The sequence below is a fragment of the Nicotiana attenuata genome, chromosome 2 (genome assembly GCF_001879085.1).
Source record: "Nicotiana attenuata strain UT chromosome 2, NIATTr2, whole genome shotgun sequence".
Lineage (NCBI taxonomy): Eukaryota > Viridiplantae > Streptophyta > Magnoliopsida > Solanales > Solanaceae > Nicotiana > Nicotiana attenuata.
The window spans coordinates 72,311,647-72,383,735 of record NC_031990.1 but is presented as its reverse complement, the minus strand read 5'-3'; the positions used below and the strand labels follow the sequence as shown (position 1 = coordinate 72,383,735).

Below are 72,089 nucleotides of genomic sequence, written 5' to 3'. Positions count from 1 at the left end.
AAACATAAATTGGTTGTAGGATAACGTCTCCCAGAAAATAGTGTAGTGGTTTCATAAAAAGGCCTTAAAAACTTAGCAATTATTTCAGTTTTAACCCATGAAGGGCAACATGTAAAATCTTTGTCAAGTATCTTGAAGTCAGAAAATGCTCGACGATAAGGAAAAGCGCTATCAAGCATCAAATATGTATAATTCCACCTTGTAGAGACATCTTGCCGCACTTTTCCCGTCAACTTTAAACCAAGATTCTTGATACACTCAACAAATTTTACAATCCTTAACTCAAAACCTTTAATATATTTTATACTTTCTCTAATGTTAAAAATAGCACTCCCTATTATTTTCAAACCCGCTTTAACAATCAAATTCAAAATATGATTTGCACACCTGATATGGACAAGTCTCCATCACAAAGCAAAGAATTCATTGGCTTAAAATGCTCAATCAAGCAACCCACAACACCATCATTATAACTTGCATTATCTAAAGTTATAGAAAATATTTTCTTTTCAATTCCCCATTCTTTCAACAGATTAATTAACTTTGGACCCAAAATACCACCACCACAAGGAGGAGGCACATGACGAAAGATTAGAACTCTCTTTTGTAAAACCCAATCCAAATCAACATAGTGTGCAGTGACACAAATATATCCATTTGATGTGATTGATGACCATAAATCAGATGTCAAACTGATTCTATTTGGAATAGCTTCAAGCTCATTTTTTACCATCTATTTTTTATCATGATATAATTTAAGCACATCAACTTGTACGGTATTACTTGAAATGGTTTTAATCGTAGGATTCAAGAACGCATGCACTTCTCTAACCCCTTCATATTCTACATAACTGAATGGCAGGTTATGTCTAACCATAGCCTTGGCTACAACTTCACGATATTCTTTATGATCAATTGGCGTACCTTGCTTTGATGCTTCAATCTTGTGTTTAGCTAGATGTCGCTTTAAATTTGTTGTTCAAGCTTTTGAGTCAGCCAAAAATATTATTCCGCATTTCTTAGATTTAGATCTAAGTCTATTATCAGGATCCGTATCCAATGGCAACTTCTCATAGAAATTCCACACAACAGAAGTAGTTTTACGTTATCTTTTTGAACCTGAAACACTTATTTCATTGGACTCTACATCATCATGCTCCATCAACATCTTCTTGCACAATGAGATCCTACAGTAGATTAAATACCATAGAATTATTTATTATACTGATGCTATTAGTGCACGTAAAGGATCTCCCTGTAATGAAGAATTTTCCTCAAACATGGTTATAGAAAAGAACAAGGGAGAGAAATTTCCATTTCTAGTTCAGTTTAAATAGCTCATAAAATATGAAACAACAACAAAATCCTAAAATAAATAGAAATAATGCTACTGTTGGAGTAGAAAGGACAAATGTTTGAAACAAAACAAAGGCAGGTTGTAGAAATGAGAAAAAGCCCCAAATAGTCTCTTATGTATGAGTGTCGGTTTATTTTGATTCTTATTATATATCCATGGACACAAATAGTCCTTTATCTTTGTGGAAAAGGGCCACTTTTTATCACATCAAATGAAACACATTCCAAACTAACGGAAAGCCCGTTATTTTAACACAAGTGTGTCAAACTAAATAGCAAAACGATGAAGAAATCAGTCAACTTTGGGTTGCCCATTTGAAAAGATAACATGAGAAACCCTTGACAAGATCAAACACTTACCTTATCTGATGGCCAAAATTCGAGATCCAGAGAAATCTCCAGCAAAGAGTTCGCCGGAGAAATGGAAGTCACCGGAAAAAAGACAGAGACCGGAGATCGTATTTGAAGTTCAGAGAGAAACTGGTCATCTTTTTGAGTGCATGGAGAGTGGAAGAGAAAGCATCTATCTTGTGTTTAGGTTTTGGGAGTTTGACGGGTTTGTTTGGGCACCTAAACGGGTTAGAGTTGGGCTAACTATTTTAACGGGTTGAAATGGGTTTAGCCCAGAATGACCATTAATAAAAAAATTTCATGCCCAACCCATAATTTGCTGGGCTGGTTGGGCGGGTTAGTTGGGTTTGGTTTCCAAATGCCACCCCTAATTTAAAACGACGTAGTTTCAAGACAAAACTACGTCGTTTTGGTTAAGTAAATGAAAATCCATCATGGCCATTCATTCCATCTTAATCTAATGGCCAAAATTTATCCCTAACTAAAATATAAAAGCTAAAAATCAGATTTTTCCCTATTTTCCAAACCCTAAAACCTCCCCCTTCTCTCTTCTCTCTACTCCTCTTGCTCTCGTCCGCCGCCACTGCCACCGTCCGCCGCCATGGCGGTTGGTCCAAAAACCCCTAAAATTACCATCGATCTTCTCCTCTCCTCCTCCTCTCTCCATATCTTCAACTCAAATCACCTAATTCCTCACCAATCTCCGCGAATAGGAAGAAATCTGAACCCCTTATATTTTCCCAAATCGTGAGTTTTCAAGCCACTTTACCCCATAATACATACATGAACTTGTATATCTTTTTATAATCTAGCACTTTTCATTAGTTTCAATCCCGAATCCGGCAACCAAAATCCGGCGACCACTCCACTGCCGATCCGTCGCCGGCAGCAACCAAAACGCACTGAATCTTCCTCTTTTTGTCTATATTCCGGCCTCGACCTAGATTTTATTGTTTATTACATTGAAATCGAACTCCGGTTCACTAGAATTTTAATGTTTCGGTATTTATCAACAATAAGAGCTTTCTCGGGATCGAACACTTCTCGAACTGCCACCACTGCCACTGTCCCGCCATTGCCCGGATGCTCGAGTTGGGTAAAATTCCTAATCCCTTTCTCTTTGTCTTAGATTTTTTGCTTTGATTTGTTAGTTTGTTTAGGTTTAAGTTCTGATAATGATCGATCGACTACTTCCTATAGTATTGTTTCTGATTTTGACGTTTAGTTAGTTTTGTTGTGAATAATTACTTCACTATAATACGTATTTTTCCTAATCGTAGATTTTTTTTCCTCTTCTCCTTGGATTGATCATATCAGCATTAGTTTAATTGGCTAAGTTGAATGCTGAATTTTCTGCTTTTACACTGGTTTGAATTGGTTAGTTAGTTTGATATTAGTTTTTGAAGGGTAAAAGGTAAATGATGAAGTAGGGTACATTTTTGGTTTACTTTTTGCTGTTTGCGGACTATAGTACAATACTCCAAATACTATTCATAGTTGCTATGAGTTTGTCTTTCGGATAGATTTTTTACCAAAAAATCTGTCCTTTGAATAGTTTGGACATATTTTTGGTGAAAAATATGTCCTTTGGACAGATTGGTAATAATAATTCAAGGATTCCCTCACCTATAAAGAGAGGGCCTTTCTTTCACTTTAAAAATACACATACACTCTAACATTCCAGCCATCATCCTTTACACCCTAAGAAAACACAACTTAAGAGAGAAAGAGAGAGTTGTTGGAGCTTGCAAAATACTAAAGATTTTTTCCAGATAGTTTCCTTTTAAGGTCTTGTTGGTTTGGAGCTGTTGGAGCTTGCAAAATACTATTATTATTTTAAAAATAATTTAAGTGCTAAGCAACTAATAGGCGCGCTTTAACTTTTTCATTCACGAACTCGCTTGCGTAGCGTGATATTTAACATTCAATAATTTAATTCTATAATCTCATACTATATCCAATAGCTTTAAATAATTTCTAATCCTTTTGCCATACTTGCGGATTCGCTTGCATAACGCAATTATGATAAATTAATAAATTTCGTCTCGATCACACATTCGCTTGCGTAGTGTGATTACGATGATTTAATTTTTACTCAACACATCTTTTAATAAATGCGAGCAATAAAAGCAGATAGGTAAAACACGAAAACCAATAAGGCATAGTTTATCCAAAATTAATTCAAGCCAAGTTTACGTCAATAAAGCGACCGTGCTAGAACCACGGGACTCGGGGAATGCCTTACACCTTCTTCTCGGTCAACAAAATTCCTTACCTGGACTTTGTTTTCGCAGACCAATAATAAAAGAGTCAAATCTTCCTTTGAATAGGGATTCAAATAAAAGGTGACTTAGAACACCCAAAAAATCAATTCCAAGTGGCGACTCTGAACAATAAAATTATTCCTATTTTAAAATTGTCATTTTAATTGGAAAAATTCTTTAACCCACAATAATTCATAATACATATATTTGCGTGGGTAGAAAAGGGGTGTGACACTCCCATTTTTAGAACTGTTACTTCTTGAATTACCTGCAAAACTTAAAACACGGTGCATGCAAATATATATGGGTTATTGCGAAATTTTAAATGTGATGCAGATTCCCTTTGGACCATGAAGGTTGTCTTTGAACGGTGAGGATGATATCCTTAGACCATGACGTCCTGGGCCATGAAGTGTATGACAAGGGATTCGCAGGCGATGAAATGGTGTCCTAGGGCCATGAGGATGGTGTCTCTGGACTATGACGCCTTTGAATAATGACTTGCAATTTTGAGAGATACTCAGGCCATGGAATGGTGTCTCCCGGCTATGAGGATGATTCCTTTGGACTATGACACCTTCAGACAAAACGGCGATGTTTCAGTCCATGAAATGCAAAGGTATGACGCTTGGTCACTTGTGTAGATGAGACAAGACAAGGCTTAGTCTTGTGCAAGATGAGGACAGTGCTTAGACCTATGTGAACAAAGGGATAGTGCTAGGTTTTAGGTGGTGTAGTAGAGATAGTATTTAAACTTATGCTAGGAAAAGGCAATGCTTAGCCTTATGCCAAAAGGGGAGACAATGCTTAGTCTCATGCGGGAAAGGCAGTGCTTATCCTTATGCAATTAGGGAGGCGGTGCTTAGCCTCATGCAAGGGAAGGCAGTGCTTAGCCTTATACAATTAGGGAGTCAATGCTTAGCCTCATGCGATAAGAGGAGACAATGCTTAGCCTCATGCAGGGAAAGGCAGTGCTTAGCCTTATGCAATTAGCTAGGCAGTGCTTAGCCTCATGCAAGAATAGGAGACAATGCTTAGTCTCATGCAAAGAATGCGGTGCCTAGCCTTATGCAATTAAGGAGGCAATGCTTAGCCTCATGCAAAAGAGGAGACATTGCTTAGTCACATGCAAGGAAAAGCGATGCTTAGCCTTATGCAAGGATAGAGATAGAGCTTAACCTCATGCGAATGATGAGAAGGCAGTGTGAAAGTAAAGTATTTCTTAGTTGGAGGTGTTTGTGCTAGGTAATTTGTCGCCATGAAGGTAGTGACTTGATGTATCTGCGGATAATGTTGTCTTATCGTGCCTGCATCCAAAGAAAAATTGGGAGTTTTGTGGGGGAAGGTCGGTTCGTGCTTTTGTCTTCTTGCTTTGTCTTTGCTCCTGTCTTAGGATCCTGCTTGAGTTATCCTGGGCAACATATGGCTGTCATAGAAACAAAGTTTTCGAAAAAATACGCATGCATTTGATAAGTTGTATGCAAAAATATAGTTATTTGAAATGTAGTAGTATGTGATATCAAATAATTTAGATGAACCGGTGACTGTGACACATTTTAAATGCAATACTTCTTCTGACAATACTTTTCGGCTGTTCCACATATGAAGAAGTTGGCCGAACTTGCGATCTTGCCCCAATTTTTTATCATGGGCAAAATGAAGATTTTATTAAGATGTGACCGAACCCACAGGGCTGCCTACGTATCCCCTCTTAAACGAAAATCAGGTCAAGCGTAGTTCAGTTACATCAAGTGAAGAAATGTAAGCAATCCTAAACATAGTATCTCTTGACTACGTCTGAGTTGATAGGTTTTGGTCAAATCTCTCCGTCCATTTCTGCAAGTATAAGTGCTCCTCCTGTTAGTACTCGATGAACCATGTAAGGACCTTGCTAGTTGGGTGAAAACTTCCCTTTGGCTTCATCCTGATGTGGGAAGATTCGCTTTAGCACCAATTGCCCCGGTGCGAATTGCCTTGGTCTGACCTTTTTGTTGAAAGCTCTTGCCATTCTGTTATGGTAGAGTTGACCGTGACATACCGCATTCATTCTCTTTCCATCTATGAGAGCTAGTTGCTCGTATCGGCTCCACACCTACTCTTTCCATCTATGATTCTCAAAGAAGGAATTTCCACTTCGGCGGGAATAACGACTTCCTTACCATAGACCAGCAGGTAAGGGGTTGCCCTAGTTGATGTGCGAACCGTGGTACGATATCCGAGCAGAGCAAATGGCAGCTTCTCGTGCCATTTCTTGTAGTTATTCTTTTTGATATTCTTGTAAACGACTTCTACGACTCCGTTCATTTGCGGCATGTATGCTGTGGAATTCTTATGTTTGATCTTGAAAGTTTCACACATGTCCTTCATTAGGTCACTGTTGAGATTGGCGGCGTTGTCAGTGATGATTGACTCTGGTACCCCGAACCGACAAATAATGCGATCCCGAACAAAATCTGCGACGACCTTCTCAGTTACAGCTTTGTAAGATGCAGCCTCAACCCACTTTGTGAAATAGTCTATGGCCACTAGAATGAACCTGTGCCCATTGAAGTAGTTGGTTCGATTGGACCGACGACATCCATGCCCCAAGCGGAGAAAGGACAGGGTGCACTTGTTGCATTGAGTTCATTGGGTGGTACTCGTATCATATCAGCGTGTATCTGGCAGTGGTAGCACTTCTGAACATACTTGACGCAGTATGTTTCCATAGTCATCCAGAAATATTCTGCTCCTAGTATTTTCTTGGCTAAGACAAAGCCATTCATGTGCGGTCCGCAGGTTCCGGCATGTATTTCCTCGAGCAATCTGGATGCTTCCTTGGCGTCGACACACCGCAATAATCCCAGGTCTGGAGTCCTTCTGTACAGAATTCCTCTACTTTGAAAAAAATGGTTGTTTAACCTTCGGAGTGTGCGCTTCTGAGTATGAATTGCGTGTTCCGAATGATCTCCCTTTGCCAAGTATTCTTTGATGCCGTGGAACCACGGATTTCCATCACTTTCTTCTTCAACATGAACACAATAAGCTGGCTGCTTATGAATTCCTATTGGGATGGGATTGATGAAATTCTTGTCGGGGTGTTGTATCATGGAAGATAAAGTGGCCAATTCATCTGCGAATTTGTTCTTGATCCTCGAAACATGTTTGAACTCTATCTTCGTGAACCTCTTGATCAGCTCTTGTACACGGTATAGATATGGTAATATTTTGGTGTTCTTTGTAGCCCATTCTCCTAAAACCTGATGCACCAAAAGATTGGAATCTCCAACCACCAGCAACTCCTTAACATTCATGTCAATGGAAAACCTGAGACCCAAGATGCAAGCCTCATATTTTGCCATATTGTTGGTACATGAAAACCTGAGCTTTAGAGATACCGGATAGTGTTGGCCTGTTTCTGACACCAAGACAGCTCCGATACCCACTCCTCCGTCGAAGAACATTCTCCAACCATCATATGCTTCGGTGATATCTTCTCCTACAAACGATACCTCCTCGCCGGGAAAATACATTTTCAATGGTTCGTATTCTCCGTCTATAGGATTTTCTGCCAAATGATCTGCCAACGCTTGCCCTTTGACCACCTTCTGAGTTACATTGATGATGTCGAACTCACTCAGCAATATCTGCCACTTTGCTAACTTTCCCGTAGGCATGGGTTTCTGGAAGATGTATTTCAGCGGGTCCATCCTTGATATGAGATACGTGGTGTATGCATAGAAATAATGCCTCAAATTTTGAGCTATCCATGTCAAAGCGCAGCAAGTGCGCTCCAGTAAAGAGTACCGGGCATCGTAAGGTGTGAATTTCTTACTCACATAATATATTGTTTTCTCCTTTCTCTCAGTCTCATCATGTTGTCCTAGAACGCAACCAAAAGCCCCATCTAGTACGGACAAATAAAGCAGCAAAGGTCTCCCTAGTTCTGGTGCGACCAGAACAGATGGTTTAGATAAATACTCCTTGATTTTTTTGAAGGCTCTCTGGCATTCTTCAGTCCAGCTTGTTGCAGCATCTTTCTTCAGTATTTTGAAAACCGACACACAGATCACGGTTGATTGTGCTATGAAACGGCTGATGTAGTTGAGACTCCCTAAAAAGCTCATCACATCATTCTTATGGTGGCAAATCCTTAATAGATTTGACCTTTGATGGGTCCAATTCAATCCCTCGGTGATTGACGATGAATCCTAGCAATTTTTCGGTAGGGACTCCGAAGGCATACTTTGCAGGGTTCAGTTTCAGATTGTATCTTCGAAGCCGATCAAAGAATTTCCTCAAGTCTACTATATGATCTGTGCTTCTTCTGGATTTGATGATGACGTCATCCACATACACCTCTATTTCCTTGTGTATCATGTCATGGAAAATGGTTGTCATGGCTCTCATGTAAGTGGCTCCAGTGTTCTTCAAACCAAACGACATCATTTTATAGTAGTACATCCCCCATGACGTGATAAAGGCTGTCTTTTCGGCATCCTCTCCATCCATCCAGATCTGATGATACCCCGTGAAGCAATTCACAAAGGACTGGAGTTCATGCTTGGCATAGTTGTTGATCAGTATGTGTATATTGGGCAGGGGAAAATCATCTTTGGGACTCACCCTGTTTAAATCTCGGTAATCAGCAGACACCCTAACTTTCTCATCTTTCTTCGGAACCGGCACAATGTTGGCCAACCAAGTCGGATATTCAACCACTCTGAGAACCTTGGTTTGATTTGCTTAGTGACTTCCTCTTTTATGTTCAAACTCATATCTGGCTTGAATTTTTTGAGTTTCTATTTTACAGGTGGACACATGGGATCGGTAGGTAACTTGTGAGCCACTATGGATGTGCTCAAACCAGTCATATCATCATAGGACCATGCAAAGATATCTTCATACTCTTTTAGGAATCGGACATACTCTTCCTTCTCTGATGGTGATAGGTGAATACTTATACGTGTTTCCTTGACTATTTCAGAATCCCCTAAATTAACTGTCTCAGTCTCGTCCAAATTAGACTAAGGCTTATTTTCAAAGTTTTCCACTTCTCTGACAATTTCCTTAGGTATTGTATCATCCTCCAGATCTTCTGAATCACTATCTTATGTTGCGTCGTCTCATTACATGTCATAGTCGTAGGTTCGTCGGGATAGGTAACAATAATGCTGTAGAGAGAAAAATGTAAAGAATAAAAATAAATACTAAATATAGCAATTCATTAATAAAATCTTGAAAATGTCAACAAGTACGGCTCGATAACTCGAGCAATTATTTCAAAACAAAATACGTTCAAAACAAAATACTGAAAATCTGAAAATGTCTTAGATACTCAAGAAATTGCTTTAAAAATAATTGATGCTAATTGCCAGGCCACCCAGGAACTCAACGGGCCCGGGATGGTGCAACAGTCCAATTCTTGAGAACAGCTCCCTTCTCCACGGTTTGAATAGTAAGGTCTTCCTCCTCCTCCTCCTCCTCAACTATCGCACTGCAATCCATGTCTTCATCACCCAGAAAAAGCTTCCTCATGCCAGCTAAGGCTTCGTCTTCCTCAGATCCCCACATCATGTCAGCTTGATGGAATGTCTGGTGCAGATGTGGTACCGGTTGTTCCAGCGGATAGCAAGGACCACGCCATGGCGGCGACCAATTCTGGTATTCATGCCAAGTATATTCATACCCAAGCCCAAAAGTTGTACCATGACGCTTCGATTGCACTGGCTTGGTGATACCCTGGAGGTTTTTACCGAGACCCTTGCCAGGTTCATACCTTGTCCACAGCAGTATGCTTTCGATCTTGTTTCTCTACCATTTGTCCTTTTCAATTGCGTTTATGCACGCGATACGATGGTATGTTTCTCCACCCAGCTTTTTCCTGTTCTCGATGACTGGAACAGTCTGATTGGTATAGATGGGATTACTCCCGTCTCCATGGATGATCACTTCCTGATGGTTGCAGTAATTCAAATTGCTCCTTCGGATCACTAAGTAGAATCTTGACTCATACAAATAAAGCATTAGGTCGAACTCTTCTTTGGTGTCAAGGTAATAGCTATGAATAGTCATCGACTTCCGGGAAAGAGTAGAAGAATGGGACCTATTATGGGACATAAAATGCATTACAGACGTATGATCATTACACTTCAACCGGGTTATTCTATTCCACCTCTTAAACGAAAAGGCTTTTAAGCTTGAGGGGCGGTGAGCGAGGTAGGATAAAATGGTATTTGAACCAGGGCGGGCTGAGGAGGCCCTATGTAGTCTGTCTTTTCATGGGTGGTGGGTAGAGAAAAAAGCCATTCATCCGTTCAAACTTCACAGCCTGATGCAGAGTAGAGGCCACTGCCCCAGAAGGTGTATCCAGGGTCGCCCCAATAACAGGTTATAGGCAGCAGATATATCCAACACTTGAAACTCAACATCAAACCAGGTTGGGCCCATCTGTAGGCTGAGGTTGATTTCTCCGATTGTTGCTCTTTGAGACCCATCAAACGCCATCACATTCATGCTTCTTGCTCGTATCCCGTGTAGGACTTTACCCAACCTCTTCAGAGTATTCAGTGGACATATATTGAGACTTGAATCCCCATCTACCAGGACCCTAGCGATAAACTTATCCTCAAATTGCACCATGATATGTAGTGCCTGTTGTGACTCAGTCCTTCTAGTGGCAGCTCGTCTTCATGAAAGGTGATTTTGTGGCTTTCCAATACCTGCCCAACCATGTTGGCCATTTTCCCACTAGTGATGTTGGTGGGTACATAAGCTTCACTCAGCACTTTCATCAAGGCATTCCTGTGTGTCTCGGAGTTTTGCAGCAGTGATAAAATGGATATCTGAGCAAGAGTTTTGTTCAAATGGTCAACCACAGAGTATTCTCTCGCTTGAACTTTTCTCCAAAGGTCGTCAGGACCAGTCTCAATGACAAGCGGCTTAGACGCAGCTTCTTTGCTTGTTCCTCCCAAGTGCCCCTGCCAGTTTTGGTCATGCCTTGCGCGGTACCTGTTTCTTCCATTTTTGTTTTTCCTTTCCTTCTTGCTTCCGCAACATAATCCTATGGTATAGCATCATACTTGTAAGAGGGAGTGGGTTCCACCATCACAGTGAAGGGTGTGGTTACCTCGACTTCAAACGGTGCTGGTACGGCTACCTTAACTTCAAGCGGTGCTTTAGTCTGTACCACAATGGGCGTGAGGGTGACTGGAGATGTTTTAGGATCATCCCCCTCCCGAATGAGTCCAATTGACCCCTCCAGATCCCATTCTTCATCGGTCTCTATCACATTCACTCCCTCTCCTCTGTGATCCGGGAGAGGATTGTACGAACATTGGGTGCAGCCTCCTTTGCATGTATGACTTTAGTGTCGATTAATGTCTAGATCTTGTCCTTCAAAGTGCGACACTTATCGATGGTATGGCCCTTCATGCCTGAGTGATAGGCACATGTCTTGTTTGGGTTAATCCACTGAGAAGGGTTTTCCATAGCAACGACGGGAATGAGAGTGACATAACCAGCAGCCTTCAGTCTCTCATATAGTAGGTCTATGGGTTCAGCAGTGTATTGTCTAGGTGGTCTGCGGTCGAAGTTTGGTCTTGGTTTTTTGTAGTTTTGGCGGGCGGGTGGCGGTGAGTGGTAATATGCGGGTTGGGTGTTATAGGCGTGGTAGGCGGTAGTGGGTTGCTGGTATCTAGGGGTGAAGGCTGGTATGTGGGTGGAGGTGTTTGGTATGTGAGAGGAGACTTTGGACCTTGGGCTACCATTACATCACCCACTTCTTTCTTCTTAGAGATACCTCCTGACTACAAAGCTTTGTTTGTGGCTTGCTGTGCTTCAGAACTCGTCACCATCCCACTCTTAATTTCTTCTTCTATTCTTTCTCCCAGCTTGATGATGTCAGAGAATTTATGGTTTTAATAACCATCAGCCTTTCATAGTACTGCGGGTCTTGAGCTCTGACGAAGAACTTATTCATTTGTTCTTTTTCAAGCACTGGCCTTACCTTTGCAGCTTCAGATCTCCAACGAGTAGCATACTCGCGAAAAGTTTCTATTGGTTTCTTCTTGAGATTTTGATGTAGAAAACGCCTGGTGTGTTTTCTATGTTGAACTTGAATCGGTCCATGAAGTCTGATTCCATGCTCACCCAATTAACCCACTTCTTCGGGTTCTGACTGATGTACCAAGATAAAGCATCTCCTGTGAGGCTTCTCATGAACAACTTCATACGAATTCGTTCATCTTTGCCAACTCCTACAAGTTTGTCACAATATGTCCTTAAATGTACCTTCGGATCACCAGCTCCATCGAAGATTTCGAACTTGGGAGGTTTGTAACCTTCCGGCAGTTCCACATCTGGTTGAATGCACAAGTTCTCATAATTCATACCTTCAATGCCCTTACCACCTTCAACATTTTGAACTCTGCCAGTGAGCTTCTTGAGTTTCCGCCATGTTCTTGATGAGCAGGTCCTTCTCGATTGATTCCAGTATATATAGGGTTTGTTGTGGGGTGTGGGGTAAAGTTTCCGCATATATGGGATTGCTTTGATGAACTCCGGGAATCTGGGCATAAGGGTAGTCATTGGTCGAGTTTTGGGGATCAGGAGTAGGTTGAGGTGCATTCTGATGAGTGTGATAAGTGGTGGTTTGTGGGTATTGAGTTGAGGAGTAGGTACCGGCGGAGGGTTATGGTTTTGAGGAGGTGTGGTGTATTGATGTGGTGCGGGAGGATTTGGTGGTGGATTTTGGTTTTGTGTGTTTTGGGGTGGTGTCAGGTTTTGGGCATTTGGATTTTGTTGGTTGATATCAGGGACGTTTAGGGTGAGGGAGAGGTTTGCCAAGTTCCGTACCTGCTCAAGTTCTCCTTGTAGCTCCAGGATTTTCTGTTCCAGGTGTAAGACCAATTCACTCTGTGCCGAAGTACTTCGACCATTTGTAGTTTCAACATTTTCTGCCATAGTAGCATTGTCTTTTCTGATACCGCTTAAATAATCCATTTTTCCTTTCCCTTTGCTTCTACCTTTAGGATCACTTGGTGGAGGAGGAGGTGGGGGACCTCTGGATCTAGTGTGATATGCAGATGATGCCAATATGCACGAACCAACCTTGGGGAATGGAAATAATCAAAAGAAAGAAAAACAAACAAAAGGTAAACAAGTCAGTAAGGGGTATTGAAAGAATGCTTGCAGTATTAAATATGTTTTGCAAAATCACATGATACATCGGGTGCTAATTTTGGGGACCTCGTTGTGCCCGAGGTAGGCCTAAGCGACACATAGACTTGGAGAAAATTGATGCCAATAATTGCATCATTCATTAATACGAAAACGATTCAAATCCTTACTAAATCGACAATAAAAAGAAAGTTACTAATGGCATTTGCCTTATTACAATCGAGAATCCAAACTAAGCTAGAAGGCAATAAAGAACATCATTTCCTAATCTACTTGGTCCCAGAAGGACCTTCCCCGTGCTTGGCTCTCTTGACTCCATCAATCAGGTTCCCCAGGTTGTGCATATCCAACAATAGGTAAGCCTTTGCTAGATGCCCTCCTTCATTGTCATCCCTGTTCTGACAATCTGAAAGCCTCTTCCTCATCTTTCCCTCAAGTTCCATTAACCCTTGCTCCAAATATTCCAATATCTCTGTTGACTTAGTGGCAATTTCCCTCCATTCGTTGATTGCTTCCATATCCCCTTTGTGTTGTTCCAGATGCCTAGCTTCAGACTCGAAGACCTTCTTGCGTAACCTCATATACTTGACATGTGCTTCGATAGCGTCATCTATGATCCTATTTTTCATATTAATTCCCGGCTTGACGTCTCCTGCTATCTCGCCTACCAGCCATGATGGGTAGAAGTACACATGACCAGCATGATACCTGTTTGGATCAATAGTATCCTTTTCCACAATGACCTTCTGGTTCCACATATGATGTGCCTCGAACTTGAATGGAATGACGTCCCCTTTAAAATCTACTTTGTACTGGACCATGTTGGAAACTCGAGGTATAACCTGTTTTCTTCCCGTTTGTCTCATTACTCTTATAGGAGCATAAGGATAGATACCCCTCAACTCGATCAATACCGGATGAGTAGTCTCTCTTGATCTGATGATGAACTCACTGCTAGGAAACCATTCAAACATCCAACGCACCTGCTCGTCTGTCAGACTGCTGAAGAAACGCACCCAACTCACAGCATTTCCAGGTTGTGCAAACCTGTCTAGGATAAATGTCATTTTTTTGGGTAATGGTAAGCTATGTAGTCATTCAATGGCCATCTCAGAAGCTCTTAGCGACATTCTCCCCTCTGAAAATGTTCCAACAAACAGACTTGCAATAACAAACTACAACCTTCGAAATGCCCAAATCCCTGCTTGCACCGGTCTAGAGCGCGGTACATTTTAGCTAAGATCATGGGGATGATAGTATAGGTTTGTCCCTCAATGCCTTCCATCAAAGTTCTGGCAACCATGGCTAGACGAGTATGGATCTTTCCCCCTTTCATTGGAAATATCAACAACCCCAAGAAGCAGACAATAAACACATAAACTCGACGGTGCGTCCAACCCAAGGATGTAATGTCGAGTTCCTCATGATGAAGACGATATGACTTACTGTGCATGTAATGCTCATAAAGAAATTCAAATGGGATGTATGACTTCTTCAAACAAAGCAACTCATCATTTATCTTGAAACCTAGCATTTTTAGAAAACCGCGAGGGGTGCGATTCTCTGGCACTAATAACCCTGGACTATCCCATGGCAGCTTAGCAAAGCCTCCTATTTCTTCTAGGAGAGGAGTCATTTATATGTCACCAAAGCGGAAGACGGCCCTTTTCTCATCCCAGAAATGGTAGCAGCCTCAATCAATGCCCTATTTGTTCGGATATCTAGCAAAGACGGCAAATTACCAAGGACCCTTCTTACGTGATTCTTATCGCTAGGCACGAGATTTTTCCACCATTCAAGTAGAAGAGGTGGGATATTTTGGACCATGCCGAACCTGGGGACTTCGTGCTTCATTTTCTGAAAACAAATAAGGGTAGCCCTTTCCCCCTCCAGATTCGACTATTTACATAATAATGATCAACATATTAGCATATTTTCTCCAAGAAATGCACATAACATGGTAGTGTCCATTGGGATTGTGGAAATCCCGTCGGACATTGGATAAGGCTTATCTCAGCGGGCTATCACGTTAATAACGTTTTAGCCCGTACTAGGTTCAACATGATGCATGTACATTTGATATTGGAGTAAGGTTTCTAGAATGGTCTAGACCGGTACTCTCAAGCGGACAACTTTAGAGGGAAAGGCACGGGACTGTCGACTGCATCGCTGATCGACTAGTCTACCACAAATAAGCCTTTTCGATTTAAAAAAAGGGTAAATTGGAAGAGCACGGACACTCATCAAGCGCCGCTATGTTGATAATTGGCACGAGTGAAGTATGATGTGGAGCATGCTTTATGCAGAGATAATAACACATTGTCAAGTATTTGCATGATAAATATGTAAAAGCAGTAAATACAGTATTAAGGTAAAACATGAAAAACATAAAAGACAGACAAAGGAAGAAGTTAGTTCGTGGAATATATGCGAGAATGTAATAAAGAAAATAAGGGAGTAGGGATGGGAGAGGCATGATATAGCAGTCTCTAAACAAAATGAAGAGCGGTCGTAGCAAATAATGGTGAACAGGGAAGGGATGTGCATGTTATAACAAATTTAAACAAATAAAGGTGGAGAGGGGAAGGGATGTGCATGTTATAACGGATTTTAACAAATAAGGGTGAATAGGGAAAGGGGTGTGCATGTAATAGCAAATTTAAACAAATAAAGATGGAAAAGGGATGTGCATTTTATAACAAAGAAAATAATCCACATAAGCCAAGTTCATTATGGTAAGAGCCGAAGTGTAAATCCCCAGCAGAGTCGCCATGCAATCGCGCCCCGTTTTCTCGCGAAAGCGGGTTTCTACGTTGTGACAACTCTTTTGGATGGGAGATAGAGTGCTAAGAGAAAAAGAGTCGCCACCTAACTGTTTTTGAGGCGCGTTAGGGCACCTATTATGCAAATAACTCTGTTTGACTAGTCAACTCCACCAAAGATCGGGTAAGGGCCCAATTTACCTCAAAGAGAAGGTGTTAGGCACTCTTCGAGGTCCACAACTGCGGGTCTCAGCCAAACTTATGACTATGTGAATTATAATTAGGCAAGATCAATAAAGAGAGTATGGGTCAAATAAATTTGTTATAACACAATAAGGATCACAAGGATATAACTATAACGTCTATATTAGATGACTAAAGTTACAAAGAAAAGAAAAGAGGGGGGGTCCTAAGTTTTTTAGCGTAAAGGGTCACCCCCTGCAACATAAATAATACTTCACAACTCCCTTGAGTAGGGAGTTACTCATATTATTCAGCGGGCACAGACTATCATCTCCTGCTACTCGATTACTATGTTAAAGTTTTTAACCTAAAAGCTCTCTAATTCAATTCTAAGTCGCGCTCTATGCGTGCACTACCCGTCCCACGCCTAAGGTCCAAGAGGCATTGGACCTCTACTTAGGGTGGTTCTAGACTTTGCTTAGGCTGCTCAAAAATGAGAAAACTAGGTGACATACAAAATAAATTGGACTTCAAATATGGGCAGTTAAGGGCTCAAGTTCCACACTTAAGCAACAAATGCACGCCAAACAGGTTCTTACATTAGACGTTGGGCAGTTTTAGAACTGAGGCCAATTAAAAATCATTAAGCCCTATAGACATGGTTTCTATGTGATCTTGGATTCGAACGTGCACATATAACATTACTGCTTATAGTGTCTTCGATGAGGAGACAGTAGACCATTTGTGAGCTTTAAGGCTATTAACATTGGTTTTAGATACCGGTTTTAGAAAGGTGACATTGTCCTATAGGCATGATTTCTAATAGTAGCGTAGCTTAAAAAATGAAAATAGTTCTGGGAACCCGGCCTTGACAAGTGGATAAACAATATTAAACGAGTGACAGTATCCATTAAGCAGGATCTCTAGCAATTGACAATCGAACTTTGATTTTATAACACTTACCTCTATAAGCATTTTATCTAGGCGGAGCAATACGATAACAATAATAGTAGCTAATCGGTTAATTAAGGTCCTATAGACATGATTTCTAGATGAAAATCAAGAGAACATAAGCTAGTGGGATCCTATAGGCATGATATCCAATGAATATGCTATAGTCATACAAATCGTAAGAGAGTTCATTGGCATTTATTTCCATATAGCAGTAGAATAAATAGAGTGTTTACACCCGTGCTTTGATGGTAGACAAGTTATGTGAGTGTATGAGTGTCCTAAAGGCATAGTTTCTACCAGTGGAAGTTAAATGGCATATACAGCAAGTCGGATAACAAGTAAATCACTTGAATCCTATGGGCATGTTTTCTACCCTTGCATGCAAATATTAGAGTATACTCGTTTCCCCAATTTCACTAACACCCCAATTGTTTATTACAGAATTATTACAGACCCAAATGATGAATGTAATTACAAAATATTGTACAAGCAATAATAGTAGTCCCATAGCAGGCCCAAAAGAGATACCCAGTATTGCATGGGCCTACAACAAAACTCTTTCTTCACCAATTAGCATACCCAGATCCAACAGGGAACTATGTCTATCAGCACAGCCCAGAAGCTATAGAAGAACTCAAGCCAAACCAAACAACCACATATTTACCATGTGACCCAAATATTGAATTACACAGAAATCACTTAAACAAACTAATTTGCAGATTCAGTAGAAAGCAGGAGGAAAGAACTGAGTGTTAGTGATAGTTCAGGTCTCAGTAGTAAAGAGAGTGTCCAAAGGACCCCAAATCCTAGTGTGTAAGAGTTCACAAGGGTCTCAAATGGACCCCAAGCGGTGCTCACACTAGGGAGGTCAATGGTGAGAGTTTAGTGGCCTTGACTTTCAGCCGGCCAAGAGTGATAGATTCAGAATACTATGGATTATAGATGAGAGTGAGAGAACAATGATTAAGGGACAGAATTTGGAGAGATACACTTATAGTTTTAGAAGCAGACATGACGAATTGAACATGCTAATTAAGAAGGTCAACAAGACTTAGAGGCAGATGACTATTATAGGTTCAAAACTTAGCAAGGAGTAACACATTGGTAGAAAGCACATTGAGAGTTAAAGGAGAATCAAGTTCCCTGAGATTACAAGATTAACATACAAAGGTGCATAATACCAAACAAGTCTAAGTAGGGCACTAACTTAGAAGTGATAGGTTACAAGTACTTTGGTTATAAGTACTTAAATTTATGTTTTGATGATCTAACAAACTTACTAACCAGAACCAGATAAGGAACCTGTTTTACATTTACAAGACCTCAAGATCACAAGGTTCTAGGTTGGGATTCAGCGTGGAAATATGAGTCAACTCTTCAGATGTGGAAGGAACAATTGAGGGACCAGGTCCCTACCAGTTCCCGAGGAGACTGTACGAAGTCAACTTTCCAGTTGGAAAGTTGTTGCCTGCACACGCTACAGTGCAGGGACAGTATTGCAGTCAACTTTCCAGGGAAGACTTTTTACCTACCTTGCTTACATCATTGTAAGTGATGTCACACATGTATATATATATTCAATGGAGGTAAAACAAAACACTTGAACATTTGACAAGCTCATTTCACGTGACTATCCAGGAAGCAAGTTTCAAGTGCTTCAAGAACAAAGAACAAAACAACTACGGATCAGTTCCCACATAGAGTTATTGGATGTCCTTAGTTGAGTTGTAACTTTGTAATAGTTCTTCAAATTGTAATTCCTATCCAGCTTATTTAGAAGCATTCTATAGGAACCCATTTGTAAACCTTTAACCAGTGTGTTTGAGTTTTGGATAGAGTTAGTCATGTTGTAAAGTCTTTGTAATAGAGTTATTACAAAGTGGCTTGTAATAGAGTATTACAAGTTAGTGAGGGATTAAGAAGTTAATTCCTAGGTTGCATAGGTTGTAATCTAAAAGTTGCTCAGTAGGTAAGTTGAAATCCTATAAGGGTAGGTCGTGGTCTTTTATCCCGTTGAGCTGGGTATTTTCCACGTAAAATTCCTCTTGCCATTTAATTACTGCTGTGTGTATGTGTACTGTTGGACCTGATAGAGAACCTGGTTCTCTATAGAGTTTGGTGGAACCTTATATCTTATCAAGAAGGTTTAAAGCTTAAAGGTCCAAATCATGCTGAATATTCATCACAACACCAGGAAACAGACTTGCCAATCTATCACTAGGACAAACAGTTTTAAACATTGTAAGGAAACACAGACTAAGGTAGCCACCCTAAAGGGTCGCAAACAATTACTAGGGACATAGAATTAAGCAAACAAAGACATGTTGAATGACACAATAGCAGGGAAGCAAGTCACAGTTAATAATGAAGGTCTTAACACATGTTATAGCACACTACAGATGTGAGGCATTCATTACAGGGATTCAGAACAAAGTAGTAAAGCATACTCATGCCCAACATCAAATGTGAATATTCAGGCACCAACACATTAGCTAAACTAACTTAAAAGAGTTCAAATTATTCAAATTAGGCATAAACATGTCTCAGAACTGGCTGCATTAGGTAAAATTACATGCTAAAGAGGTTCAAAACAGGTGCGAAGCTAACAAGGTTGCACACAGAAGTAGCCCAGAAACACATTAGGTCATGAATTTCAGAGGTAAGATTATGCAAATCGTGAACACATAAGAATGAAATTGAAAAATGCAAGTGACTTACCAGTTAAACGGACAACAAGAAAGAACAAATTCCACAATGTTCTGAATATCAACAAAGAGCAAGAACCCAGAATCTTAATGCGTCAAAGTTCCCAAAGGCTTCAAAGGAACCCTGGCCAGTGCTCGCACCAAGAAAAGGTTGAAAAATCCAATCCCAGTGGCCTTGGCTTTCAGCCGACCAAGAATCAAAGTATAGAACAAGAGAATGAGAGAACAACAAATTAATAGCTCCAATTTTTAGTGAAATCTAGCGATTAAAAGGTCCGTTTAAAAGGGAATGGGGAGGGGTTTATATAGAAGTAGAAATCCGGCAAACAAACAAGGAAATATTGCAAAATCAACATAAATAAGGAAATAATATCATGTAGAATCAGTAAAAGTCAGATTAGGGAAAAATTAGGTAAACCCTAGTCGACAGAAATTAGAAATTGGCCGGAGATCTTGGCTAATCGGACCCATATAGCCTTGCCATGATGCATATGGATGAGGTATCGTCTGAATTTTGAAGGGTGAAGCTAATCTCCTTTGATTCGGAGATTTACTCTTGCCAAAATAAAGCAAGTACTTGTGTAATACCTTGGAGAAACACCCAGTAGCAAAGGAACACTAATATGGTAAGTAAATAAAGGGAGAATCGCATTGTTAACGGGATTAGGGGAAGAATCGGAGAGGGCGGCGATTAGGGTTCTTCAGAGAACAAAGGGGGTTCCTGGGATTTCAGGGGCGGCGGGTTAATAGAAATGGGTTAGGGTTCTGGGTTGAAAGGATATAAAGGGATGGGTAAGTTAATTATGGGTCGTTGATCATTTGAGATCAACGGCCAAGATCAAACGGGGAAGCGGCGCGGGTAATTTTAAAGGGGTCCAACCGGGTTGGGTCTTGGGGCTATTGGGCTAGGTCACTAGGCCAATATTGGTCCAAAAATTGGTTTAAAAACTGGGCTACTATTTAAATACACAAAGTTTATCAAAAAATAATTTATAAAAATTATTAATAAACAAATAAAAATATTATCTATGCACTAAAATAATTAGAAATAATAACTTAGCGTTATAAAAATATAAAATGCTATTTTGACACAAATAACATAAATAAAAAGCAATTATGTATGAGTATAGGCTATTACTGTAAAATTATGCAAATAGCTTTAAAAATGCTAATGTAATTATATAAAATGAAGTAAAAATATTTAAAACATGTATTATAGGTGCAAATAATAATTTTAGGTAACTAAGAACAAAATAATTTGAAGGAGTAATTAATAATTATTCGAGTAATTTACATATAGGAAAACTAATTTAAAAGCTCTAAAAAATTATCGAAAATTATAGAAAATGCTTGTATATATTTGTAAGCTAAATGATCTTTCGAAAGTATATATATTATTTGAGAAAATATGAGAGCAAAATTGGGTATCAACAGTCGTAGCTTCACGAAAGCTTAGACCCTACTTCTAGTGCCACCCCATCTCGGTAGTCATGACTTTTCCTTAAGAAGTATTTTGCATAAACCCAAGCTATCAGGCAGGATAGCCAAATGGGCCATAGAATTAAGCGAGCACGATATCACATATCAACTGCAGACGGTGGTAAAGTCACAAGTCCTTGCCGACTTTATCGCCGACTTCAGCGCAAAAGTAATGCCCAAAGTCGAAAAAGAAGTCGCCCACGCTTCTCCCCAAATATAGTACCTCTAGAATTTGTACACCGACGCTTCTAACGCGCCAGGGTCCGGACTGGGACTTGTACTTGAAGTCCCAACAGGCGAAGTGATTCGCCAGTCCATAAGGTGCCCAGACATGACTGACAATGAGGCCGAGTATGTGGCCGTAATTGCAGGGTTAAGGCTAGCACTCAAGTATGGGGCGAGACGGGTAAGACTACGCTGCGATTCTTAACTTGTCGTCAACCAAGTCACATGGACTTTCCAGATCAAAGAGCAAAGGTTACAAAAATACCAGGCCGAGATCTATAAGCTGCTGCTAAGTTTGACGAATGTTAGCTCGACCAGATCCCCCGAGCACAGAACACCGAGGCAGACGGCCTCGCCAAATTAGAAGAGGCCACCAAAAACATTACAACTGGGGAAAGAAACGTGGTCACCCTCCTCCACTCGTCGATAGATCAAATCGAGGTAAGAACCATAGACCTAACTTGGGACTGGCGCAACCGTATTGTTACATATTTGCAGGATGACGTACTCCTAGATGATAAAAAAAGAAGCCAAGAAACTTAGAAAGCAAGCAGCCAGGTACAACATCACTCATAATGACCTATACAAGAAAACGTATGGCGGCCCCCTGGCGAAATGCTTAGGCCCAAATCAGACGCGGTGCGTACTTGAAGAAGTCCACGAAGGCCATTGCAGAGCTCATTCCGGCAATCGAGCTCAGGTCGAATGCCTCATACGAGCAGGTTACTACTGGCCCACCATGAAAAAAAAGGCCGCAGACTTTGTGAAAAAATGCGAGCAGTGCCAAAAGTACGCCCCAATGATCTACCATGCCGGCGAACACCTCCACTAAGTCACTTCCCCTTGGCCGTTCATCAAGTGGGGAATGGACATCGTGGGCCCCCTCCCCGCGAGGAGAGGTAACGTACGATTTCTTCTAGTTTTAACTGACTATTTTTCTAAATGGGTAGAAGCAGGAGCATTCGCCCAAATACGCAAACAGGAAGTGATCGTCTTTATATGGAAAAACATCGTATGCCATTTCGGCCTCCCCAAAGAAATCAGTTGCGATAACGGACCCCAATTTACAGGAAAAAAGGTTGCCGAATTTTTTGAGAAGTGGCATATCAAAAGAATACTCTCAACACCGTATCACCCCGTGGGTAACGGACAAGCTGAACTGAACATCATGAAGAAAAAACACGAAGACGCCAAGGGGCTATGGCCGGAATTACTACCAGAGGTACTTTGGGCCTACCGAACAACGCCGAAGACGAGCACAGAGAGACGCCTTACTCATTAGTCTATGGGACTGATGTTGTAGTACTGGTCGAGGTCGGAGAGCCCAGTCTGAGATAGTCCTGTGAGAGAGGGTCGGGGAACGACGAAAGCAGAAGGCAGGAGCACGACGAAGCCGAAGAATGAAGGGATATGGCCTACATAAGGATGATCGCCCAAAAACAACAAGCAGAACGTTATTACAACAAAAAGGCAAAGGTCAGACCACTCAAAGTTGAGGACTACGTGCTCAAAGCTAAAACACAGGCGAGAAAAGACCCACGGGAAGGCAAACTGGGAACAAATTTGGATGGCCCATACAAAATCAAGGCAACAGCAAACAAAGGGTCATTCCAACTAGAAACAATGGAAGTAAAACTACTACCAAACAACTGGAATGTCACCCACCTCAAGTACTTCAACTTTTAAGAAAAAGCGCCCTCCAAGTCGTTCTCTTTTTTCCCTCACTTGAGTTTTTTCCCAATTGGATTTTCTCGAGGTTTTTAACGAGGCAACGAGGGGGACACTTTAAGTTGAAGTGCGAACGGACGGAGGCACAGGACGGCAAATTCATTGCCCAACCTCCCGATATACTTCTCCAGGTCGACCAATGAAGGGACTAGATAGACTGGGACTGGAATGCCAGCTAACATTAGATAGACTGGGACTAAATGCCAACCCGAAAAATATGTAAATTTCTCTAAGTGTATGAATAAAGCACGAATGCATGAAGTTCGCCCATATTTTTGCAAAACGCACAGCCAAAGCAACGTTGCCTCAACACCTATTCGGCCCTTGGCCATAACTAAATATAGGTTACATTCGACCTCGTTCGAATTAACACCTATCCAGCCATTGGCCATAACTAAATATAGGTTACATTCGACCTCATTTGACTTAACACATATTCGGCCCTCGGCCATAACTTAATACGGGTTACATTTGACCTCGTTCGAATTAACACCTATTCGGTCCTCAGCCATAACAAAAAATAGGTTACATTCGACCTCGTTCGATTTAATACCTATCCGGCCCTCGGCCATAACTAAAATATAGGTTACATTCGACCTTGTTTGAATTAACACCTATTCGGCCTTCGGCCATAACTTAATACGGGTTACATTCGACCTCATTGGAATTAACACCTATTCAGCCCTCGGCCATAACTTAATATGGTTTACATTCGACATCGTTCTAATTAACACATATTCAGCCCTCAGCCATAACTAAATACGGGTTACATTCGACCTCGTTCAAATTAACACCTATTCGGCCCTCGGCCATGATGAAACCTAAGTTTTGATTCAACTCCGTTCAACCCACTTGAACTAAGTTTTCCTGGCTAAGGCGACCAAGCAACAAAAAAAAAGAGGCATAAAAACTCGAACAAAAGGAAAAGAATCAGGTACGAGCAACAGAACTGCATTTCATACTTAGTATATTCTTTTTACAAAGGCTAGAAAAGACGCCCACAAAAATATATACACAAATGTACAAACAAAAAGAAGGAACAACAATTAATCTCCGCCACCGCCATCGCCATCAGGATACTCATCCTCATACCAGCGTCCTGTTCAATCCGATCCACGCCCACATCCTCTTCGTCATCACCAGCCTCCGGTGTAGCGGGATCATAGCCACAAGCAATCCGAGTTGTACGTGCCTTAACACGAGCATCCTCAAAGTCAGCCTCCGTAACTATCCCCACCCCCATCAAATCTCTAAATGTATCCAGTTGGGCCTCGGCATGGATCCACTTCTCATACAGATCCCGCGGGATCAGGAAAAATAGAAGTGCGAGAAGAAGACAGCTGAGCCAATAACTGTGCCTTCTCGGCCTCGAGAGCAACAACTTGATCACCAAGGCCTGAAACCTCTTTTTCCATCTCCCTTATCCGCTCATCAATCCGCTCATCTCTGAGCCTGGACATCTCCAGAGCACTCTCCCGCTCAGAACAAATAACACAGACCACGATCTCTAAACCCTCAATTTTCCTCGCAGCCCCCAACCGGGCCAACTCCTCGAGCTTGGCACGCAACGATACCACTTGAGATTGAAGGTCGGCGCATTGGGCCTCGACCCCCTTGCTCACCTCAAGCTTTTCTTCTTTATCCCTTAACGCCCCCTCGAAAACACTGCATATTCCAATGACTCTTACCAACTCGTCATCCTTCTCCTTCAGTTCAGCTCGAGCCTGGAAATTGTCGCTCTCACCAAATCGTCTGCAGATCTCGCGGTGCTTGTTAAGGTACTCGCAATACTTCCACTCTATCTGCTGGAAAATAACATTATGCCTCGCCTCTCGCTGGGAACTCTCAATCTCCAAAACCACAGTCTAAAAAAAGAGAAGAGAACAGAACAGAAAGTGAGAACGAAGCAGAAAGCATTGAACTTGAAAAATAAAGGTCAAAAAACTTACCCTGGGTGCGAGGCCGGCAATACTCCTTGATAGGGTAGCATCATGCAATTTCTCAAGAGTTTTGCCCTCCACATCCGAACAAACGGGACCCAGGGAAGGGACCATGTTCTCCGCGTTCACCAGTAAGTCTCGATCCATAGGGATCGTAATGGTCTGCGTGGACCTCTCCAATATCACCTCAAGACGGGTAAACCTCTCCCTCATCATCCTCATCTCGTCTGCATCAATGTCGGAGCTCGTTTCATAACCATCATCGGCGACTCCCTTATCTCTCCCATCGGCCAACAGAGCAGAAACATCAACCGGTCGCGAAGACGAGGGCTCATCTCGCTGTTAAACATCAGAAACTCTCACAGACGGCCCTCCAGCTCCAGTCTCGGCATCGTGAAAAGATATGCCCTCTACGGCCTCAGTCGAAGGCGGGATCTCAAATGGCAACTCATTATCGTCAAGCACTACGACCATCGTTTCATGATCACCCCTTACTGAATCTACGGCCCAGACGGTTCTATCACCGACGTCCACCAATCTTCTTTTATGGGAAATAAAACCCTCGTCACTCGGCGATGAATCCTCTTCCTCGTATATTAGATGATGCAAGGGGGAAGTCGTAAGTGCTGCTGCAGATGCAGTCAACGATCTAGTAGACCTAGCCACAGCAGAAGGGGGAATAGATGCAGCCGACAACCGGGCAGGTGGTACGCCCTATAATATTACGTCGATATTACGTCCTGCAGTATTATATTACGATGATGTTACGTTTCGCAGTATTAAATTACGACGATGTTGCACCCTGTAGTATTGTACGTTGAATTTTTCATAAGGTAATTGACATCAGTCCAAGGAAAAGATTATTTGGAGATTATAAGGATTATGTTATTTCAAACAAATGATGAGCAAATTCGTGAAGGTGAGAGGGGAAGCAAGTCAAAGAAAATGAATTTTCGTTCAAGTTTGGCATTTTGGGATAAAATACGGCCCGAGCTATACGGTAATTATGGACTAGTACCATACAAGGTACCACGTGGCCATGATAGTAAGGTGTATAAGATATGTTAAAAGTGGGTAGTATTTTAAGTAATTTGAGATAATCCTTAATTATTTGAATAATTGATTAATGGTGGAGATAATTATGGTATTAAGTGGATAAGGGTCTTGTTGAGATTGCCAAATGGCATAAGGTTAACCAAGGTGGCAAAATTATGAAAAAGAGTCACTAGGCAAAGCTTTATCTTGTTTACACGTAAATATTGATTGGTATCTTTATCGGAGAAGAATAAGACCTTGCAAAATTCAGCAAAACAACATTTTTCTATACCATTACAAAGATTAGATGGAAAAGTGACTTTCTTCAACAATTCATTAAGAGATGCATGAAAACGTTACTGTCCAGCAAGGAAGCCATACAAAGTTTGATCAAATTCACCAAAATGTAATGTTCTACATCTACCGAGTAGCGATTCAACAAGGAATTCATGCGAAGTTATACGGATTTTTCCCTATTTCGATCCTCCGTTACGTGTTCCATCGCAAAAGACATGTGTTAGAGGGATTCTCAAGAGAATCAGCTCAGGTATGTTAAGGCTATCCCTCCTTTCTTTTTGGCATGATCCATACGAAATAAACGAAACAAGCAAATGCACAACTTTCATAAATGACTCTATCCATAGAAATCCTAGGGGTGTCTATATTCTTGATTCCCCATGTGAATTATTATTATATCTTCTGTTCATGGGTCTCAAAAAAATACGTATTTGATAAAGTTTACCCGAAAGGCATAATGATTTTTATGTCAATCCGAGAAAATCTTATTAACGTATTTCTTATGTCTCATGCATTTATACATGTACATTGACCCATGACCAGATCGCGTTATATACGCGTATATATGTATATTATATGTATATGGGATATAAGAAAAGGGTACGGCGTTATATACGCACCACCACCTGATCAGCTGGTATACGTTGATGATCTGCCCACAGTGGCCGAGATGATATGATGGGATACCTGTAAGGCCCCGTGAAAATTTCTACTCAAAACCCGAGAGCTCGTAGTGCCAAGTTAGGAATACGTGTTGGTTCGGACCCTTTGGGCTAATCTATGCATTAAAAAGTCAAGGAATAATATTTTCCAGAAAAGTGTGATTCTGCGGTCCAGTATGCGGTCGCATAACAGCTATGCGGACCGCATAGTCGCCGTAGAGTGAAGCAGTGTGATGGTTAATTTGAGGTCAACAATGCGGCCAATTATGCGATCGCATAATCACTATGCGGGCCGCATAGTCATCGCATAATCCCCTTAGAATTTTGTAAGGGGCAGTTCTGCAGTGCATTATGCGACGGCAGAACAGGTATGCGGACCGCATTTCTGTCGCATACCCAGACAGTGTGTTCAGGTTTTGGGACCATTTTTGCGGTCCATTTTGCGGGCTGCATGTCAGGTATGCGATTGCATATGCGATTGCATATGCGATTGCAGATTGTGTCGGGGCTCCTATTTTCTAAATTTTAAAACCCGACCCCATCCCATTAAAAACACCCATTCGACCTCTTTTATGTGTTTTACTGCAAATAGAGTGAGAGAGGGAGCTCTAGAGGGAGAAACTAATCTCTCAATCCTTGCCAAATTCTTGAAGACTCTCAAGCAAAAATTGTTAGGCTTTCACCCCAAGAGGTAAGAAACTTGAGTCCTAATCTCTAGTTTCGAAATTCACACTAGAATGAGTACTTAGCTTGGGGGGGGGGGGTCATGGGAATAAGAATGGATTTCTTGCATGCATATAAGATCATAGAGTATTGGGAGGTTGTGAACTAAAAAGAAAGCAATTGGGGTATAAAATGATAGAAATCTCTCGCAAAAAGGACCTAAGATCACAATGCACCCTGAGTGCTTGATAATATGCTCAAACGAGCTAGAATCTTAATCTTGTCTCTAATTCTTGGTTCGATTTGTAATTCTTATACAATAGATTGAAGTGCTAAGAGTCCCAAAATTTTGTAAGAATTAAGGAAATCTTTATTGAGGTATGTATGGCTAAAACCCCATCTTTTAGAAATTGAGCTCCGTTGGTGTTTGTGTAAATACGGTAAGATTAAAGTTGAATTAATTGTTGTTTCACATGAATTTGGGGTTGTAACCTTATATGCGTGAAAGATGTGTCTCAATATGATCAATGTGCTATTCTTGATAACTTGAAAAGGTGCAAGGATATGAATCATGTATTGAAATGCTTAGACCTTCAATTGAGATTGAAGCTGCATATGTTGTGCCATCTATGAAGTCTTATCTATGCTTACAGTTTAAATTGCTCTTGTGTGCACCTATTATCCTAAATTGCAAAGCTAACATTGAAATTGGAAATGATGTGAAATGTGCCCTAGTTCCAGAAATGATGTGATAGTTTTGGCCCCAAGTGCCTATGAAATGATATATGTGAAACAAAGATTGAAACGAGATGATTAATGAGAAGGGAACAACGCCTTGGTAAGGCGGCCTAGCCGTTCGGGCCGAGATCGAACTCCGCTCAAGATAGCGGTGGTATTGTGAATGAATTCCGGAAAAAAGGGAAAATGAGATTGTGATTGAAGTATATGTCTCAAATGAGGCAACCTAGCCGATCGGGTCGAGATCGGACTCTGCTTAAGATAGCGGTGGTATTGTGAACAATGATGAATAGTGTGAAATGCCCCAAACTAAAAGCTATGGAAAAATGATGTGAAAATTGTATGATTCTTTTATTTGATAATGTGGTGATCGTTTAAAGTTTTGAGTTATACTTGTGATTTCCTTATTCTTGTATGAAAGTTCTTTCTAACTAGATGGTGTTTAGTTATACATACTAGTACTATTCCATGGTACTAACATCCCTTTTGCCGGGGGCGCTACATTTTTAAATGAATGTAGGTGGCTCTATAGCGGACAGTGCCGATCGCGCGTAGCGGAGTGTCCTCCTCTCAAAGTCTTGGTGAGCCCCTTTTTCCTTCAAGGGGTTATGTTGTACATCTTTTGTTGTAGACTTCCACTTTTGAGGTATAGTCGGGGCCTTCTTGCCGGCGTTGTCATAATTTGTCTTTTGTATCCATAGAGGCTCCGTAGACGTTGTGTGGGTTACGTATGGGTGTTGGATGGGTCTATGAACTATGTTGTAACTCTGAACTCTTGCTTTCTTTAAAATTGTAACTATACGGAAAACATGGAAACTAACTAGTTTAAGGTTATGATATAAAATGAACTATCAACGTTGAATTTACAACCCCTCTTATTGTCTAATTAAACGGAAATCGGATCCCTTAATCACATTGAGTTGAGTAAAAAGTGTTTGATAAGGCTTGCTCAGTTGGGTTCACTCGATTGAGCGTCGGTCGCGCCTCCCGAGGTTGGGGCGTGACAATGCCCTTAGAGGCTTGATGATGTTATGAACACATGTACCTATGCACGACATGACGTTCATACGAATATGCATGTACTTATTTATATGCCTTACATACTCGGTACATTATTCGTACTGACGTCCCTTTTTCCTGGGGATGCTGCGTTTCATGCCCGCAGGTCCCGGTAGACAGGTCGAGAGCCCTCCAAATAAGCTATCAGCTCAGCGAAAGATGTTGGTGCGCTCCATTTGATTCGGAGTCGCTTGTTTGGTTAGTATGATTTAGAGGTGTATTTGTTTGGTATGGCAGGACTCTGTCCCGACCTTTATGAAAATTATGTATTCTTAGAGGCTTGTAGACATATGTCATGTACGTAAAAGATTGTATGGCCTTGTCGGCCTATGTTCAGTACACGAGTGGTTATTTTGGTCTTATAGGCCCGTATGTCTTATGTATAAGTTGGTATCACATGTTGTATTCTACTTATCTCACGGCAGCCTTCTGGCTCAGTTATCTATGATAGTATGACATGAGAAGATACGTTATGTTGGTACTCGGTTGAGTAAGGTACCGGGTGCCCGTCTCGGCCCATCAGTTTAGGTCGTGACAGCAGGCCTGGCCACAGTCACAACGGGAGCTGACTCCGAAGAAGCAGTCTTCCTCTTACAAAATGCAGGGGGAAGAGCCCCGATTTTCTCGAAGGTCCTCGGGCTGAAAAATGAATATTAAAAGATTTGTTTCCTACACAATGCTATAACAAGCAAGCAACCACGAGGTCAAAACAATTTTAAGTAAAAATAGATGAACTCACCGGTCGCGGAAGACGCCGGCCCGAATTTCTTGAGAAAGGCTGGCCACTCGCGAATCCCTACCGTGTGAGGCAGAACCTGGCTAACCCAGCCATGAATGTCCCCGACCAAAGGAGGGGGCGCATTCCCTGCTACACGAAGAAGGAACGAAATGTCAAAACACGACTAAAACTAGAAAAACAAACGCTTAATATAAAAATAAAAATAAAAAGATACTTACGGGCCTAATTCCAAGCCTTAGGTAACCCGCTTGTGTTGGCCACCACGTCCTCGATTTTGACAAAGAAGTAGTTGAGCCAAAACTGATGATTTGCCTTATCGTCCATCTTCACCACTAAATATTTGCTTCCTCGATAGCGAAGGTGCAACATCGTCCCCCTATGGTAACTAGGGGCGAAGAGATGCATCAAATGACGAAGTGACACCCTGACCCCGGCTAATTCCGCATATTTCGTAAACATGTGGATAAACTTGTAGATGTATGGAGAAAGTTGGGCCGGACAAACGCCGTAATAGCGGCAGAATTCCTCCGCCTATGGGGAATAGGAAAAGAGTAGCCGACGTAGAAAGGGTACGCGTAGAAAGCGCAATACCCAAGGCAATGTATTTGTACCACATCGCGCTCTACTGGAATTAGATCGATATGGGCAGGAATTTTGACCTTTGCCCTAAACTCTGCGAGTTCAGCCTCTTTCGTCAATGACTCCGAGATCTCAGGGTCGTCCTCAGGCACCTTCAAAAAATCGGATCTAACTTTTTCACTACGAGAGATTATCTTCTCCACCGAAGGAAAATTCTCGTCTTCAACGGCAACAGAAACACTATCGTCATGGGGAGGCATACGCACCGCCAAAGGAACAGGGTCAATTGCCCTACCGAAACTAGAAGATACGTTAACTATTTTTTTTAGAGAGGATGTTGCAAGTGCAGAAAAGTTATGGGCAGTTGGTATCACCAGAATTAGGGAAAAAAGATATACGATAGTGAGGCAAAGAGGGCAAGAACTCTATATGAAGAATGAAAAAGAAGACACATAGATTCGATATTTATAGTGCAAAAAATAAACGAATATTTTCATATCCCTATTTATAAGAGTTCAAGCATCAGGATCGAGAAATCAAACCATCATTACCCAGTGCAGGTATCGAAATGGTAGAGGCACGAGAAAGACGCAAGGCATCGGGAAAACGCGTAATAATGACGTATGATGTCATGACGTCACTCTGATCGATGTGACCCCAAAGGTTGCGGCTCACGAAAGGTCACGTTGTCACCTCGTCCGAAACGCCACTACTCGACTTGCTCGTCCAAACTTCCCAACCATGACAAATAGGGTCCGCTCATCAAGGTCGTCCGGGGTAGGCCTCAATAAGCGGGGAGACTAACTGTATAGGCCAAATCTGCTCCAAGAAAATTTATTGTAAAGCGACATTAAGGAAGGATCAGTCGAGGTCGACCAGGAAGCAGTGAGATTCGTGGTCGGGCTGTCAACAACGACTGCGGTCAAGCACCAAGGACAGAACAATAATAGCTAGTTTCTGTAATAGGATAGTAAAGAGAATATTCAATAGAATATTCTCTGCACTTGTACTATTAGGGTTTGTTAGGGATATGACTCATATAAATAGAAAAGAGATAATAGTGTAGGACATGTAATATTGACTTCATAAGAACTTTTTTCAGAAGAAGTTTCTCTCTCTAGCAAAAATACAAACATTACGTTTTACAATATTCTTGCACACATTATACGTTATCTTTCCATCGGATCCGAGAATAGTTCGAGCATTCGATGATTTGCCCGTCATTGATCATTGTCAGAAGGAACAATCATCTATCTCATTCATTATTGGGTGAATTGTTCTTCCTATTTACATAAATGTCATTTGTTGCTATTTATTGTTAGTTGTTCCCCATTATTATCCATACCTTTTGGAATATTAAACGTGTGTTATTTTCAATCTCCCACCGACTTTATCCTATGTCATCCAAGTTGTCATATTCTATATCTAAAGATATTATTATTAACTAAGTTTAACCCCTTATTACATAAAATTTAATAATTTAACCAAAAGTTTATATTTCTTGGTCAAACACATAATTCCATATATTATTACTTCACTATGTAAATCAAAAACTATTGGAATACAAAAGTGACTCGAGAAACCCTTTAATAAGACTTGCTTTAGGAAGAAAAGCAATTAACGTACTTATCTAATTTTATTAAGAAAATTAGGATAAAACTATAGGGGAACGCCCCCATCAATGATGTCTTGAAAAACGAAAAGCAAAGAAATGAATCATGATTCATGAAAGTTAGACGGTCCTTGTTTCGCTACGTGTTTTGTTCACTTTGATCCTTGAATGATATGGCTTGCTTTTTAGCAATGATGGTAACAACAACAATAACAAAATTAAATATACTGTAATTTTATAAGTGGGATCTGGAGAGGATGCTATATACACAGCATACTCCTATTTTATCGAGGTAAAATGACTGTTTTCGATAGACTCTCGACTCAAAAAAAATACAAATTTAACAATAATATAAAAAAAATACAGTAGTGAAAAAGCCATTTAATATGATGTAGTCGGGTTAAATTTATATATTGGCTAGAATTGGTCAACCTAAGCCGAATTCTATGACTTGTTGAATTACTTTGTGAAACATTTGTTCAACCTTTCACATTTGTTCTCTCTCTCTATCTCTTTATAAAGGTAATAAGATACAGAGAATACAGACCTAGAAGTTGAAAAATGCATGCCCAAGTTCAGTACTTTACTTTCACTGTATTCTGAAACTACCACTAAAATATAGTCATCTTCAACTTGCTTTTAAATAAAGGTTCTGAGAATGATAAGCCATGCACGTTTATATGCTAAAAAGGAAAGCTCAGATGATCCTTTTTTCAAGCTTTGGAATTAACGCCAAAAGGTGAGTTATCGAACTAGCCTCATAACAAAGGAAAGGGGAGTATATATGCCTTTTCGATCTTTCTTATATCTATTTTTTCTACTCTTTTTTTTTTCTTTCTGAAGTTCGCCGGTTTATGTTAGGAATATAATGTTTTAATGTTCATTTTTTCCCTTATTTTTGAATAAAAAATATGTTCACCTCACGAGCACAAGCTATCGTCTTAATAAAGTCTAGTCCCTTAACAGGAGGCTGTTGTCTTTTGGCTACGAATTCTCTATAACTTTTAATACTGAGTATGAATTAACTTATTTATATCTCAATAAATACTCGGTTTGAACCTATAATTTAAACTTATTAAATTTAAATTCTGAATCCACTTCCGTCTCGAAGGATGGAGACTCCGAAGTAAAATAGAATTTTCTTCAACAATGTTATAGGAGTAGTTAATATTGGTCCATCGTGCCTGGGTCACTCTATGCCTTAAGCGCCGCAATCATTAATTGGTGCACAGGACGTCTTTACTACCTATATATAGGATTTGGTTTATACGCCCCGATGTTCTAAAATAATTTGCACAGTGTTATTTAACGTTTTATAATAGATTGTCCTTTTATTTTTCAGATAATTAATCTCACTTCATATGGACAGCTATATGTTAATATTTATTTTAGGTAGCTTGTTTGTGTTTTAAAAAAATTAGATTTTCTTTATACGTAAGTTAATGTTTGTTGTTATTGCTTCTTTTTATTTTTCCTTGAGCCGTGAGACTATCGGAAACAGTCTCTCTACCTTTTCAAAATAGCTAAGGTCCGCGTATACACTATTTTCCCAAACCCCCGCTAATGGAATTACACTGCGTTTGTTGTTTGTTTTGTATAGAAGTTAAGCCCCTGTACACAATCCATTCTTTAGAGTTACCATCTAAAGACCAAAATGATGTTATATATATTCTCATTCTCCAGCAAATATATTCTTGGCCTTGACTCAAAAATCAAAACTACGTTCAAAAAGTTGGCTTTTATGAACTTTAATAGAGACTGGAGACATACATAAATTTTAAAAGGGAAAGTTCTAAAATTTTCATGACTTGATCAGCACATTGTGCCGTTGCTTATATTGATGAAATTTAGAGGGAGGGGAGTGTTGTTTGTTTAAGTTAACGCAGAATGGTAAGTAATCAATAAAATAATTTGTTGGCCTCTGAAAAGAAGCTGCTCAATTAGTAATGAATCATTCAAATCTTAACTCATTAATTAATCCCATTTGTCATTTTTTTACAATCACTTATTTTCCCGTTCATGATATGTCACTTATGAGAAATAGTCAATCATATACTTCTTGAGGCCTCATTTGTTTCATCTTCAAATATTGGTATTACAAAAACAATAAACCAGTGTAATCTCACAAGTAGGTTCTGAGGAGGATAGTGAGTATGGAACCTTACCCCTATCTTATGCAGATAGAGATGTTGTTTTCGATTGACATTCGGCTCGAAGCAAGCATACAAAATCACAATAGTATATAGAAAAAATGCAGTAGTGTAAAACTTGTAATATTGGTATTATTGTATATAATTCATTAAGAAAAAATAAAATGGTTGAGATGTAGGGAAATGGCGAAATATATTTTGTATGTTCACTATGATCTATTAACGTAACGAAGCTGATCGAAAACTAGATATCCTTTAAGTACTTAGTCAGTATCATCTACTACTTTAATAAATATACGTGACAATTAAATAAGGAAAGGACGGCGTTCCTTCTTACTTTAATTTGTTTGCCATGCAAAAGAGTAACTCAATTATTAGCCAACTTCAGCTACACAAAATTAAAATTCTACTCCTCTATTCGCTATATATAGCTTCAACTTATTTAACTTGGCATCATTATGCATGTAATACTGTTTTCATTAAATGCCATATGCTTTACAAATATTCACATTGAGAAACATGGACTAGGAGTAACACTTGACAAATTTGTAATTTTTTTGAGACGATATAAAATTATTTGGAAGTCCCATATGAATTGAGTTAATCTTTGCAAATGACTGTCTTGTACAAAATGAGAAAGGGGTTCGTTTTCTTTAATCCAATATAGCGAACAGTGCTTTCTTTAGTCGTTCTTTAGGCACAATAGCAGTCACTAGATGAATAAATGTTGATGCATCCAAATTTAGGAGTGGCAAATGGGTGGGTCGGATCAAATATGGGCAGATCGAAAATGAGTAATTCAAAAACGGATAATTATATCTGACGGGATTCATATTCAATACATATAGAAAATGGGTTAACTGGGATAATATAGATATCCATATTATTCATGATTTTTTTAGTATGATCACTTTTGGGAGAATTCCTAGTCTCCAAACTTGAGAAACTCCAATTTGAGTCTTTGCAAAAGTAAAAGTTAAACCCATTAGTTATCCATTTTTAAGTGGATAATATATGGATTTCATCCATATTCAACCCATTTTTAAAAGTTTTTTGTCCAACCCATTTTTTAGTAGATAATATGGATGGATAACTATTTTTTCAAAGCATTTTTCCACCACTACATCAACTATACATATATTTCATAGATTGGGAACGAGTTTTAGCTTGAAACTTAACCTTAAACACATAAAACCACACCAATATTTTGCCATAACTTCATGAATATATATAGTTCCAAGCAAATAACGCTAAAAAGCTAGCCTACTCAAGTATTACACTTAACTGAAACAAAAGAGGATAAGAAACCCCAGTACAACCATAAACTAGAAAATAAAATGCAATGGAAATCTCATAAAAACTTCTTTCAGTCTTCATATCTCCTAATACTAGGGAATGAACTTATGACTGTCTATCTTCAAACTCTTCCCAGTTACTTTCATGAGGTCCACATGAGCTTGAAGAAGTACCAAAATGCGATGAAAATCTCATAAAAACTTCTTCTTCTTGCTTGTAACTTGATTGTAATGTCAAAGCTGGCAATTCTGATAATGTACTGTTAGATGATGATTGCGAAAAATCAAAAGAATCAGATAACTGCTGATTATAACTTGGCGAGACGCCGAAGTTTAAATCAGTAATATTGCTGTCACTCTGAAGAAGCTGAGCATAGTGATGTAAACTAGGATAATGTTCTTGAAAAGGGAGAGGATGATTATTATTGGAGGTAGTTGGAATATATTGTTGGGCAACAATATTATTAGGCAAGTGGTGATGATCTTGACTAGTAGCAGTAGTAAGGTATTGAAATTTGCCTTGAACTCTTTCAGGGAAGTTGAGTTTGGCTTTGTTGCCTTTGAATCTGAGAGCTGCTTCATCATAGGCAAGTGCTGCAGCCTCAGCAGTTTCAAAAGTGCCAAGCCATACTCTAGCTGCTTTCTTTGGATCTCGGATTTCGGCTGCCCATTTTCCCCATGGTCTTTGCCTCACTCCTCTATACCTTTTTCTTCTCGAATTCCCTTCACACATACATATACTGTTATAGAGAGATCTGACTATTTATATAACCATTCATAAACATGGGATTAATAACTTAATAATACTCCACTACTTCTATAGATTATCCGCTACAGAAGGATAAGGTACATTGATAGTGTTTTTTTTTTTTTTTTGGAATTTCAATGTATATAAGTTAAATCCTACTCCTATTAAAAATACTTGATTAGATTTGTTGTGATGTTGATAACCTAGGTCGGTGTAACTCTAGGAAGAAATTGAACTAGTTGAAGTTAACTGCTACCTAAAGTTCCTTTTTTCTTTTTCCCTCGTAGTCTTTGTTTTCCTTTCTCTTTATTTCTTTTGCTTCGAAGAAATTTAGTGGGAAGAATGAAGGAAACAATCAGTTTATTTCCATTTTGGGGAATTACAAACTAGAAGGTCAATTAATTAAGGACGCCACCCAAAGTGGTCATGAACAAGATATTAATGAGATGCATAATTAGGTTATATAGACTAATAAAAATATGTATCGGCTTGCGAAAAAAGTAATGAGTCAGATAACACATCTAATTAAATATGGTCATCTTTTTGGAAATCACTTGTCATCCAATGAAGATGATAAACAACTTACAGAAATAGGTTGTTTATTTTTTTTAAAAAGGTGGATCTTGGATCTAACTCAATTTTGGAACTAACTTAATAGGTTAGCATCATTCAAGATTATATAAGGAGACGACGACAACTCACTCCCTAACGTGAGACACTTAACAATAATATATCCAGTGTAATAATCTCATAAATAGGTCCGGAGAGTGGGGAGGGTAGTGTGTACCTTGATCCTCATGAATAGATTGAGATTGGTTTTGGAGAGCTACAGCAGACTGAGGTAGGGTTAATGGAGTAACATTAGCAGAAGAAGAATGGGTGGTACTGTTTCCAATAACTTGAGAAAGGACAGAAACCATAGCAGACATGTCATGCTGAGATCGAGCTGATGAGTATATATTATAGGGCTCCTCTTGAAGTTGAGGATGATCAATATTATCATTATTCTCTTTCTCTTCCATTTCATTGGATGAACAGTCCCCTCTTTCCATGCCTTGGATCCACTGTTTTTGACTCTTTAGTTTCTTCTAATAAAACTCTAGCTTTAATCTGTTTAAGCAACCAAACCCAAAGTAAATGAAACAAGAAGGAGGTCCACAAGGAATATCGGGGAAGAAGAGTAGGAAGAGGAAGAAGAAGAAGAAGATATTAGGGTTTACTATTCTTGCTTTTTATATCCGAATGTGAATACTTTAACTTAGTGTGGACTATACTATGGTCTATAAGAGAATTGTGCGGTCCTACTTTTTTTTGGGATGCCTGTGTAATTATTTCACATAAAGAACAATATGAATATCCATCTGTTTCTGCTTTCTTCTAATTTTCTTACATTCATATGGGACAAAAGGTAGTGTTTGCGCCAAAATTTCGAAGAAGATTTTCTGGAAATTTAATTTCTTAAAGATTTTGCATAAAAATGTTTTTCTACTTAACATAAAGAAAAGAGATTTTTTTTTAGCTTTTGCAAAAACTCAAAAATTGCTAAAAACTTTTTTTCATCGTTTGCAAAAGCTGAAGGAAAAAACTTTTTTGGTGTTTGATTGATAGCAAAAAAAATATATTAAAAAGGATATTCTTAGATAAGAAACCAGGTTATGAAATTTAATTAAGTACAATAATGCTATTAATAAAATTTGACAAATAATTTATAGGACTTGTAGAAAAAGAAAGATAATACTCATATAACTAGAGAGGATATCTGTTAATTATAGAGGTATTTATACTGTAAGAAGAAGAAGAGGAAGAAGAGGAGATATCGCCAGGAGAAAACAAGGCGAAATTAGCTAGCAATTTCTATTATATTTCATTAATATATTTAAAATTTATCTTACTTCATCATGAATTTCCTTTTATATCTAAATCTAAGAGTACACTTGGTTGATATCATTCTATACTACTGGTACTCGAAGATTAAAGGAAGGATAAACTAAGTGAGCGAAATTAAATCTTGTTGAATTGCTTCACAACAGCAAAATTTCCATATCTTAGTAAATTATGTTGGACGGTAACAGCAAGTCAGCGACCTGAAACTAGAGGTTTTAAGAACGTAATATGGCACCCCTTGGCCCTTGCTTTTACAAAACTTATAAAACCGCACCTCCATGAAAGAGCCATCATTTTGGCGAAAAGCAAAATACTCATTTCGTCTGTGTTATATTTATTTAAGCATATTATTAAGATTAAAATTTGCAATTTTTTTTTTTTTCGAATGAAGCTGGGTCCACAGCAAACGGTAAATTGATTTTTATTTGGACTTGATTATTGTACATAATAACTATTGCAAGGAATCATCATCAAAAGGAATTAACAAATGTTTAAAGAACCAAGCATTTTTCTCCACAAATTTTGAACAATTTCAAATTGAGACTTCACATATCTAAAGATCTGTCATTAACATGTCTTACCGTGATTTTCTTCAAAAGAAATTGATAAAATGGAAGTAAGGATGTAGATTATTTTTGGGTGTTTGGTTGAAGGGATAACGATAATAATTCGGAATAAAATGTGAAATTGCTCTAGTTTGGTCAAAAATTTTGATCGTATAATTAGTCCCAGAACTATTTCATACCACACTCGGTTAGAACTATCCCCCGAGTAAAATAATAAATGTCTTCCTCCAAAACTCTGCTCCCAGGTACTTCTAAAAAGCCAAAATTAAAATTGGAAAGTAAAGTCTATCCAAATTTATCTAATTTAAAACCACATGCATGTTTATATTGTGTTGTATATCTCATTTTTTATCCAATAAGCTAATCATCCAAAAAAAAATATGCACTGAATAATCTCATTATAATTTAAAAGTACTACCACCCCACAACACCAAAGGAAAAGAACTTCTAAGGTCATACTTCATACAAGAAGCTCGAATTGAAGCCGGATTCTGGTACTGCCAGAGGCGGCGTCACACCACCTCATTCATCGGGCTTATTCGATTACCTTGGTTCTGCCAACTGCCTTTAAAACTGCCAGTTATTTTGCCAGGGGCAACTGCCTTTACTTGTTGGGAGCTTGTTGCAAAGTAATCAATCATCACACAACTGGAAGGTGATCACGACGCCCTTTACTCCTAACAAGACTCGAATTTGCAGAACAGAAGGCAATGGCCAATGGACATGGTTTTTTTAATCAACAAATCAATTACAACACGATGCTGAAGAAACAACATACCCAGTATATTCCCACACTTGGGGGTCTGGGGAGGATAATGTGAACGCAAACCTTAGCCCTACCTCATGGAGATAGAGAGGCTGTTTCCGATAGACCCTCGGCTCAATGATGCTGAAGAAAAATATCAGCTAAATCTTCTGAGCAACATGAAGGAAGACATGAACAGAAATCTAAAAGCAAAACTTAGTCTTGGGAAGCCAGCTCCAAAATGGCAAATAGCACGGGGCAATAGGCGAATCAACATCTATATGTACAATAATAATATGATCATAAAGTCGGCTGTATCTTTCTGAACCGCATAAATTCCAAAAATTGGGAAGGTAATTCTGCTAAAAGCGATTGAACAACTGAGACATCTCCATCTGCAAATCAATGAAAAGGCGTCAGATCATACAGCAGAAACCTACCTGCATTATTCTCTCAAGCTCTTAAGCACGTTTGATTATCCTTTTCTACATGAGGAAGCTTTAACTGAGAAATGTATAGTATGACCTACTTTGTACATCTCGGAGAGGAACAAATTGTACTATATCCCGCACAGCAACACGTCCAGTTGTAGACTCTAGCCTCTCTCCTTTATCAGCATCTAATATCTGTGAAAACGGATCACATGGGAAATCATCACAGTCAATTGAATTGGATAACTCAAAAGCCACTCCTTGTTGAGGAAATAAGTTGTTGCACTTGCATACCTCCATTTCTTTGAAGTCTGCTCCTCCAACCCCAACAATAAGAATTGACAATGGCAAATCCGCAGCTTGAACAAGAGCATCCATTGTTTCTTGGAGATCTGTTATCACTCCATCCTGGAAATTTTCAAAAATATAATCAAGGTTGGAGAACATATGACATTGAGTTATAAAAGTCTCTAATAAAATCAAACCCAACTAAAATAAGATAGACAAAGTTTGAATTGTAACAAAAATTCAAGTTTGAGGTTTTACTGCATTTTTATGCATTCAGGTGAAGTTTACGATGTATATTTATAGAGATATACACATGATTGAGAAGGGATTGGTTCACTGAAACTCTGATTGGTATAGCAGATGATGGTTAATATTTCACTTGAAAGGTCTAAAAAAAGATGTTCATCAGGAAACCAGACAAGATAAAGAACATAGAAAATGAAATGTACCGTGATTATTAACAAAACGAAATACTTCCGCTCATTGTTCGTCATAGACTGACTTGCTATATGTGCAGCAGAAGTTATCACTGGTCCGAATAAAGTTGGACCTGCAAGTGAAACATTATGAAGAGCACTCATGTATGCCATCATAATACCCTGGATTCCTTCCACCTAGAGTTTAAGGAAGAAAAAAACAGCTGAAATTAATAGCAAAACAAAATACAGAAAGCTAAAGCAATAACAAAATTGAAAGTATATAACGCTCTCTTAGAAATACCTCACAGTAACTGTTGCTACCATTTAGGTTGAAGCAATGAGAAACTGGGCCATCAATTGGCCGTGCTCCAAAACCCCAAGCAGGAAAACGTTTATCTGTATCATAATACTGCAACACCTCTCCAACATCCAAGATTGCCTGAAATTGATATGCTCATTAAATAACTTACATCATATGAAGGAAACATATCAAATCATTATTACTGAGACTATATTCTTACTCTCTGATAGGCATTTGGCCGTCCTGAAGGGTCGATATAATGCAATGAATCAGGGAGGCGTGGATTTCCATTGGAAGCTGACATACAATAATTCACAAAAGAAATGATTACAGACTCAGATGCAAGCTAAGCATGAATGCGAGCACTAACATACAGAAGCTTTTTGTTTCAATAACAGAGACATCCCATGTGAGTTAGCTCACCCTGCCCAGTTGGCCCACAGGTTTGGAACTCCGGAGAGTATGGACCCTCCCCTCTACCCTGTTGGTTGCACTTATTTTTCTGATGAATAATTTGCTGTATGTGTAAATTCAATGCAGAAGATTATTGAGAAAAGATGAATGCAACCAACAACTCAAACAGGATCTACATAATTGTTAAAAATTATTAGTTATTCCCTCCATGGATATTCTGACATAAATGGGGAGGGGGATTGCAAAGATTTTTACATTCCATAAAATCTTTAAGTTAAGCTAACATTGCAACAATAACAAATAAGAGTTGTCAATGGAGGCATCAGTCCAGCCCCCACTGCACATGAGAAAAGAGGAAGACGCCCAGAGTTTGTCTAAATAAATCATGCCACTGATGAAGACGACAACTAAGATTTCCATGCATCGCTATGGAAACAAAGGAAGACTTACGAGAATCTGGTATTTGGAGACATTAAATAGGTACTTGAAAACATGAAAATATATGTATTATTACGCAACCACATACCAGTGAAATCAATGGCCACCATGAAGTTGAGTTCATAGCCCCATGCTAAGTAATCAAGGAATGTATACTGGATTTTCTCAGAATAGCTTTCCACAAAAAGCTGACTCTTCAGAACCTGGATAAAAATCCAGTGACTGCTAATTAAATAAGTTGCAATAGCAGTATTGTTTACCTGATTAATAAGTTCTTACCTTGTTTTGTTGATTAGGTCCCAGAGCAGCTGGTATAAAAAGATTTGCACCAATACCAGCAGAATGTAACTTTTCTAAATCTGACAGTGACTTGTGAATCTTTCTGACAATCAGGAGAAACACTGTCAGCTTCCAGTCAGTAGAGGTCAGAAATGATGAAGAGAAGAAAAGAAGCTCATTTACCCAAGTAAACTATGCTTGCCGTTGCTATTGAAGTCATAACACTCGATAGTTAATGGGCTGTCCTGCATTAATTCAAATGTTTCTAAACTGAAAATCAAAGAATAAATATTGTGCAGAAGTGATATCTCTTTCGATTATGCAACATACTGTCAGCACAAAGTAGATGGTAATTTCCTCAGAGGAGAAGTATATTACCAATCACATCCCTTAAAATGAGTGAATTCTTAAAGTGCAGGCTCAAAGTCAAAACCATTAACTACTTTGATGAGTAAAGTTTGTTATTGCACAAGAGCTTGACTCCATAGATATCTGCTGAATCCCATCAATTGGAGTACTTCAATTACAGAGTCCAAAAAGACAGCTAATTTAAAGTACTAGAGAAATAGATGGTGAAATCTACTCATCAGGGAGCAAAGATCTGTGAAAAGTGAGCACTGGGAGTTTCATCATAATTCGTATGGAAAATATTAGCCATTTCAGAGCTTGCCCAAAAAAGTTTTAGGGAAAAAAGTGCATCTAGCTCAACATATATTGATTGCTTGGAACAGCATATAGTCTCATGGAAAAAGAAAATTGCTTTTGAAGGATATCATTTCCTCCTTTTCAGGGTTCTATTTGTAGGGGATTTTCCCAAGTAACACAACACGTTCTTAAGAAAATGCATAATAGATCACTCGAAAGAGAATTGTATTGTACCTTACTTCCAATTTGTTGGATATTCAGGAACATCGATTTCCAGATGGGTGAATGATCATTTTTTATCACTTCTGTTTTGCAAATTGGAACCACTATTCCACTTTCTGTAGCTTTTGAGACCACCAGAAATGGATCCTGCCAAAAGCAGAAGAGTTATCAGCAACATACGTTTCATACTGAGAAAAGATAAAACTACTCTGATGAGTTTCGTACACTTTTTGAGAACAAATCCTTTGATTCCAATTCTGAACATCTTAATCTCAACTCAATAGTAGTCTTCGAGCTGACACTTTCTTCAGCTAAAACAGTAAGCTTGCCTAACTTTCGAGCATGTGTTTGACCAGAAGATTGTTCGCCACATACAAGGTCCAAGGTCAGGGACCTGCCCGACTTTGTGACAATCTATACGGAAATATGTTTAACATCCATTGGTTTAATAAACAAAATAACCTCATATGTACAACTACATTATTAAAATGGACAATACCAGAATTTGATCCTAAATTGTGGAAGAAATAGTTGTAAGCAAGAATATTACACAGAGATGCAATAATTGAAATGGTTCAGGGCTTGTAACCATTATCTGGCAGAAAATTCATAAACTCTTGAAAATAAAGCAAAATGGTATAACCAGAAAAGCAGATCCATAATACTGTAGCTCCGACCAACAGGAAAGCCATACTGAATAGAAGCAACATTTTTCTTTTTCCTAAGTACTTACAGCAGTTTCAAAACAATTTTTTTTAAGAAAACAGTTTTTTTTTAAAGTACTTACAGGCAAATTAAACTATGAACAATCTATTTCGCGTCTCAACCAAACAACGGAATGCATGTCCATAACCAAGTACTATACAAATAATTAGTAGAAGAGCCTCAAGGTGAGATATGTCTTCTCCTTACTCTTCAGTTAGCATGCTAATAATAGCCTTGATGGTAAATCATGCAATTTCACTTCTACCATTGCCAGAAAGCTATGGTGATATAATAATTTTGGGAACAAATGTTAATGATTAAAAAAGGGATGCACACCTGGGCCAATGTGCAACTGGCCTCACCAAGAAAGTCCTGCTCTTCCAGTTTAAGCATCTGCAATAATTATACAAGCTTCCATGATTTCATAAGATTTTTGCTGTGAAAGCACTTGAATGAGCATTCAAAAGAACATGATTATATACCTTGTATCCTCTAATATTTTTTCACACATATAACAGATGATTGTATCTTGTACTCTCTAATAGCATTTAAAAAGAAAAAATGGATTATTCATTGTCCATAATAAGCAAACAAAAGCAAATTCAAAGCATACGGTGGGTACTCAAGTATACGATGTTAAACTACCCCACCCCACCCCACCCCACACACACACACACACACCAAACCCTTTTCCTAGATGAGCATGTAGTAGATCAAGCGATAATGAAGCCAGAAATATGGTAGTTGTACGTATCTATCTTACTATTGATCTACTTTCTTTTTTAACTATTGATCTAATTCAAGGTTCAGGTGAAGCAAGATTACTCAATTTGAAATGTAACCGTCACTGCAGACAGCTAGCTCCCAAAAAACACCATATGTAGAACTACTTCTGAGACCAAGCATCTGCAAGGATCTCAAAAAGAAAAACTCCCTTCAATATACAAGAATGTAGGGAATGCTTTTCACATGTTGCCTGAGATGTCCAAAGAATGGAATTGTCCCGTTAAAAGACGATACAGATGAAAAGTGACATCACATAACTTGAGATATATTGTGTAAAGGAAGCGAATTAGAAGGTTCCATCTGGTACAGCAACATATACAGAATTTGCTTGAAAGCCTAGAACCCTTTCCTAAAAAGTGAAACTAACATGCCAATGCTGCAATAAGCTGTAGTGATTACAATCGGTATTACTTCTTGCACGGTGCAAATACAAACTGTTGTTTTATGCTTCAATCGGGTAAGCCATTGAAGTGTTGTTAGTTCGCAAAATATATGCAGCTCTTTTACCACATAAGTGACATGTTGATTTCGAGATCAAGCACATAAGCTAGTACAAACAACATAACAGTAGGGATTATGACAGTATAAAACAATAGTTACACAGTTCAAATTACTAAAGCAGCAGGTTGATTCAATCACTCTTTTTTAAGTCTTCTCCGTATAATCAGCTCAGGGTTCATATTAAAACTTACATAGCGGAGTTTATATTCAAAATTACAGGTTAATCTGATACGAATGCCTCTGGGGACAAGTAGAAACTGTAATTATCATTATCAGAAATTTTAAAATGAGCACATATATACCTTGACATCTTGATTGTGAAATTGAGTGTCAACATCGTACACACGAAACCTGAAATAAAGGCAAAGATTGTGAGATGGAAAAACTCAATAGAACCAGTAAGTGTAGTATCAGGACTCACACCAAATTCTGCACTGTCTCAAAATAATAAGCAATTGTATATTTTGTAATCCACTTCGGGTTCAATGAGTTCAAAACTACTTCTGTACGGCTAAGCTCTTTCAATGAACCATCTTTTTCTTTTGAATAAAGGACTGCCATAGGGTCACTCTGTAAAAAATAAATAAAATAAATTCTCAGTTAAGTAATAACATATTTATTTTAGAAAACAGACTATGATGCTTGAAGATAGAAGGCATCCCATATTGACAAGGAAAAATCAATACAACAAAAACAATACCATTTATCAAAAACAATGGGATAAAAGACAATTAGGTAACTCATAAACTAAATAAAATACCGAAGTCCAAAAATAGCCATAATGAGAATTGGAGAGTACTTCTTAGATAGTTGGAAAGCAAAAACTAGTTCTTTTGTTATAGAAGTACTAAGCACAGTATCTCAAATACAACATAGCCAATCAAACATCAAAGATCAATGAGTAGATTTCACCTCCCTTTCCCATATCATAACCGGAAGGGATAGCGTATCCGCATAAGAGAGAGTACAAGCCCTTACTCTTAAATTAGTTTAGGCGCGTCTATGACGCCTTTATGTTATAGGTTGGGTAAGCATGCTTCTTTGCCACAAAGAAGAACTCTTTGTACATGGGGGCGGTAAGCTCTCTATCAACACTAGGCTGCTATTCATAGCAAAACACTACTAGACTATACGGATTCCAACTGAGCTCAGAGCATAAACCTCACAGAAGTCAATAAGTTCTAGCTGGTACAGGACTGCTGATAACATTCTACCCAGAAATATGGTGCACCAAGTATGGGCTTTTCCCGCAAGCCATATTTTAAAAGCTAGCCATACAAAGTAAATCGAAGACAAAAATGGAAACACGTAAGCAGGCAGTAGTTGTATTACATGAAAAATAACCTCAATGTTTGGTACCACAGTTTCTCGAGTATAGTTCCATTAACCTTTCAGTTTACCAGGGTTGTCTTTAGAAGCTAGCTTTTGAGAGTGAAAAATGTAAGGTCAAATAAATGATATTATGGAGTGTTCGAGTAAGTATTATCCCCGAAAGTGGAATTTCACCTTCATACAGGATGGAAAAAATTAAAACAAGAAAACACCTAGGCAAAGATTCAAATTTGTAGTCATATTACGGAGATAAAACAATTCATATTCAACAGGAATATAAAAAAGCAAGAAGCAACAATGATAGTCAAAACTAAAAAAGATGACACTCTATCTAAGAATAACCCAATGCTACTATAAATCACGGCACATGAAAGTCAGCATTGTCATTTACATTATCTAACGCGCACCAAATAAGCAACAAACCTTGGAAAGCATATCACGATCGCGCAAGCTGGTAGCAGATAGAGACAACTGCAAGTGCATAAATAAATAAATAAATAAATATGAGAAAGCTCAAACATTGAAAATGATGAGCGCAATTATAGAAATCGAATAGCGAAGAACTGCAATATGATGTTGCATAGTGGAACAGTCAATTCAAAGCTCCTACAATAATGGACTGGTGATGAAGTAGCTTGGTTCACAAATAACTGCACCGCTATATTTACATCGTATAAAACATGAAAAAATGGACTTCGTCATCAATTTAAACATCTAGCAGTTTGGCTCCCTTCTTCAGATGACATTATAGGACATTAGGTAATCAAGAGAAGTGTAATTAAGTAATCACAGCACTTGTCAAATTCCAATTACATCGGGCCGTCCTCCAAGTCAATGACTACTCTTAGGTTCTTAACTAACAAAAACGAAAAATAAAAAACAACCAGCTGTACAATATGAAGAGGTACAAACAATCCAGTTCTAGAATAAGAAAGGAATTCAATAATCGCTTGGAGAAACCTCAAGCTCGAAAGTATAATCTTTTAGATTTAAATGAATAACTATATTCGCGCTACCCATTTACTCGGAACTTCTAGCCTTTCTGTTTGGTTGGAGCCAAACATATTTAATTTTGATCATGATCTTGTGAAGGATAAAGCTAGTATTTCAGAATGCTCACATTTGCAGTTGGAAGCCTTTATCTATGATATCTACACCCTAAACTTTAGTAACAACAAATAAACAAGCTAGTCATTATAGTAGGAATTCTGATGTAACAAGTCCATATCTACCTCAATTACCAATGAAAATTCAGAGAGACATATAATCAAGCTAGTTATTCCTAATCGCAGAACAAGTCAGTTTCTCGAACGGTCAATGCCAATTCAACTTGTAGTATCTTAATTCAACCACAATTGGTAACGAAACGACAAACTAAGTCCTCAGAGTCACAGTCGTTTAGCAGAACATAGAGAAAATTGATATATGTGCGTATAAGCTAATAACGTTGAGTGAAAATCAAAGTAAACAGAGTGAGAGTGAAGTGCCTCGATCTGAGAGTAGAGGCCTTGGTAACCGCGAGACTTAAGGAAGGCATCGACGGCCTCGTTAGGAGAGTAAGCTGGATCGTTCTGATTTATTCCGGTACCGCCGACCGCCGATTGTCCGCCGGCCACGTCGGAGCAGCAATTTCCCATCGCCGCCGCCTCTTCTCCAACTTTCAAAAATGTCCAAATTCAATTATCTATTCTCTCTCCTCTCTGTATATATGTATTCACAAATTTATAGATTCACAAACGTACATTCTGTGTATATATACTTTAACGTACGTTGAGGTATGGATTTTGGCAGAAACTAAGCCAGAACATTGTGGGCCACCCACTGCCGCGTTAGTCGTATCTGTTAAACAAAAAGCGCGTTTTTTTTTTTCTTTCAAATTAAAGAATGACTATTAGGTGCACTTTCAACTTGGAAACCGAAAATTCAAAGAAAAATAAATAAATAAATAAATAAATAAACTGAATGAATAATCATTAAGAGAACCAAATAATCAAAGTAGATCAAATAAATTTGCCATGCATTCGTGAAAATCTAAAGAGAAGTAGATACTTCCACCATCCAATTTATGTGGTATTACTTTGACTAGGTATGAAATTTAAAAAAGAAAAAAATTAAAATTTGTAGTCTAAAACATATCACATTTGTGTGACAATAAATCATTCCATCAAGGATAAAATGAGAAATTTATAACTAAATAATTTTTAAAATATAAAAAGTATTATCATGTTTCGGACAACTAAAAAAAAAAATTATGCCACATAAAATAAAAAGTTGTGCCACATAAAATAGCACACATGGGGTATTTCATAACTCACCTATTCTTCGTTAACCTAAAATAAACTAAAAGTTCTTTCTGAATTTATAATAATAATAATTCTTTAGGTCTTCCAAATAATGAACGTGCACTCATACATGAGCATATCAATATCTCACTCAACAATTTAAAAAAAAAAAAAAAGACATTTTCTTCTACGACTTGTTCATTTCTGGTCATTGTTAATAGTTGACGGGGGATTTTCACTGTCAAAAAATGGACATGCAAATAAGTGTGCTACAGAAGAGCTAGTACATAGTATGAAGTGTTAGCAAACAGGCTACTTAAACTAAGATAGTAGTCGATAACTCAAATTTTCTTTTCCCAAAGAAGTTATATTTACTAATACTTGCAATATTTTTTTTTGGTTTCTCACCCGATATCCGGTATCCGCATTGGAACCCGACTATATTCGGATTCACGCCGCGTAGACCTCATTCGGCGGAAAGCGCTCCCTACCAAGGATTTTTTTATACCCGGGCTCAAACCCGAGGCCCCACATTCTTTGATGTGCATCAATGATATTTACAAATAAAAATAACCAATGAAACTCACATAGATAATAATTTATATTATAATCCTTAAGGCCACTTCAATTTTAAACTATCGTTCATTAGTTTGTTGGATTAGGTGTCTCTTTAAAGGAAAATGGGGGTAAGGTGAGAGAGGGGGAGTGGGTGTAAAATTAAAAGCTTCTATTTGGACAGATAAATGTAGCTTACGGGATAGAAATCCGGTGGTCATTTACACTGTGCTTTTACTAAATTATACTTAGTAAAATTTCAGTCACATGTCGTGTCTTATTAATATTATTGTATCATTTTTTAATCCAATAATTCATATGGTATTTACACGTTTGATACGACATAAAGAATTATATCTGCATGCATAAATCAAAATGTCTAGCGCTAGCTGACCCTACATGCTGATAATTATCGTATTACTTTAGAAATTAAACCCATGTGGATTTACATGTAAGCATTGTAAAGCTTTTATGAAGCATCATTTCTTAGCAACTCCACTTTGTTGCATGTTATTATTGAAATTGGAAGACTTCTCTGTCTCTCTGTCACCTTTTTCTATAATTTAATTGTAACAATGTTAGAAAGAACCAACGAAAGAAGATTGTTTTTGAAAGGTTTGCGACCATTAGTTGAAAATGCTGTCCATGCACTCCCCGGCTGATTTACTACCATTTCTTTCCGGATGCTGTTTGGTCAGCTTGAGTCCAATGGCATAGTCAAAAATTCCGCTAAGGGTCTTCAAACTTTAAAAAAGTGATAAATATTTTTTTTTGTCGATGAATAGTATACCAGAACTTGACTTTTAAATTATAAAATTTAATTTAAGAAGACTTTTAGTTGAAATATTACTTTTAAGATTAGTATTTATCTCTACACAAATTTTGTTATTTTATTAGAAAATTTTTAGATTGCAAAAGAATCAAATATACCACACATGGTGGTTTAGTTTTGGCAAATAAAATGGGCTGAGAACTTTGAACTCGTGATACAACACGTCACTTTTAACACCCTGAGCGGACTGCCTTGTGTTAAGGTTGTTCAATGTAATCATATAACATAGTAGTATTTAACTTATATACACAGTATAATTTTTCGGCGAAAGATGTGCGTTTGACCACCCTTGACGTAGGGTGGCTACGCCACTGCTCGTGCCCACATGCATATCTCTATCAACTAAGACTTAGACAGAAAAAAAATTGCATAGCATTTTTGTAGTCGACCAAAATTTAAAAATAAGACCTCATAATTCGTTAAAATAGCACGGGCTAGCCAGTTTTCGGACTGGTCGTTCAAAAATCGCCAGCGTTTGCAAAGTCATTGTAAAATAGCCACTATTTTGCTGCAACAGGGACCGGTCCAGCATAATATACTAGAGATCGGTGCACCTGTGTATGAACTTCTAGCTATTATGCTGGAACTCCAACACGCGAAAAGTTCCAGCATAATATACTGGAGATTGGAGCACCTATGTATGAACTTCTAGCATATTATACTGGACCGGTATATTATACTGGAACTCCGGTATATTGTACTGGAGTTCCAATATACTTATGCTGGAACTCCATTATAATATGCTGGAGTTCCAGTATACTTATGCTGGAACTCCATTATATTATGCTAGAGTATTTTTCGGATTTTGAACAATGTTTTCGTTCAAATTTATCTTTACATGAAAAGTGGCTAAATTTTAATTACTTTTGAAACTGTGGCAATTTTTGAATGACCACTTGTAAATCTAGCAATTTTTTAATTTCTGTAAAAATAGCACGGTCTAGCCAGTTTTCGGACTGGTCATTCAAATATAGTCAGCGTGTACCAAGTCAATGAAAAATAGCCATTATTTTGCTGCAACAGAAATCGGTCCAGCATAATATACTGGAGTTCATTGCACCTGTGTATGAACTTCCAGCATATTATGCTGGAACTCCAACACACGGAAAGTTCCAATATAATATACTGGAGATTCGAGCACTTGTGTATGAACTTCCAGCATATTATACTGGACCAGTATACTTTGCTGGAACTCCAGTATATTATGCCGGAATTCTAGTGTACTTATGCTGGAACTCCATCATATTATGCTAGAGTTACTTATGCTGGAACTCCATCATATTATGCTAGAGTTCCAGCATACTTATCCTGGAACTCCAGTATAATATGCTGGAGTTCAAGTATACTTATGCTGGAACTCCAGCATAATATACTGGCGTATTTTCAGGATTTTGAACAATGTTTTCGCTCAGATTTATCTTTACATGAAAAGTGGCTAATTTTCGATTACTTTTGAAACTGAACTTTTTTTGAACGACCACTTGTAAATCTGGCTATATTTGAATTTCTCCCTCATAATTCTGCTCTCGTCTCATGGATCACTAGGCAGATAGAAAAAAAACCATATAGTGTAGGCCACACCCTTTGGGTGCACCTTATTTAAACCATTTTTACTTGCATAGGTCATTAAATAAAAAGACAACACAATCATCCTCCATCAATATAGTATTTCTTTAAAAGAAAGCAACCAAAAAGGCAAGGCCTCCAATTGATAATGTGATCTATACGTCTGGCAAACTTTTTAGAGCATGATTAGGTGTAGACCCCTTTATGAAAATTCATTCATACTTTCGTTCATCGAGTGCAAATGGAAAGTATATTTTGCCCACGCCACAACAATAGAAAAACACTACTTGAAGTCTTCAACGACGACTTACTACTCAAAACTTTTTTCTTGATTTAACCAATCTCATTTATGCACCAAAACATGCAAATAGTCTGTCACAGTATTCACACATACTTATCATACACTAACTTTGATGCACACATTTTAATACCTCTAAGTTGGTATATCAAAGTCAAGTTAGTGGTCAACGGTCAAGAGGTCAACCACTAAAGGATATGTCTAAAACAAGGACGGAATGCTGGCGACATGTCCATTACATTAGACAACTTTCAACAGTCATTTTTGTTTTTTTATAACGGTTATGTCCTGGACAACATGTATTCATCTCATTCACGTAAATATCTCCTATCTCCCACATATATATTGGGTAACTCTACCTACTTAAGATTAGACAGACAATAACAACTCATTTAGTGTCTGTTTCTACTGGATTTTAATGTGGTACTTGGTTGTCAAGATTGTCATTTCAACTCTCCAAACTCTACATCACCCCACCCCCGGGAGTGCCTATAGGCTATAGCAGTCAATTAATTGACAGACCTATGAGCGAAAAATTTTATTTTGTGTCTCATACAACTTACGCTAGTTGTATGAGGCAACTTTTTGTCTCACAGTTTTGTGGACCCAGAATTCTATGGACCCAGCAGTGTAAGATTGGTGTCCACAATTTTGTGAGACAAAAAGAAGCCTCATACAACTAGTGTCAGTTGTATAGACACAAAATAAAACTTCTCCCTATGAGCTAACAAAGAGGTGAAATGCTTCTGAACTTAACAGCTTGAATGCAGAACAAGGCACAGGAAAAGATGACACTCCTTAACATTTTCTTTTCAAATCGCCTGCTGTATCAAACCCACGCAATGAATTTCTTTGATCTAAGGGCTCAATATGGCTTCGCGGTAATGATTTCCAAAATGAATGGGGTCTGGGGACAATAAGGGCTAAAAAGAAAAGGAAGCACCTCATAAAATTCTGTGCAATCCAATGTTCAAATCAGAAGATATAGAAATGAGGAGCGGGAGAGTGTGGTGCCAAACAGCTTTGAAGACTCGCTTATGATGAGCTCTAATGGACTGGGAAGGTTTGTGAGAATTGTACCGTATATCAAATATGTGAATGTCAGGATCAACAGAGCCAGATGAAATGGACAAACCATCGGGTGACCAAGCCTGATTTATAAGAGCCGAGTGCGAGTCACTGCTTTCTTGTTTCCACCCAAAGGAATGAATCTCGGCTTGCCTCGACCTAAAATCAAACAAGCGAAGCTGTTTCTCTAAGGTCCTGCATGTGAAGATGCAGTCATTGGATCAGTAAAAGCACAACAAAAATATATCAGCCTAATTAACATATTCCTGCTTCAATCGTATCTACTTTAAGATAATAATTCAAATCAGACTTGTGACATCATAAGAAAATAGTTCAAGATATAAAACAGGCTTTACACTGCAACAACTAAGCGCCAATCCCATACTACTTGAGGTTGGCTATGTGAATCCTCAATATCCATTTCGCTCAATTTGGACCCGTTTTATTCCATAACTTAAATTCTTTAAGAGTAGGGGTCTCCTACTTTTGTAATATAAGAATATCTCTACATTTTCTACTATAATACCAATATTAATACAAATTCCTTCCAACACCTGACAGAACGTAAGTGTACCAGTAAAAATAAACCCTATTCCCAATTAGATGGTATCGTTATGAGGATCTTTCACTTCCATCATTTTTATCCTTAGCAAAATTTGCATAGAGTCTAAGAGACTGTAGCTCTTTCCTGCATCATCTTTTACGACCTCTGATCATCATAGTGTCATATGGACTAGTGTATCTGAAAGTCGATATAGCCAAAAGCAATTTCAAGGGACCTTCACTTATTTTATCCTCTATGTGTGTTATTTGTACCTTCTATCAAATGTGGTAAATTGTGATCTTGTCAAATTTCGTATGAATACCCCTCCATTTTAAAATCCGCATTTTCGGAACACTCATTTTGTGAATATGTTGGGTCATTATAGGTCCAACACTCCTCCAGATATAAACATTACTCGTCTCACAACCGCTCTATAAAACTCGCCTTTAAGGCTTTCACTCTAGTAGTTATCTTCCAATTAGTCAAGATCCTGTAGCAGCACTCCAATTTAGTCATATTTTAAGTATGTGTTAATATATTCTTCTAGCATGCTATTCTCCTGAACACTAAGTCTAGATATTGAATTGTTCACATTTAGGTACCACAATAATGTTAGTAAAAGAAAATTATCAAAATACTTTTTAAATGAACCCCAGATCTCTTCCTTTAGGAGGAATGACTTCATAGGATTCCAGAAACAAATTTTATGGATCCATTTCAAATTCTAGATTCTACATTGTTCAGGTGGCTCCTCTTCTTCTTCTTCTTCTTCCTCACAGGTATAATAGTTCTTAAACATAATTAAAGCAGAACACATCATTTTGCGATGCATTACCAAAGAAAAACCGAAATATTATCATATAAATCTAAATGTATCAAAAACAATATAGTAGAAATCCATTTTACTCAAACATTATTGCACATAGCACATTTTGACAAAGAAAGAAAGAAAGAAAGGGGTGAAAATACCAAAAAATTACAACACATTGGGTGCTTTAGAGGAAAAGGGAATGGGAAATAGCAAGAAAAATTATTACTAATGTAAAAGAAATATCTACATAATGAAATATGCACATAATGGAACAAAGACATATGCACGTAATGATCATAGAATGTTGAAGATGGTAACTTACCCTGTCTGAACCATAAAAAGATTCAAGTCATGTGGATTAGGGAGGACACTCATGCATTTGCTTTCTAGTTGATGTTTGTATTCTACTCTCTGAGCTGGTAAATCAAATCCTAATATACGTTTATCGGCACCAGCAGACATCACAACTTTCTTATGCTGCAAACCGGCAACTCCCATTACAGCAGAAGAATGCTCTTTAGGCAACACTTTAGGCTTCCATGAATTTTCTCCAACTTTATTGGTCCACAAGACAACTGCGTGATCATTACCACCAGTAACAAAACAGTCCTCTTCCCATGGCATGAACATTATGCTGTTAATGATTCCTTTGACATGAGGCTTCTCCTCCAAGAAATTTACTCGCGTATTCTGTTAATGTACCAGGATATGAGATCAGAGCAGAGAAAAAATCCAAGAGAGTCCTTTGACACAATAGAGTATGCAAGACATACTATCAAGTGCTACATAACCAAGCGCCAATAGAATGTATGTTAATTGTGATAATGACAGAGACAAGAACAACAATGCACCTATAAATCATAGACTTTAGTTTAGGCTGGAGGAGCGGCATATGATATCAGGTTTACCTGATGGGGTTCCATGGGTTTTTTATCTTCCGTGGAGGGAGGAGAATTCAGAGTTTTTTTATGTACTTGAATACTTGACAAAAGACATGTTACATCCCTTGAATACTTGACAAAAGACATGTTACATTCCTTTTGGATGTTTACTTTATGACTACAGTCTAAAAATAAAACCACGCTGCTGCCTCTGACTCTTTAAAAAATGTTTTATAGCAAAATCATGAGAAAGAGAGAAAGGCATAGATCCCTGAACCGTATACTCCACAGTTTTTTCCTAAAATTTTAGACCGTGATTTACCCCGTATTCCTGCTACAAACCTCGTCCATCATAAGACCAAACAGGTCAGCCTAAAAATCAAACCATGCACGCATGTTTCTTCAGTTTTGCAGATTTTACAGTGAAATGGTCTTTGTCATATAATTGCATCAAGAAATTTCCTAAAAATACCTCTTTTCCTTTGTTAAGATTCAAGATTGAAATTTGTGAATCCCCACCATCAGCGCTGTACACAGAAAAGAGACTAGTGCCTTTCGGATGCCATGCTACATCTTCTGGCCATCTTCTACCCTCGCGCGAAATGCAATCTGTGCTACTGACAAGATTGGCACTTGACCTGATTACCAAAGTGACAGACCATCAAAATACAAGCATTTGGTGATGCGAGGGAAAAACAATTGAAATCTGAAGTTATTGCCTATAAAGTGGGTCTCGCAAAGGAAAATGATACAGATGCAGCTCTGGAAATGGAATGCTAAAGTTTTGACATACCCCATGTCCTGCACCTGCCACAAGTTGACAACGCCATCCAGAGCACTGCATGTTAAGCAACTCTGAGTTAGCCTTTCTAAGCAAATAGAAAGAATTCGAGACTGATTTATTTCATTCGATGCTGAAAGGTTGAAAACTGTATGAGAAAGACTGAGAAACATGAGTACCAGGTCGTTCTCAAAAGAAGCAAGTACAGTGCAGCATTATATCAGGGAAACCAGTGTTTTAAAAGCGAAAAGCAGAAAAAAACAACAAGGTCCATGAGGTTAGTTTAAGCAAAAAGCGAGAAGCGACGTTACATGCTTCTTTGAAGTTAAGCGTTAAAAAAATACCAAACACAAATGAATTTAGTACCACAATGATCAAATTGCAATTTGAAATAACTAATTTTAGTATCCTATATACAATAATGCCAACATTAATCCAGCTCCTCCAAGTTGAGATTCAGAAAACCGACCGCTTCCCATCCAGATTACTTTGCTGTCATTGTTTGAAGCACACATTCTATGAAGCACTTGGTTTCACCCATGAAGCAATAGCTCTTCGCTTCGTATCACTTTAAGCGACAAAGCCATGGCTTTTAATAACACTGAAGGAAACAACTTTCAAATCATTACTTAGGCAAATTAACTAATTATCATCTAATATGACCAATTGCAGTGTGCAATTTAGGAACTCGAATTTTGCTCGGGTACGAACATCTTCAGATCGTCCACAAGATCCAATCATGTGGCGTTAGTGTAGGATCTCTAAACTAGATTAAAGTCATGACATACATGATGAAGTTGGTGGAGCCATGATATACATGACTAACTGTAGAAGGGAAAGGGGCAAGCAATTTCTACAGTTAGTCCACCCATAATTCATCTATAAATCTAGAAGCACCGAATGAAATACACAATCACAATTGTCGTTCACACAGAGCGTGTATCTACCTGCTCGCAAAAAGTTGATCATTCGTAGGGCACAAGACAATAGTTCTCATCTTTCGCTTGTGTTGACTAGGTATGAAATTGCACGTCTGGCAATGGATCTTGCTTGCTGAAGAGGAGCTACCTATCAATGGAATCAACTCTTTACGCTCTTTCTGTTCTATACCCACAAAGAGAACATGAGAAACAAGCTCGTCAAATCATAATTTTCATATGAAAAAAAAACATTTGCATATTATATCAGAGTGCATGTTACACATACTAGTATTGAAAGATCAAAGCTAACGAATAAATTACTACCAAACTTCCTTTTTGTTCCTTTAGGTTGAATCTCAGCAGCTACAACATCAGGAGGGATTTCCACAATATTATCTGCTTTTGACCTTGCAATGCGAGTGTTACGAAAATTAAAACCTGATCCTCCAGCACAAGGATCAGATCCACATGGGACAGGACTAGGTTCTACCATCTTCAAAGGCTGAGAAACCTTTGGTCTCACGTCAGGAATGATAAGTAATGGTTTAGCCGTGGGCGGCTTCGCGGAATTATCATTGTTTTCCTGAAAAGGGCTTGCTATTTTTTTATCAAGTGCTGAAGATTTTCTAGCTGTGATGTCTTTGTCAGGTTGAGGCTTACACTCAGAGAGGCTTTCAGAAGAATCATCACTTATCTGAATAGGACTGACGGATCTTATTTTAGCTTTCACCGGATCCAAGTCATTCCCATGAGAGCTTGTGGATATTGCCACATTGACCTGGGCCCGGAGACCAGCAAGTTTCTGTTGTGACTCCTCTAAATTCCTCTCTGCTTGATCAAGCTGTATATCTCATTCCAAAGAAGGGGGAAAATGGAAAATATTAGTTATGGTCCCAAAGTAAGAGAAAGACTCCGAAGTAAAATGAACATTATTTCAATTACATATTAAATTAGATAATAAATCATCCGCCAGGTAATAGCCAACATTCAACAGCCATCCCTTTGTGAGTAAAATGATTGCAGGTTAAGTTCACAGATGAGCATGAAACTTGATAGATACACAATCATCCCTATGGAATTTAATAGATATATAATTTTTAAGACAAAGGGATTCTGTTGCACTACACTAAGTTTAACTCAAAGTTGGATCTGTTGCCACAAGCAAAGATTTGAAGCTTATCACTCATAAAATTGGACATTCAAGTATCCTCCTTTTGCCAGGGAATCAGAAATATATGGAGTATCCTTGGCATAGAGAAAACTTGCAAATTTCAAGAATGGGAAGAAAGAACAAGATATACAATTGACATTCATGTATAAAGCTTCTGTAGAAGCATTAGAAACGTAAACAGCTGAACAGCCAGCTCATATTCCAATTGAAGACCCTGGAATGTCATAATTTGAATAAAACTTGCATTAAGCCACATGATAATATCTCCATGTCATCTATTTGAACAATGAGAAGACCATTACAGAATCATCAATGGAGACTCTTGCAACCACTGAATTTGATCTCAATTGAACTCAAAATCCTTATGGTCTGGGAGAAGGGAGAAAGGAGAAAGTATAGTAGAGTTTTTAGGTTCCTCAAGGCACCTATCTTCACTAGACCACTTGTTATTGAGAGAGAGACAATGAACTACAAACATGTAAAATTAATCCCAAAAAGGAAAAGAAGGAAAAAACCCATAAAAAATACGGCAATTAGCTTTTTTCCGACTATATTGGTCCTTGACAGAAGTGGTCTGACTTTGGTCGATCCAGATATAGCTGCATTGCACAGATGTCACCAAGATTGATGGTAAGACTTGCAAGTCTATCGAAGCTATGCTACTTATTGATTATCAAAAAATGAACACCCCCTCCAATTTGGGGCTACGCATACACCCTAAGATAAGGCGGTTCCCGCCCTCAAGTCGAGAATACAGCTAACTGCATAATTAAAAAAAAAAAGTACTAGTCTGAATCCTGAACCTGGTTCACTCTTTAAAGAAGCAGTACTTCTTCCAATTTCATACATCAAATTGTGTATATAAAGAAGAAGATCAAGTCAGGAGGCCTTTCAAGAGAGGCTTCAGTCATCCTTAGAATGTCAGGGCAGCCCAAATGACATAAAGAAAGGATACTTATTTCAAAGTGGATCAAGTCAATGGACTGAAAATCCTAGTGTGGTTTCGAATCCACATCTACTTCACAACTCTAATAGTCCATACCAGCAAATTGTGTCATTCCTGCTGAAGCATATATTCCAGGTTTTCTTAAAAGCAAATCCTCATTAAGGTGACCACGATTTTATGGTAGCAAATCCAAAAACACCTATGGGCCAACAGTAGCTTTTACTCATTTTTCCCCTTGTTGACTTGAACCCCGAACCTCATGGGGAGGATCCTCTCCATTAAGACTAAGATTTTATTTAAAATGTTTTTTTATGACTGGTGGTGTCCGAGTATGAGAGGCGGAGCTAGAATTTGAACCTTATGTGTTCGGATTATAATCTTTTTAGTTTACTGAGTTCTAAATTAATAATTTGTACATGTTACTTAGATTTCTTAATACAAATACAAGGTTTGAACAAAAGCTACTAGTTTCGGCCAAACCCGCAAGCAACACTGTTGCTCCGCCCGTACCGAGTATTCCATCTAATTCCCACTAGGACATGAATTGGGTGAATTCTACCCACCAAGACTTAGGCAAATGGGAAGAATTCACTTGTTCAAGAATGTTATAGTAGGGTAGACATCTTTTATACATGTACATACATATATACACGCGCACACACAAAACTGGGAAGCCCCTAAAATACATAGACATTGAGGTTAATTATTCTTAAAAAGCATCAAAGAAAAAGAAATTTGAAGGCTTTCGGGACAAAGCTTGATTTTCGAGTTTGGAGATCCAAACCCACGAAGGAAGGTATCAATAGGCTTCTGAAAAGATAGCAGCTTTCTTTACATTCGGTTAATATTATTAATAAATGTTAACCGCAAAACTCCTAGGGATCAACAGTGGTTTTCATTATTCAAACAAAAAAGGGGGGGAAAATTAAAGACCTTCCCGCACCTATCCCGGTCCCCTTCCAACAATAAACGAAGTTGACAACTTTAAGACTTTACAATTTCAGCCATTAAAGTTTAAAAAGACATTTAATGAAAGCTTTGTAGGGTCCCAAAGAAGACAACCTGAGAAGTGTAATAAGAGATGCGTTTGCGAAGATTTTCAACATCCTTAGTACGCTGTTCAATGAGAGACACCAGTACTTCTTCTCGATCCCTCCTTATCTCCTCTGCTATAACCTTTGGTTCTTTTTCCACCATTTTTCTCCTCTCCATAAAATTCAAGTTTCGAGAATACCCGCTCTCTCTGTGTATTGGGGTAAAATCGTGTACTACCCAAATTAAAGTAAATAACCATAGTTAACCCCTTAGTTAAACATTTAAAGGATTACTATAAATTATACGTACTAGGTAAGTTTTATATGTATCTCTAATTTTTTAAAGAAAGAATTACAAGAAAATACACATGACTTCACACCATAATAAAAAATGGCCCATGTTTTTAAGTTTTACCCCACCTAGCCCACATTATACATATTTTAAAAGCACTTGCAAATTCAAAATATATGTTTTTACAACAATTGCTTCTAAATACTATGGAGTTAATTCTTTGTTCTCACAACTATTGCTTTCACTCTCTCTTCTTCTCACATCCTTTACATATGCTTCAAAGGACCGTGTATTTTCTGCTTCTACTCTTGTGTCACCTGCTTGCAATGAAAGAAAATTGAAGAGTAGAAGTCCACCATTGAAGATCATTCAAAGCTTTGCTTTTGAAAATGCGTTGTTTTGAATTTGTTAGTTGTTTGGATTGGGTATTGTTCCAATTGATTGAAAATATCAAAAGGAGTACAAAATTTAAATTTGAAGTGATTTGGAGTAGATTTGAGCAAGATTTGAATTAAATTTCAGAAAAGACGCAAGAAAGAAGACGAAGTCGGTTTTTTGTATAATAATGTATAATCTTGTATAATATTGTATATGAGTGTAGAAACACACCTTATACACTGTTATACATTTTTATACACATTTATACAAGCGTCTGTAGACGAACTTCTTCCACGATTTTCAGTTGCAATTCTTATTCAAAACCAGTCCAAATCTCCATTAAATGACTTCAAATTTTATATACAACCTCCTTATACTATTTCTAACAAGTCTAAATAACACCCACTCCAAATTTTTCATAAAATCAAATTCGAAATTTAAACCCACATATTTAAGCTTGTTAAAAATCTAATTTTCACCACCCAAATGAAGTTGGTTTGTTGAATTAATATTTGAGTCACAATTACTGATTCGAAAAGTAATTTAAAAGCTTGAGGAATCTTTTTTAAAAATTAAATAATAATTTTGAGAACCTATTGGAGTTGGATGTTGAATCTTAGCCTATTATTTATGGGCTAGTTGGTTGTAAATTGAAACATAGGCTATAAAATTGAAAAGTATGGAGCTCAGTTGTTCTAATGTGAAATTTTCCCTTTTTTAAACTTCATTGAATTTCGGTAATCCAAGAATGATCTTAAAACTTCTATAATTCCATTATATGTTACTTTTATTCAATATTCTTTTAGAAATTAGAATTTGTTTATGGACTTCTCTACAGTATTCTCCAGCTTTTGGTGTTTATACATTTTCCATCATAATATAATTATTTTTAGTTACTCCTTTGTGCCAAGTTACGTGGCACTATTCGAATATCAAGAGCCAATTTTTTAAATCCTGACTGTGGATTCGAACATAAAGATTTTAAGTTTTTTTTTTAAAAAAATAAAATTTGTATATTTTAACAAAATATTTTTAAGGCAATAATAATTAACTATTTAAAATATATAAAAATGCTATCAAACAAAAACTTATTTGTCTCTCAGAGTCCAAACAATAATACCCAAATTGGAACATGGGGAGTAATATTCTATTTTATTGCACAAAATAAGAGAGAGAAAGAAACAAAGAAAACCTGCTGCCTTCCTCGCACACTGACTCCGGATATCCAAGAAACAAGGATTTACTATCATTACAATAATCATTTGGAAACATTCCATTAAATTTTAGACAATAAAAATAAATTAACATGCTTCCGTGTAAAACAACACGAGCAACTGGCAAAAAAAAATTGCCAGACCCTCTTGTATCCGATGTGTAGAATGTCCCTTTGCCTTCGCGTACCACACCTCACATATGGTTGGTGTATGAGTCAAATCTGACCCTGATGGCGGGAGGCAATAAAAAATGTTGACCCCGACATGGCCGTGTTTACGAGGCGTAATGGCGACGGCTCCACGGTCCCTGTCGAGGTCAGGCCGTCAAAAAGCTTACACCGCGGGATAAGCATACGGTCTTGGATAAGTAACAAAGGACTGTCGCTGGAAAGGAGACTGGTCAAAGACCGTTGGATAAAAGGGGACATTGTTTATATATACAGGGGAAGAGGGAACTGTGAAAGAGGGGACTGGCTATGACTAAGAAGAGCACTACTATGAAGCCAAGGGGAGAAGATTCTTCAATTATCTGCAGCTTCCTTTTCATCTTTTGTACTCCTTCCACTGTAATCCAAGTATTTCACATATGTAAGCTTACCATTCTCGCTTAACGTATGATAGCTATCTCAAGAAATAATAAATCAGCTTATTCTCTTCCAATTTTTATGCTCAATATGTTGCGATCTAAAGTTAATTACCTTTGGCTAAGATTTATCCTTTATTCCATTCATTAATTGGTTTAACAAAAAGTTTAATACTTTTTGGTCAAACAAATTGGCGCCGTCTGTGGGGATTTCTTAGCCAAATTTGTAAGTTTCCTTCAGATCCAGAATCAGCGGAATATCGCTACCAGGCTGACATGGCCTCACCTTCTTGGCGCTACCACCCACTCGAAAGAGCGGTAGGTAAGCCTTCGAGACAACCATACCAATCTAGGTCAAAACGTTACCTAAAGTAGAAGTTATAACCAATATCTATGCAAAACCCACTTCTCGCCCGTAATAGTAGGTTCGACACGACGAACGCATGTTCAAAATAGGATCCCGGTCACCTAGCGTAACCACAACCCTATTTTCACCCCACATATGGGCCCGTACTCCCATCGCTCGTGAAGGGACAGCAGCTTGCTGCGCGGCCTTCCTGAAAGAAAGGGCACACCCTACCCTATTTTTACATTCCCACACTCACTTGATGGTCTATGAACGGAGTATGACATGTTTCTCTTGTTATTGGCGCAAATCGGACGAGACCGGGCCTGTCGCGCCCCCTTTTTCTTCTCCTCGCGGAGAATGTTCGGGTTTCGATATTTCATGGGGGATCGACTCATTTCCTTTTGGGAATTATCTATTTGAAGAGTCGCCACCTAACGAATTATGGTGCGTTAGGGCACCTTGAGCAATTAACTCATGGACTAGTTTGCATTACCAAAGATTTAGGGTAAGGGCTCGAAATAACCTTGAGGGGAAGGTGTTAGGCACCCCTCGCGGTCCACAACGATGGGTCCCGGCCGAACTTATACTCATGTGATTTAGTCATTTTAACAGATAAACAGTTTGACCACGTACTTGCAAGTAAAGACATGTTTTGACATTTTAAGCACATATATAGTTCAAGTGATGAAACAAGGGAAAAGGTTTGAACAAGTTGCACATATATAAAGAAAAGTAAATTCATTTAAACAACGAGAGTTGGAAAGGGGGTCCTAGGTTGGTTAGCCTACAGGATTATACCCACACAATGCCCGGTAATCACTCCTCAATGAGGGGCTACACGTGGCATTAGCGCGTAGTCATCATATCCTTACTACCCAATTCCCTCCCTTGGTCATAGCCTAAAGCGTTCTAGCAACCTTGAAAGATATCCTATGCGTGCACTACTCGTCCCTTCCTTGTGGACCTGGAGATATTTAGGACCTATAGTTTAGGTAGTTCTAGACCATCCTAAAGTATTTAAAGGAGAAAAGTCTAAGCGTCAACCAAAACAAGTAGGACTGCATTTAAAGGGGGGAACAATTAAAGGCTCACATTTTACCTCCACAAGCAGAAACAAATAAGTGCACGTCTCAAACAACCGTTTAAGAGAAAAAACCTTAGAACATGATATCTAGGTGAGCAAAGAGTATTTAGTATTTAACTAGGACCAAAGTGTCAAAGACCTATTCAGCTTGCCTACTGATTTTAGACCTGTTGAATATGAACAATCATGGATAACAGAACATGGTTTTACAGTTGCAGAATTTTAATCCCCTACAGGTTTGCCTAGGCGCAGAATAGTGATACCCGGTATCTATTGCTGATTAGGAATACAAAAAACAGTTAGCAAGTTTAAACAGGAGATTTGAATCCTATGGGCATGCTTTCTACTGACATTGATTGAGAAAACGAGTAAGTTAGTTAATCTGATTCAGAACTTGCAGGCGTGGGTTAACGTTAGGCTGATTTTAGATCCTATAGGCATGATTTCTGTTAAAGTCGTTTTAATCCTATAGACATAATTTCTAAGGAGATGAATTTGAATACATGCTGTAAGGGAAACTGGACTTCAATTACTTTACACCCTATAGGCATGATATCTAGTTATAGAGCTTATTTAAATCCTATAGGCATGGCTTCTAATTGTGTGAAAGTAAAGCATGCATAATTCACCAAAGCAAGTCCTATAGGCATATTATCTAACAAACACATTAAAATAGACCCTATAGGCATGTTATCTACCCGATTTTACCCACAATATGCAACTGCCCACCCCTTTTCACTAATCACCCCAAATGTTTGTTTGCAATAATTATTACAGACCCAGAACTGAATATAAATTACATAAATAAAATAGAAGCTAAGCTATAGGGAGCCTGCAGTAGGCCCAAATGATTTTCAAGCCTCCAGTAGTCTCAAATGCCAAAGTTCCATAGCCAATTTCATGTCTAGGTGTGTCAGAGTTCCCAAAGGACCTCAAGAATCCCGGGCAGTGCTCACACCTAGACTTTCTCAAATAGTAACTGATTATTGTGCAGTGTGGAAGTGCCAGCCCTGATATGCCAGAGTTCAGAGAGATCTCCAGGGTCTCAAGGCAGTACACATATCAGAGGGCAGAACCTAGTAATCTAAGAATAAAGTGAGAGTGCTTGACATAGTTTGAAAAGATTTTGAAAATAGTACAGAGATGACTTCTAGGAGTAAAAAGGTTTTCTGAAACAGGAAATAGTTTGGTGGTAAAAGACAATTTGAGAAAAGTACCAAAACTCTTTTGAAAACAGCAGACAATCAATTGGTCATAAAACATCCAGATTCAGAAACACTCAACAAACAGATCTCACATGGGGTTAAAGGGATTGGGGTACATAAGAGTCACATTGGGGGTACATGGATAGGGTACAGAGGAAACATATAGTCAACAACTGCCTAAAACACTTAGGGTCTTAGAGACTTAGCAGGCTAGTCATGATCAGTAAATAGTTAAGACAGACATCATAGATGTAATACAGAAAACCTGACATATCTTGAACAGGATTAAACATACAAGCAGGGTCAATCATATACATCAAATAACCAACATGATCATATAATTAAGGGATTAAACAGATATTCACAAACAGGCTGGTGAAGTATCAGATAACTAGGTGAAGTGTAGGCATGCCAATCATACATTGAACAGGACAAAGTTTAGACATGCTAGGCAAAGAAGTAAGCAGGAAGACAGGTTGAATTCATAGTTGATGGGCTAGTGCAGGAATGAAACACATAGGGTTTGGATTTCAAAATTTAACTAGAGACATACCAGTTGAAGAAAAGAGTGCAGAATATAAAGCAGATGTAGTTCCAATATCTAGCCTTGGCTTTCAACCGGCTAGACCAGTGAATATCACAAGTAGCAGAGAAGAACAGAGAGCTTTAGAGTGTGCTTTTGTGAACTAATATTTGTGTCTGAAGTGAGAATAGGAGGGATTTTATATAGTAATCAAAAGCTTAGCAAAATAAGGCAAGGAATCAATTAAGTAGCAATAAGAGAGATTCAGGGAATCCATCACAAGTAAAATCAGTAAGTCTTCCCTTTAATCAAGGGATAATTAATGGTAAAAGCAGGGCAAATACTTAAGGAAGGAAATCAAGTACAGAGTAGGTAATTAAGGGTGAATGCACGGGGGTTTCAATTAAAGAAACAATCAGTAAGAATCAGCAAAATAACAAATAAGGCAAGAGAAAATTAATTAAGGCAAGTAGTTCAACTAAACCGAGTAGAGAGGTAAGAATCAAAAGTTTTGTTAAGGTAAAGTGTTCAAATCAAACCAGGAAATAAGGACTTCAGAATAATCAAGGGTTCAATCAAAGAGAAAATCACGTAAAGAGTCAGCAAGTATCACAAACAACTTAAATAAAGCAAGAAATAACAGTCATAATGAACATAGACATATAGAATCAGTGAAAGGTTGAACTATGAAATTCAGTAGAGGCATATTAGGACAAGAAAACCACGAGACATTCAAATGGCTAAAGAGAAATCACAAGAACCCAGGCAAGAACACAGTCAGTACACCAGTACTCAGAAATCAAACAAAGAATGTCAAAAAAAAATTAGGGTTTTTTACTATAAACGAGTTAAGGTTGTAGCAAACTTATGAAATCAGTCAAAACATATAAGAAACAGAAGATTAATCACTCAAAATTACCAAATGTTTGAAAAAAGAAGTTTCTGGAAACCCTAGTTTAGAGAAAGATGAAAAATCACTCGAAAATCATACGATTCTTGTAAAGAATCACAAGGTTATTGTAAAACTCATGCGAAATAGGTCCACACCATCTCAGATCTGAGAGGTTCAGAATGAAGAAATTAGGGTTTTCGAGAAGAACAATCACAGAGATGAAGAAACAAGCTTAGAAACCCCTATTCATGACGATATAGGAAGATCTTACTCGGAACTAAACCAGAACAGCCTGAAATAGGCGAAAAAGGGCCATGGATGCAAGCGGACTGTCACGACCCGAATTTCCCACCCTCGGGAGTCGTGATGACGCCTACTAATAGGAGCTAGGCAAGCCAATTAATTTAACATTTCTCTCAACATCATTAACAGTATAAAGAAGAACGAGGCAATTAATATAAAAGCGGAAGTCCCAAAAATATAAATAACTGAAACCAAGTGCGGAAATTCAAATACACCTCTACCCAGATCTGGTGTCACTAACTCACGAACTTCTACTGAATGCTAAATACAAAGTTTGAATGAGAATACAGTACTGTCTGATCCGATACAAGGGAAATCAAACGATAGACAGAGATAAGAGAGACTCCAGGCCATGCGGACGCCAGCAAGCTACCTCGGAATCTCCGGACTGAAGTAAGCTCCCAACGCTCCTACTGCTGACCAAAGGCTCCTGCTCCGGTACTATGATCTGTGCAAAAAGCACAGAAGTGTAGCATCAGCACAACCGACCCCGTGTGCTGGTAAGTGCCTGGCCTAACCCCGGCGAAGTAGTGACGAGGCTAGACAGGACCTACTAAAAACAACCTGTGCAGATATATATATATATATATACAAAGGCAACAGAAATAACAACAGAGAATATCAACTAAAAAGTGGAAGGGGGCATGCTCGGGGAAAATACAGCGAATACAGATCAACGGATAAAACGACGAGACTATCTCAATACCATAACTCATATATAAGTGGTCGGCGCGCCACACGATCCCATTTCTTAATTCATAAGTAGACGGTGTGCCACACGATCCCATTTCATAATATATAAGTGGTCGGCGTGCCACACGATCCCATATTATAGTATATAAGTGGTCGGCGTGCCACACGATCCCATTTCATAATATAGATATAAGTGGACGTCGTGCCACACGATCCCATATTATAGTTCAAAATATCTGACTTTGTAAAGAAGGCCCCATTAGGGGAATTCGACAACATAACACTTTAACCCGGCAAGGGTACAACTAACAGCCCAAATATCCCGGCTAGGGAGAGTACATAATAATAGTCTACACGTCCCGACAAGGGAATAATCACAACACATCCTCTTTTAAATCACTTCTTTCTCAACTATCACATTCTTGATCGAGCCAACGCTCCAAAATATACCAATCACAATTCTTCCTCAACCGTTCACATTATATGAAATTTATCAATTAAACAAGGAAGTTATGTCACATCATTCGAGTTAAAAGCAATTAAGACTCACGATCATGCTAGACTCCGGTGCATAGACAATCGTCACCATGCCTATACACCGTACTCCACATTTAGCAAGTAGCAAATAACATCCTAATCCTATTCCCTCAAGCCAAAGTTAGAACAAACACTTACCTCGGTCCAAGAATAGCAATCAACTCTCTAGTACCGCCTTTCCTATACAATCCAACTCCGAAACAATGATATCTAGGCATAATTAGTTCAATAATATCAATAAGGGCTCAAAAACATAATCCCATAGCCTAGAAATGAAATTCCTATCATTCTTCCAAAATACCAAAATTCGACACCGGTCCCACATGGTCCAAACACGAGGCTCTGACCAAAACCCAATCACCCATAACCCCACGAGTTCAAATATATAATTTATTTCAAGATTCGACCCCAAATTGAGGTTGGATCACCCAAAATCCCCAAAGCCCTAACTCTACCCAAAACCCCCAGTTTCTACTTTGAATTCATGATTTAGGGCTAGGAATTTAGTAATTAATAGAGGAAATTTGAAGAAAACAAGTTGAACAATGCTTACCCAAGAAGTTTTGATGAAAGGGAGCTTCAATGGACGCCTAAGTGCTTGGAGAAGAAAGGAGTTCGTGTATTTTTATGAAAATCCCGAGTTCACTGTTCTGATTTTAACTTAAAAATTCGCTGGGCAAAATTGCCCTTCGCGTTCGCGGGAGAGGGCCGCGTTCGCGAAGGGTAAACTGGGTAAGCTATCGCGATCGCGTGGAGACAGACGCGAACGCGTAGAAGGAAATTGCTGGGGTCCAGGAACTGTTATACGCGAACGCGATAGGGGAAACGCGAACGCGCTAGAGAGAGTCTGGCAAGCTACGGGAACGCGGTCAAGTGTCCGCGAACGCGAAGAAGAAAAAGGACTAAGCCCTCAGGGTCAGATGACTCTACGCGAATGCGAGGCGAGGGATGCGAACGCGATGATGAGGGACCACTGAAGCTTCGCGAATGCGTGTTTGGAACGCTAACGCGAAGAAGGGGTTTGCTGTGCAAAAATTGCAGAAAATCTGCTATGTTTTCTAAGTGTAAAATTACCCCGAACCACCTCCGAATCACTCCCGAGCCCTCGGGACTCCCAACCAAACACACACACTAACTCAATAACATCCTACGAAATTAGTCGAGCGATCAAATCGCCAAAATAACATCAAAATCAAAGAATCAAACCTCAAAATCATCATTTTCATTTCAAAATTCTTAAACTTCTAACTTTAGATATTTAGGTCCGAAACACGTCAAATGACATCCGATTTCGACCAAACTTTACAGAAAGCGCTTAACACATATTTAAGACTTGTACCGGGCGTCGGAACCAAAATACGAGCCCGATACCATAGTCTTTTAATCAATTTTCATTTCCATTTTCCTTAATAATTTCAGAAAAATTCATTTCTCGGGCTCTCGACCTCGAAATTTGACTCCGGGCATATGCCCGAGTCTCATATTTTTCTACGGACCCTCCGGGACCGCCAAATCACGGGTCCGGATCCGTTTACCAAAAATGTTGACCAAAGTCAACTTTAGCAATATTAATATCAAAATTCTTCAAATTTTTCACAAAGTTCACATATTTCAATATAAAAGCTTTCCGGCTTCGCACCCGGACTGCGCACGCAAATCGAGAAAACTAAAAGCGAGGTTTTCAAGGCCTCGAAAGCACGGAAAAGAGAGAAATCCGGTGATGACCCTTTGGGTCGTCACACGGACTGACCTGGTCCCTCGAGGACCTTAGAGATGGCAATACCAACGTGAGGTAGGCCATTAGAGGCCTGGTGGTGGTGGGGAAACACCATGAAAGGCAGCAGATGACCGGCGATGCGGGTAAATTAGTGTTAGGGCTTGAGAGGTTTTGGAGAGGAAAGGGATTTCAGGGCAGTGGGGGGTGAGAAATGAAAGAGTTTGGGGGGTCGTTGGGACTAAAAAAGGAAGGGGTTAATCAGGACCGTTGATCAAAATGATCAACGGACAGGATTTGGTTGGGTATTGGGTTGAAATAGGACTAAAATTGAAATAAAAATATCTTTGTGTACTAAAATGATTTAAAATATTTATTTAATATTTTAAAAATATAAAAGATCATTTTATGCCTAAATAATGTAATTATGCATTACTATGGGCTATTATTGCAAAGATATGCAATTTAGCCTAAAAATATAAATATTCGACCTCGCTCGAATCGTAATGGGTTAACATTTCGACCTCAGCTCGAAATAACACCCCTACGTCCAATGGCCGTCGCCAATCGAAGAATTTGACCTCGCTCGAATTGTAATGGGTTAACATTTCGACCTCAACTCGAAATGACACACCTATGGCCAACGGCCGTCGCCAATCAAAGAATTCGACCTCGCTCGAATCGTAATGGGTTAACATTTCGACCTCAGCTCGAAATGACACCCCTAAGGCCAACGACCGTCGCCAATCAAAAAATTCGACCTCGCTCAAATCGTAATGGGTTAACATTTCGACCTCAGCTCGAAATAACGACCGTCGCCAATCGAAGAATTCGACCTCGCTTGAATCGTAAAGGGTTAACATTTCAACCTCAGCTCGAAATAACGCCCCTACGGCCAACGGCCGTCGCCAATCAAAGAATTTAACCTCGCTCGAATCGTAATGGGTCAACATTTCGACCTCAGCTCCAAATAACACCCCTACGGCCAACGACCGTCGCCAATCGAAGACTTTGACCTCGCTCGAATTGTAATGGGTTAACATTTCGACCTCAAATCCAAATGACACCCCTATGGCCAACGGCCATCGCTAATCGAAGAACTCGACCTCGCTCGAATCGTAATGGGTTAACATTTCGACCTCAGCTCAAAATAACGCCCCTACGACTAACGACCGTCGAAGAATTCGTCCTCGCTCGAATCGTACTAGGTTAACATTTCGACCTCAGCTCGAAATAACGCCCCTACGGCCAATAGCCATTGCCAATAGAAGAATTTGACCTCGCTCAAATCGTAATGGGTTAACATTTCAACCTCAGCTCGGAATAAAACCCCTATGGCCAACAACCATCGCCAATCGAAGAATTTGACCTTGCTCAAATTGTAATGGGTTAACATTTCGACCTCAGCTCAAAATGACACCCCTACGGCCAACGACCATTGCCAATCGAAGAATTCGACCTCGGTCGAATTGTAAAGGGTTAACATTTTGACCTCTGCTCGAAATAACACCCCTACGGCCAAAGGCCATCGCCAAAAGAAGGGTTCGACCTTGCTCGAAGTACAAAAGGTTAACATTTCGACCTTAGCTCGAAATAACACTCCTAGGCCAAAGGCCATCGCTGAAAAATGAATTCGATCTCGCTCGAATTTTGGTGGGTCGACTTTTCGGCCTTGGCTTGAAATAACATCCTTACGGCCAATGGCCATCGACAAACTAGAAGTCAACCTCGTCCGAACATATGAGTTCGGAGCGACTTCGTTCACACTCACGAGACAAGACCCTACTCTATCCTGTCAAAGTCGGATTCCAGAATCAAAAATTAGGGACTCGTCACACAAAATCCAAAGGTCTACGCCAAAACGAAAAGATGTAACAGGCAAGAAGAAGGGAAAGAAAATCAAAGGACATACAAAGGCGAAACAACTATTTTATTTACATATACGTGCTTGAAAGTCGCACCTTACAAACGGCCAAAATGGGCTCGTAACAAAG

General features: G+C 38.7%; 3 protein-coding genes across 3 annotated transcripts; all 3 read right to left on the bottom strand.

The window, feature by feature from the left end:
- Nucleotides 35,820-37,998, bottom strand: LOC109223031 (ethylene-responsive transcription factor ERF113-like). Its single transcript, XM_019387292.1, has 2 exons — nucleotides 37,471-37,998; nucleotides 35,820-36,658 (listed from the first exon to the last, which is right to left on the bottom strand). The coding sequence occupies exons 1-2, from the start codon at nucleotides 37,733-37,735 to the stop codon at nucleotides 36,042-36,044; spliced, it is 882 nt and encodes a 293-aa protein (XP_019242837.1). The 5' UTR covers nucleotides 37,736-37,998; the 3' UTR covers nucleotides 35,820-36,041.
- LOC109212436 (protein BONZAI 1-like) lies at nucleotides 39,501-48,378 on the bottom strand. Its single transcript, XM_019376091.1, has 16 exons — nucleotides 48,127-48,378; nucleotides 47,063-47,110; nucleotides 45,729-45,877; nucleotides 45,610-45,658; nucleotides 44,357-44,413; nucleotides 43,541-43,729; nucleotides 43,328-43,462; nucleotides 42,632-42,693; nucleotides 42,449-42,551; nucleotides 42,258-42,372; nucleotides 41,538-41,614; nucleotides 41,318-41,455; nucleotides 41,047-41,211; nucleotides 40,604-40,717; nucleotides 40,408-40,504; nucleotides 39,501-40,273 (listed from the first exon to the last, which is right to left on the bottom strand). The coding sequence occupies exons 1-16, from the start codon at nucleotides 48,274-48,276 to the stop codon at nucleotides 40,179-40,181; spliced, it is 1,743 nt and encodes a 580-aa protein (XP_019231636.1). The 5' UTR covers nucleotides 48,277-48,378; the 3' UTR covers nucleotides 39,501-40,178.
- LOC109212427 lies at nucleotides 52,148-60,554 on the bottom strand. Its single transcript, XM_019376081.1, has 7 exons — nucleotides 60,357-60,554; nucleotides 57,502-58,018; nucleotides 57,205-57,361; nucleotides 56,270-56,314; nucleotides 55,949-56,114; nucleotides 54,918-55,285; nucleotides 52,148-53,435 (listed from the first exon to the last, which is right to left on the bottom strand). The coding sequence occupies exons 1-7, from the start codon at nucleotides 60,504-60,506 to the stop codon at nucleotides 53,117-53,119; spliced, it is 1,722 nt and encodes a 573-aa protein (XP_019231626.1). The 5' UTR covers nucleotides 60,507-60,554; the 3' UTR covers nucleotides 52,148-53,116.

Coding starts and splice junctions, on each gene's coding strand:
- LOC109223031 (XM_019387292.1), bottom strand. CDS start 37,735: ATGGAAAGAGGGGACTGTTCATCCAATGAAATGGAAGAGAAAGAGAAT. Junction 36,659..37,470: donor ATCTATTCATGAGGATCAAG/GTACACACTACC, acceptor GTATGTGTGAAG/GGAATTCGAGAAGAAAAAGG.
- LOC109212436 (XM_019376091.1), bottom strand. CDS start 48,276: ATGGGAAATTGCTGCTCCGACGTGGCCGGCGGACAATCGGCGGTCGGC. Junction 45,878..47,062: donor ATCGTGATATGCTTTCCAAG/GTTTGTTGCTTA, acceptor TATTTTTTACAG/AGTGACCCTATGGCAGTCCT. Junction 41,456..41,537: donor GGCCAAATGCCTATCAGAGA/GTAAGAATATAG, acceptor TATCAATTTCAG/GCAATCTTGGATGTTGGAGA.
- LOC109212427 (XM_019376081.1), bottom strand. CDS start 60,506: ATGGAGAGGAGAAAAATGGTGGAAAAAGAACCAAAGGTTATAGCAGAG. Junction 57,362..57,501: donor AGGAACAAAAAGGAAGTTTG/GTAGTAATTTAT, acceptor TTGTGGGTATAG/AACAGAAAGAGCGTAAAGAG. Junction 53,436..54,917: donor CTTTTTATGGTTCAGACAGG/GTAAGTTACCAT, acceptor CTTCACATGCAG/GACCTTAGAGAAACAGCTTC.